General features: G+C 35.6%; 1 protein-coding gene and 1 non-coding gene across 5 annotated transcripts; both read left to right on the plus strand.

The window, feature by feature from the left end:
• The first annotated feature begins 25,911 nt into the window (after window positions 1-25,911).
• Window positions 25,912-36,507, plus strand: LOC140178947 (uncharacterized). 4 transcript variants are annotated; one of them, XR_011872059.1, is made up of 6 exons: window positions 25,912-25,999; window positions 26,088-26,216; window positions 28,434-29,566; window positions 33,481-33,535; window positions 33,624-33,752; window positions 35,970-36,506. XR_011872059.1 is itself a non-coding variant. In XM_072216394.1 (5 exons), the coding sequence occupies exons 3-4, from the start codon at window positions 28,441-28,443 to the stop codon at window positions 33,489-33,491; spliced, it is 1,137 nt and encodes a 378-aa protein (XP_072072495.1). In that variant the 5' UTR covers window positions 25,912-25,999; window positions 26,088-26,216; window positions 28,434-28,440; the 3' UTR covers window positions 33,492-33,535; window positions 35,970-36,507. The 4 variants fall into 4 exon arrangements, 2 of the variants coding, with proteins under 2 accessions (XP_072072495.1, XP_072072494.1); XR_011872060.1 differs by lacking the exon at window positions 35,970-36,506 and adding an exon at window positions 35,234-35,605; XM_072216394.1 differs by lacking the exon at window positions 33,624-33,752 and having other exon boundaries at window positions 35,970-36,507.
• A 34,080-nt stretch (window positions 36,508-70,587) lies between these two features.
• LOC112752894 (small nucleolar RNA R71) lies at window positions 70,588-70,695 on the plus strand. Its single transcript, XR_003177303.1, has one exon. It is a non-coding gene; the product is annotated as a small nucleolar RNA R71 (small nucleolar RNA).
• The last annotated feature ends 1,394 nt before the right edge of the window (window positions 70,696-72,089 follow it).

The following is a 72,089-nucleotide window of genomic DNA, read 5'->3' on the forward strand; positions in this document are numbered from 1 at the left end:
ATAAAAAAATAAAGAAAAAAAGTTAAAATAGCAAAGATAATAAAAGAATAATTTAATACACTACAAGAAAAAAGGCCTATGGCCATGCTTTTTTCTTGCCATGCTTTAAAAGCATGGCTAAAAGTGGTCAGTGGCCACAGTTTTATGAGGGTGGCGATAGATTAGAGATTTGGCCACTTTTTTTCTTGCTACGGTTAAAAAGCTCTGTGAAAGGGGTCTACGGCCACGCTTTTATGAGGGTGGCAATTGATTCGAGATGTGGCCACGCTTAAAAAGCATAGCCATAGAAGGAAATAGGCAAGCTTTTAAAGTGTGGTGACAGGATTTTGTTATGGTGGCATTTTAAAAGCGTGACCGTTTCTTGTAACTTTTTTGGCACGCTTCAAAAGCATGGCCAAAAAGTTCCAAAAAAATTTTAATTTTTTCTTGTAATTTTTTGGCACGCTTCGAAGGCACCCTTATTCCCGATTCCCCTAACCCTAATTCACACAACTGCAACGCTCCCTCTCTGTCACATTTTCTTCACTCGAGTCCCAGCTACAGTGCTCTTCTCCTCCTCCTCCATTCTTCTCACTCAGGAAAAGTGGTCGTTCTTCGCTGGCGCTCTCACTCTCGCTCTCAATAACACTCGTTGGTCAACCTCTCTCAAGACCTCTCCACCGGTGCTCCTTGTGTCGGCACTCCTTCCATGTCCCTCCATGACTCAACACCCGTCACGTTGCCGTCTCCCTCTCTGAAGTCGTTGTGCTGCCGTCTCCCTCTCCCTCACTCTTCATACCTCCGTTTCCCTCTCTCAACCTTCCTCCTCACCACCTGTCTGTGCCAACTGTCATCCACATTCAGTGTTCGCAACGCCATGGTATTGATGGTTAGAATTTTGATACTTTAAGCATTCACGGTTAGGGTTTTGATTTTGTTTAATTTTTGTTTATTGGTATTAATAGTTTGATTTAATTGTTCAAAGTCTCTAGCTTTTTGGTTTTATTTAGTTTAGTGTTTCATTCTTATCGAAATGTGAAAAGGGAGACTCTCTGTTTTGTTAGTTCTTCCTTATTCAAATGTTGTGTTTAGTCTGCAATTTTTGGGTGAACTAAAATAAAATAATAAGGACCGGGTCAACTAAAAAATTACATGTATATATTCATGTATGATTTGAGTTGAACTATTATAATATCAATTAGGACCGGCCACAAGCACGATCAGTTTTTAAAATCTATGTCCAAATATGGCAGGCTCAGTATAAGTTCCACAGAGCTTCTAAATACTACAAGAGGCTTAAGGTAGGAGCAATAGTCGCACAATGTAGATGGAGGGGGAAGATGGCCAGGAGAGAACTCAGGAAACTGAAGATGGTAAGTTTCTCTAAAGCATGTAGTGAACAATAGAAGGGAATATCAAATCCATATGGGCATCATCAGAATGTCAAGCATCATTTTTGTGCTCCCTGATCTTTTAGTTCCTCCTATTGGTGGTTTTTTGAATGGCTAAAAGTGAAATAGTTAAGCTTCTTATCTTTTTTTTCCCTACCCTAGGTTGACATATCTTTTGATTTGCATGATTAGGCTACAAGGAAAATTGGTGCACTTCAAGAAGCAAAGGACAAACTTGAAGAAAAGGTGGAAGAACTCACCTGGCATCTCCAAGGAAAAAGTTTGTGGGTGAGAGTGTTGTCTATTTTGCAGTTAGATATAAGTTGGTGGACTTTGTTATTTTAATATCTTTACATAATCATGCATACTGTAACTCCTGAAGTAAACTATGTTAAATTCTGCAAACCAACCTCGAAGAGTCCAAAGCACAAGAGATATCGAAACAACAGAATTCATTACAGGAGATGCAGGGTAAACTTAATGAAACCAATGCTCTGCTTGTCAAGGAGCGAGAGAATGTAAAGAAGGTTACCATTGAAGCAACTCCGGTTATCCAAGAAAAGGAGGTTATTGTTGAAGACACTACAAAGATTGATGCACTAACAGTAAAAGTTGAGAGGCTCAAAGTAACTATGTCCAACATTTCAAATATTTTACTACTGTTATAGGCTAATTTGGTATCATCTTATGCTCATAGTGATATACGTAAGTTCATGTACATAGGTGCCTAATTATTATCACAACTAAGTTATGTTGCATGTGCCTTTATCTTTGAACAGACTTCCCTTGAGATGGAAAAATAGAAAGCTGATTAATTTGAAAAAATATAATGAAATCCAAGCTTCGAGTGAAGAAAAGATTCACAAATTAGAAGACACAGAGAAGAAGGTTCGTCAGCTCCAAGAATCATTGCACAGGTAATACAAATAATGAACAGTAGAATCATTTAGTATCATGTGACTCATATTCATTAATTAATTAACTTCTTTATTGATTATTAAAGTCTCCTTTTTAGTTATAGGCTTGGTTTAATTGTGAGTCCTATGAACACGTATTCCATAAATACATATTAAGATTATTTAAAATAAAAATATTACTGTTTTTAAAAAATAAATACCTTAAAAATTCTTCTTCAAAATTTAACTTCTTCAATTTTCTAATATAAATTACTCATATGAATAATTTTAACAAAGGGTTTATAAGAAAAAAAAACTTTATTTAATTTATTTATTAAATTATTTTAGTACATTGTGCCACCTATTTAAGCACCAAAGAGTAAGTGTTTTTCTCTATGTACCATTATACCAATATCTCTGCTTATTAGTGCTCTTTTTTGTCATCCAATTTATTAGTGTTAGTGTGTGTGTGTGGCTTTTCAATCCCATCATCATTCAATTATTCAAGATGATGCACAAAAATTTTCAAAGGCTTATTGCTACTTCTCTTTCTAGGTTTCTCTTCTTATCTTCTTTCTGCTTCTGCTGTCTCTGCAACCAGTAAGACAGGCCTTCAAAGTTTTTAACTATCTTCTTATCTTCTTTCATCATTGTTATCTCTCTCTCTCTCTCTCTCTCTCTACATAATTATAGGATGATAACAATTTTGATAAAAAAGATTCCAAAGCTTTGGATTATTTCAGTTATTTGATATTCACATAATTTTCATGGCATCATATTCATCCTTAATTTCTTAGGTATATGATTCCTATGTGGATTTTTAACTTGTTTTCTATCTTCTTATGAACTATCCAGGAGATGCATACTCCATCAATGAATCACAGAGAATCCTCTGAAATAAAGGATAAGCCACAAAAGTCATTAAATAAGAAATAGCTAGAGAATCAAGAGTTGCTCATTAGATGCGTTGCACAACATTTTAGGCTTTGCTGGAAATAGACCAATTGCAGCCTGTATCATATACAAATCCGTATTGCATTGGAGATCGTTTTAAGTTGAGCGTACTGGTGTTTTTTATTGGATAATCCAAACTATTGGGCATGGAATTGAGGTGTGAAATGCATCAACCATATGCTACATTTATCTTTTAATCTTCCTCTTCGTTCTTAGCAGATTTTATTTCATTGACATATATATATGGCTTCAATCACAGGAGAATAATGATGTCTTGGCTTATTGGTTATCTAATGCTTCTACGCTTCTCATTACTCCAGCGTACCCTTAAAGTGAGTGGTGCAGTTGGAATGGCTCCTCAACGCCGTCGTTCTTCATCAGCAGCCCTATTTGGAAGGATGACACAAGTAAGTGTAAATTTTTTGTCTAACAGATTTAAACATTTTGCTTCTTCAGATCAGCATGGTGATTTATTTTCCTATATTTTGTTTCAGAGTTTCTGTGCAGCACCAGGGGGAGTGAACCTTTCCCTCATCAATAGTGGCATGAATGGTGGAGTGGATGCATTAAGACAATTTGAAGCCAAGTATACAACTAGTATAGAACTTAATTAACTTAATTAACTTTCAGCCTCTTTCAATTAGTTAACTAGTATAGAACTTAGTTAACTTTCAGCCTCTTTCTTAATATAATATATTTTGTAATGAAGTATATGTAATGGAAGTAGATAATATAATAGTTGTTGGAATTTTAATTCATGTATTAAGAATTCATGAGTAGTTGTTATCATTTTTATTTTTGGTATATTGTTAGAACATGTCATGTGATCAAACATATTTTTTTTGTGTGATAACTTTATGAAGGTTGGATTAGTTGATTTAAAATTACTTGTCATTGTCTAAATTTTAAAATTATCTATGAATTTTGTAAGGTTTCATTACGAAGATTAACAAAATAATATGTCACTAAACAAACTTATAGCCACGCTTTAAAAGAGTGGCCATATTGTACACTAGTCATCAACAGCCACGCGTTAAAAGTGTAGCCATATTTGTACATACAGCCATGCTTTAAAAGCGTGGCCATATCTCTTTCTATTGCTACGCTTTAAAAGCGTGGCGATATCTCACATATGGCAATGCTTTTAAAGTGTGACCATATCTCTGACATACAGCCACGCTTTTAAATGTGGCAATCTATAAAAGCATGGCAAAAAAAAGTGTGACAATAGGTCACCAAAAGTGTGGCGATAGAGTGACCAACACCCTTGCAGATGTGACCCTTTCAAAAGCGTGCCAGTAGCTCAAAAAGCGTGGTGAAAAGCTATCGCCACGCTCTTTTTAGCATTTCGCGACACTTTAAGCAATAGAGCTTTTTTTGTAGTTTTTACAATTGTGTTATGTCATCTTTATATATAGAAAACTGGAAAATAATAAAATTCTAACTAAATTAATTTGTATTTATTGTATTCAATTTAAATAGTTAACAAAGTACCTTATTTTAATTAAGCCCTTAAATTTACATGATTTCATATTGGCTCATTACATAAATTGTATAATTTTTTTTCAACGTAAATTATATAATTTGTGTGTGATATAATATCTAATACTAATATAATACAACAACAACAACAACAACAACAACAACAACAACAACAACAACAACAACAACAACAATAATAATAATAATAATAATAATAATAATAATAATAATAATAATAATTAATAACAACATTATTTCATAATTAATATCGTTATAAATTTATTATTTTATACAAGAGATAATAATTTTTTAACCAAATTAATCTGTATTTATTGCATTAAGTTAGAATAAGTAATAGATAATCTATTTTATTATGCTCCTTATAATTTAATGAATCAAAATAACTAATATAATAAATTATAATTTATTGATTGATATAAATTATAATAAATATGTGAAATATTAAATATCTAATTAAATCAATTAGTTGATATAATTAATTTATCATAGTGAATTGTATTTAATGAGTTAAAAAAAATAAATTAAAAAATACTTTCAGAAGCATGCCACGTCAACTTTATCATTAAGTACAGAAATCTAATTTTTATATAATATAATATATAGATTAATAACAAACATTTATTTTAAATCGGATCTTATATTGAGCTTATTTGTTTGTTTTTGAAAAAAATTAGAAAAGAGATAAATTTGCGATAAGATTAACATTAGAAAATTATTCCATGTATTTTTAGAATCTATTAAAAGAGAACATAAGAGATAAATATATTCATTAATGAGATAAAATTTGCGAATATATATTACTATCTACACATAAAAAATTAGCCACTAAATCATGTACAACTTATTTGAGCTTGAATACACATATAATTTATGATATTTTTAATATGTATTTTTTATTTCAATGTATATATTCTATATCAGTACAAGAAATTCGTCAGATACTGTCAGATTCATCGGCAAATTTAACGGCAGAATGAATCCGACAGTATATACCTCGCAAGTAACTATTTACCGCTGGATTTTTTCGTCCGCCGCTAATTACCGGTGGATTTAGTGGCGGATATAAACTTTTAATTGACAAAATTCTAGAGCTTGTTGCCATTGAATTTTTTTCTTGGTAAATCTGACGATAATATATTTTTTTTATTAATAATTAAATTAATAGTTACAGACGGATTTAATCGATGGTAAATCCGACGGTAAATTTAAATTTAAATTTAAAAAAATGTTTGAAAATTGAATATAAAATTTTAAATATTAAAATTCAATCATTTCTAAACTAACAAAATTTAAAGTTTTATAATTTTTTAATAATAATTTGTCTATAATTTTTAGTTAAAAGTTCACAAACAAGTTCAGTTACAAAAATTGAAGAAAATTAAATCAAAAATCAAAAGAGAAATTATTTACTTAATATTTACAATGAACCATAGATAAATGATTTACAAACATTTAAAAATATAGATTTAAGTATCCAATCTAAGAACATGTTGTCAAAATCGATGATACCATATGAACTACAAGTCTACAACAAAGGAAGATAACTCATATATACCAAAAACAATAATAATATATCAACTTTCAGGTAAGCATTCTATTAGAAAAATTATCATAGCTAGCAATCCAAGATTATACGTCCAAAAGAAACTTGAAATATCCAACAAGTTGTCAAAAACATCAACAAGACATTACATTATACAATCTAATGATACATAAAAACATGTTCAATATCTATTGCACCACACTACAAAATCGTTTCATACATGATTATTACTTCATGAGAGAGTGCAAATTATTGCTAAATTCATTTTCATTCTACCTTAGGAAAATTAAAATTGCAATTATAAGTGCATATGACCTAAATTAGTGACTTACACCAGAGATATCTTCACATTTCATAATAAGCACGTATTACTTATTTGAACGTCAAAACAACAATTATCTATACAAATCCTAGGGTCCTTGAAAATTGCATGTGCCGAATAAACAAACTAACAAAAAAAGTCAATTTTCACAACAAAAGTATAGCAAAACCCTATAGCAACGGTCACAATAACTTCCATTACTTTCTAGAAAGTTGAAATAGGTATATTATTAATCTCAAAATCTAGAAAATTTTGAGTACCAACTTAATTCTCATGGAATAGCACCCAAAACTATGAATCCAATAACTAAAATCTAAACAATTGTGAAATTCAATATGACATGAAAGAAAGAAAGTAAGTCAAATTTCACAACATAGAAAACAAAACAAAAAAAATGCAAAAATCTCACTTTATTATGCATCAAAATGGCGCAACCAGACTCCAATTGATCCTTATGCACCTTTCACATGGCATCTCCAAAATTACTAACAAGACCAATCCAAATAAAAATTAAGTAACTAGTTAAAATTTAGAGTAGAAAAAGAAATCAAATTAAGGCTTTTATACTTTCAGTTATTAGACTAATCAAACAAAACAAGTTACAAGTAGACAACAATTCATAAATTTTCAGTATAAACAAATTAACACAATCAAGACACTACTATCAATATTCTTATTAAGACTACTAAAGTCTCCACAGAAAATATAAATATAACAAAATCAGAAGATCAAAATAATTAGATAATCATGAGTGAACAATTCAACCAAGGTCATCACATCCAAGTAAACTAATGATACTAATTTTATAGGGATAAAATAGGGGCAGAGAAGTGTAGGGTTAGGGTTTAACAAATGGCAACAATGTCAAAAAAATAGGAGAAGGAAAGGAAGAAGATATAATTGGATGAAAGAGGAAGGGTAGCATCGCAGTTGATGGAGGCAAGTGGCGGTGGCGGAGAACAACGGAAGCAGCAACTCGCAGGGGAGAAACAAGCTCCTGCATGGCAAACTTGTAACACCCTACCACACAAAACCTTATGCTATAGTTGTAAATCATAGGTAGTGAGGCATTACGATACCTAAAAGAAAAGATACATGCATAATATTTGAAGGGTAATGATATAGCTAGGAGCCTCTGAAGGAAGGATAAACAAAAATGATAATTGTTATCACACTCAAAGCGTCAAAGCAAGAGAAAACGTCGTATACAAGAGCAAAAGATATAATATATATATATATATATAATGTACATAAGATTCAGAATAAGATACATAATAAGCATGGTTCTCAAAATTGGACCGGACCGGCCGACCAAACCGGTCAAACCGGGAACCGGCAATAAAAATGGCCGATCCTATGAGAAAATCTGTTAATTTAAAAATCATCCAAAAACTATCAACCCGGTCGAGAACGGGCCAGTTGGACCGGACCAAAAACTGGCCAGTTCTTTCTAAACAATGTCGTTTTGCATATTTTTAAAAAAAAAAAACCAACGCTCCCTTTCCCCCAACCCTCCCTCCTTCGTGCATTTGTCATTCTCACTCAGTAAAGAACCCTCATTCTTTAAAGTTCAAAAAGACAAAAACCCAAAACCAAAACACTAGCTTCTTCAATGGTTCCATCGCCGCCGTTCGTGGTCGTCAACCTCTCCACAGCTTCCTTCTTCGCCAAGGTTCTGAGACCTAACCCTCTATTCTAGCTCTGCTCGGCGTACATCCTCCCGTGGCTACTCTGTTCAAGTTGCTCACCGTCGTATCACCATTTGCCGTCTCTTCGTCGTCCTGCTCTCCGTCATGCTTGTCGCTGTCGAAGGTTAGTGACAGTGCTTACATGGTTTTTCCTTTTATGCTCTGTTCTGATTACAGGGATTTTTTTTGTTGAAATTATTGATGAAAATGGCATTGTTATGATGTCTGATTTCTAATTCTTGATTTCAATATCATTGTTGATGAAAATTGCTTTGTTCTAATTTCTGTTTTCAATATTATTGTTGAAATTATTGATGAAAATGGCTTTGTTATGCTGCTACTGCTGTTTCTAATTCCGATTTCCCAAACTCATGTTTATATACCTTTCTTTTGTTAAAAGCCCCCTTGAAGTTCATCATTTTATGGGAGTAGGGTTTTTGAAGTTTTTAATTTGGGTAATTTCCTTCAGGACCATTAGGAAACTAAAGAGTTTAAAGGTGTTCTCGAAAGGGAAATCTTGAAGGTTAAGGTACAATCTCCCTATAAAGTATTTCACGAGAGAAAACTTGAGTGTTCAGGAAAGATATCTTAGATTTCCTGCTATAGTGGCACTTATATTCAATACTAAGAAGAGAAGATGTGATTACTGCAGTTTGACTTGAGAAATAGCTAATAGTTGTTTGGATTACCAGTGATTAAGGAGCAACATCTTTGAAATTAGTTGTTCTGCACTTGTGCAGTTTGCATATTAGTTTTCTTTTTTGTATTAAAACTATTAATATAATAACGTTGACTTTCACATCATTAAAATTTATGTTATCTTTCTAATCTGAAGTAACAATATATGCCAATATAGGGCATACTTTCTGGTGCCAGTGAACATTACCAAGCAAGGATGGAACTGTGATAGCCTTTTCATCTTTCAGTCTCTATTTCCTAGCTTAGCCATTGCATTGTCTGTTGATTTTAATATGAACATGTTGCTACTGTTTATAGTAATGTTGTTTGATACCCTATGGTACTTTCATCCTAACCCACAAATGCTGATGAACTAACCTATATATTTCTTGTATGAATTTTTTTCCTGAATTATTTTTGGGGGGTTGACTCATTTTATGTGTATCTACCTATAGCTCATATCCTTTTTTGGAAGGAGGACTTTTTGGACAATTTTTCATTCTTCTTATATTTCTGTGCATAAATATTTCAGACATGGTCCTTAAGTTGTTTGATTAGGACATGATAATTGAATATTATTTTTTATTTTTATTTTTTTCTGAGTGGTTAATTGTACTAACAATCTTTAAGATTTTAGATTATGTTGATTATTAATTTGGAAGATAACATTTTATGTAGTATTTTAAATTTGGAAGAAATTTTAAATTTTATGTTAGACTATAATTATATTTTAGGATGTTTATTTATAATTTTTATATTATTTTATTTTAAAACGGTTTTTTCGATTGAACAACGGTTGGACTGGTTGGACCAATAAACCAGTAAACCAATGACTAGAGCGGTTCGATGACCAGTTTGATTCTTAGAACCTTGATAATAAGTACTAGTCTCGACTTGTGAAGAAAAGGTCGACTAGAATATTACAAACTAGAAGTGTATAAAATAACATCCTATTTCTCCAAAAATAGAAATCTGTAAGAGGAATGTGCAATAATAAGTTCCAAAAGTGGAAAATAATACTAAGTATCAAAATAAATCCAAAAGCATCTCCTTCGCTTCATCAAAGAGAATCTTGCACACTCAGCGAGGTGCATCTACTTAATATACTAAAACTGGGCTTTCCCCTAGCTAATGGAAGTGAGGTGTCGATTCCTCATGTATCCATTTTTCCGCCAAAATGAATGCACTCTTTTCTCTTCTAAATTTATTTTATAAAAATATCTTTATTATAATTATGCTATAATTAGCATTTAAGTAATAATGCATAATTATACTAATTTAGAAAAATTCTTTATTGTAGTTATATAAAATCAATATTTAATGCATTATTAAACTACTTATCAATTATCAATCGGAACTATTTTTAATCATTTTAATTATAGTAGTAGTAGTAGTAGTAGTAGTAGTAGTAGTAGTAGTAGTAGTAGTAGTAGTAGTAGTAGTAGTAATGGCACCGGTTATTAATAACCAATTTATTTTCTCTAAATAAATTTATTTTAGAAAAATATCATTATTATAATTATATTACAATATTACAATTAATATTTAATGAATAATACATAATTATACTAATTTAAGAGAATATATTTATATTTTATCTATTATATCTAATCTATTCTATTATATAAGGGTTTTGCACTTAATGATGGAACTGATGTGGCATGATCTTGAGGTGTTTCCTGATTTATTTCATTTAATTCGTTAATGCAAATCAATTATAATTAATTATTATATTAATGAATTAATTTGATTAGACATTCAAATTTTATCATTTATTATAATTTATATGAATTGATTAATTATAATTAATTATATCAATTAATTAATTTGGTTAATTATATTAATTATTTAATTTGATTGGAGTAAATAACAAATTATTTAATAAATAATAAATATGATAATAAAATATATGAATTAATTTAATTAGTTTATTTTTTTAATACCATTTATTTATACAAGATCAAATATTTTTTACTGATTTGCTCTCTTTTCTCTCTCCCTCCCCCCCTCTGTCTGTATCTCTCTCTCTCTCTCTCTCTCTCTCTCTCTCTCTCGTGTTTAGCGTATAATTTTTGTAATTTATTTAATTTTTGTTTCTTTTATCTTTATTTATACATTTTTTATATTTTTTAAAAATTTTTATTTATTTTAATTGCTTATTATAGGCGCATATTTTTTTTCTTTTAGCTTCTGATTAACAAAAAAGATGTGTCATCTTTACATTGTTTTTAAAAAATATTACTATAATTTTGTTTTGTAATATTCTATTTTGTCATGTGTACTTCAATTCATATATATATATATATATATTGTCTTTTTTTTTGTGATTCACAATTAATATATACATTATTCGTGTATGTGGTTTATATGTTAATATTTTTATTGATTCTTTTTATTATTATTTTTTTTGTGTCTCTTTGTTGTTCTTTATTTAGTTATATTCATTGATTTCTCTGTATTGATGCTCTTTTTATTTGAAATATCGTGACAGTTTAGAGTGTATGTTGTGACCCATCCGATATTCGTTAATTTGGTGTATCTTGTTAGATGGTTTATGTTATAATGTGTTTAAGGAGTTGACTTAAAATTATAATATGATATATAAATTCATAATATGATTTATAGTATGCTAAAATATTAGGACATTATCATATAGATATTTTTTTATTTGTCCATTAGATTCAACTATATAGGATCTTGAAAATTATACAATTATGTAATTAGTTATTTTTTATATAATTATTGTATTGATCATTTACATTAGTAAGACTATTTTTATTATTAATATTTATAAATATGCTATTATTTGTATAATTGATTGAATCATCTTATTTGTTTAAATTTAATTCTATTGAATTAATTATTTAAGGTGCCATCACTATTTCTATTTTTAAAGAATTTTTTTAATATTATTTAACAATTCTAATAACATAATAACAATTAAAAAATATAGAACAAAAAATTTTTCAATGTGAAAATAGGACAAAAAGAATAAATTTATTTAATAATTTTTTTAAGATATATATATATTTTTATAGATAATTATTTTAAGGCATGAAAAATTATTAATTTTAACAATAATAATTAAGGATAAATGATTATTATAATTAAAAATAATGTCAATTAAAATTATATAAAAATAAACCATGCCAAACATAACAACTTAAAAGGGTTATTTTTAAAAGAATATAGTTTATAATATTTAATTTTTTACTATTTATTATAAAAAAGCATAATTATTTAACGATATTTATTTTTTAAATTCACTATGTATGCAATTTTATTCTTTGTTTTTTGACAAAATTTTACTCATGATGGTAATTCTTCTAATGGTGTAAATGCGGAAAATTATATTTTTAATTTTTTATATAATCGATATATTATTAATAATGAATAGTAATTAATCCCTCATATTTTAAATCAAAGCATTTTGACGATAGTTTCTATTTATAGATATTAGTGGATGATTGTTTCTTTAAAAATAAAATGCATTATCATTTTAGGTTATTTCATAATTAACAATAATACTTGATTATTTCTTTAAAAATAAATTGCATTATGATTTTAGGTTATTTCACTATAATGATTAATGTTCATAATATTGAATTACTCTAAATTTTTTATTTTCTATCGTTAGTAGTTAATCCAAATTAAAAAGATTATGTTGAATTGTTGAATAGTTCAAATATAACCAGAGTTAATTTAGTTTATTTGTTTATTAATATAATTGATTGAAAGCATAAATGATAAATAAGTCAAGCAACTAATTAAAAAATAGAATGTTAGTAATTACTTAAAATAGATAACAAAATAAGTTATACGGTATTACTTTTTTAAATTATTAATAATTAAAAGAATAAAAGGTCAGTAATTATTTTTAAAATAGTCATTAAATTTAGTTTTATGGTACTAATTTGTTTGAGTTGTTGATAAAATTTAATAATTTTCAGATTTATATCTACTCAATTTATGTATTTTATTTTATTCTACTTTAACAAAAAATTGAGACGTGCATTTTTAATTATTTATTTAGAAAGTATAGCGAAATGAGTTATATCAATTAAAATTAATTATCGATAATTGATATGAATTAAATGAATGTATTAATTTGTAAGATGAATAATGTATAATAAATATTGTGAAATTAATTATAATAAATTAATAATTAATAAATAAAAAACTAAAAGGAACTTTTTTATTACTTTTTAATGGCTACACATTTTTATAATTTCACTTTCTCTTTATCTCTTCTTTTCACATTTATTTCTTTTAATTTATTGAATTATATCAATTATACTAATTATTTGTATTAACTAATTAAGTACTTTTTAATGGGTTATTATAACTGTGTCTTTAGATCATAGGTTAAAAATATTAAATTATTTTAAATTTTGTTTGATTCATGAAACTAAATAAATTATAACTAATTTATTATTTAATTTGATCGAGATAAATATTAAATTATTTAATAAATAATATATAAAATAATGAAATAAAAGAACTCAATTTATTATCTTATTATTTTATATATCCCTTTTCTCCCTCTCTACTTTGTACTTGAGGTAAAATATTTGTAATTTGTAATTTTTGTTTTTTATGTTAATGTTGCTAATATTTTTCTATGATTTTGTTTTATATTAATTCTTTTTTTTTATTTATTCTGATTAATAATTCTTAAGGGTATTATTATTTTATTTTAAGATAATTTAATTTTTGGTAATATTTTTATAAAAGTTGATTAATAAGTTCTTCTTTAAAATATTTTTTTTGAAATTTTTTTAAGAAGATCATATTTTGATTTTTCTCTTTCGTCCTTTGTATTAATTAATTATATTAATCTTCTATTGTAATACATTTTTTTTCTACTCCACACATTATCTTTTCTATCTTCTTTTACTTTTTTTAATTGCTATTTTTATTTTATTTTTACTTCTCGTATATAGATTTATTATAATTCATCATAGGTTCTTTTTTAATTTAAGTGATTTTTTAGGTTATATTTTACCATTGATGCTTTTATTTTGTTTAGTGTGTTTTTTTAGTCTGTGTTTAATATAATAATCTGTAAATATCTATTCTATTATATAAAAATTAAATTTCTGCGCTTAATGATAAAACTGTCGTGGCATATTTTTGATGGTATTTTTTGATTTATTTCTTTTAACTCATTAACTTTAATTTATTATAATAAATTAATTATCAACTAATTGATTTGGTTAATTATTTAAATATCATACAATTTATTATAATTTCTATTAATTAATTAATTGTAATTCAAATTGAATGATTATTTTGTTATGAAATTATTATTTCCTAATCTATTTATGAGTAATACATATATTAATTATAATAGAAAATTAAGCTATTTTACATTAAATGACTTCTATAATGGTCATCTCATTTATTATCATAAATGCTGAATTAAATAAGTCATTATTATTTTTGATTTAGAATTAAATGAGAATAAAACCAGATATACTATTTTATTTGGCCTTTAAGGTTTAATGGGTGTCACACTTAGATATAAATAGTAACTTTCGAATTTTGGTCTCCAACACATTAAAGCCACATCCGTAACTCTTTTTCCATAAAAGTGTTTGCGATTCAACTCTATCAGGGATACAGAAGGTTTTCAAAGAACAAGGGAATAGTCTGAATTTGTACAAATTCTAAATGTTTGAATTTACGATGTTGTTTCAGTTGGTTGTCGTTACGAGAATGACTCTAATCTATACATGTCTAAGGACTAGAATAGATTAAATATTATTTAAGTAATTTATTTCTAATATTGGTATTTGATTAAATTAGTTTTAGAGAAATTTAAATTGTTGACTCAATTTATATATTACGATTATTCTTTTTTAATATATTATTTTTACATTTTTTAATATAAATTTTTTTCTGATTTTTAAGTTTATTTTCTTTCTTGGATATATGTATCACCTTTTTTTTCATTTTATATTTCAGATTAGTAATGTAATTATTAAGAAAAATATATTTAAAAAAAGAAAAAAATATTAAAACATCACTATTTAAAAAAACATGAAAGATTTGTGAAAAAAAAGAAAACAAAAAATTAAAACATCACTATTAGAAAAAAAATTGTTAATATGCATATGAATGGGGCTGGAATTGAGGAACATATATAGATATAAAAAATAAAAAATTATTACACGATTATAGAATAAAAAATAATCATATATATAAAACCAAATAATTATAACAAAAAATAATTAATATATATGATTTAAATGTTTTTAATAAACGATAATATGGAGTTTAACAAAATATAATTCATATATTTCTTTATTTATGTATATGTGTATAATTATTTATGTATATGTATATATATTAAGAAAAACTACCGTAATATATATATATATATATATATATATATATATATATATATATATATATATATATTTAACAAAATTAATATATACGTAGACATAAATAAAAAAATTATTATAATTTTTGGAAATTACACATGAACTCTTTTTTTATTTCAAATAAATTTATTCTAATTATATTACAATTAGCTCATGAAAAATGCATGATTATATTAATTTAAGAAAATATCTTCATTATAATTATATCAAATCAATATTCAATGCGTTATTAAACTACTTATCAATCATCGATATTTTTAATCATTCTAATTATATCAATTGATATAGTTCTAATTCTCATTCAGGTGCAATAATTTTCTTGGAGATAGTTGATTCACACATTAATAGTGACCCATTTAATTTGATATTAATTAGTGGATAATAATAATAATAATAATAATAATAATAATAATAATAATAATAATAATAATAATAATAATAATAATAATAATAATAATAATAATAATAATAATGATAAAGGTCTACATGGTATATGCATTATATTTTAAAAAGGTAAAATATATTTTAAAAAAATTAGGGTATCAATAATCAATTGTGATTAATATCAATATCAATAATTAATTCTTATAATTATTTTTGTACTACTAAAGGCTACATATAGTGTTTTTTGTAGAATAAAAAAGGTTGTGATTCATAAAATTTTCTTAAAGTTATATCGTATGGACACAAGATTAATTAGATAACAAATTAAATTTTAATTAATATGTTTTATTTTATGCTCGTATTTTTCATTAATTATTTTACTTTTTATATTTACAGTAAATATTGAATGTAAAAAAAGAAAAAAAAATAATATTTAATGTTATCTATTTTATTTAGTTAGAGTCATAAATAAATTTGATATAATTATAGCAAGTATCTAGAATTAATAATAACATGATACTATAATTTTAAGTTGTATAATATAATAAAAAAATGTAGCAATTTATGTATGTTTCCTATATAGCAATAATATTATATATATTTATATATCTCCTCTTTTAGCTCTTTCCTAAAAATATTGGCATATAATTAATGTAGATAACATATATATTGAGTAAGTATCTCTATTGAATTAATCATAAAGGTTAATAAAATATAATGGCATAAATTTCACCTAATTGTAGCAAGTATCTCCATTGAAAATATTTGCTAATTTTTTTTACCAAAGATAGGAGACTCAAACCCGCAACTTCTCATTGGCAAATATTTGCTAATTATTACCGTGTATGATTAGTGTGTATATATATATATATATATATATATATATATATATATATATATATATATATATATATATATATATATATATATATATATATAAGGATTAATAGTGAATTGTTACAATTATTTATCATCTACAAAATTAGTACCTCAAACATAGATCTCAGGCATAGATCTTCTCTTGTTTATTATTTTTCATACCTAATGGCTACTAACTACGATTCTATACCTATGGTAGATTATGTAATGAAAAAGTTTGAAAAATAAAGGCAAGAATTATAAGGTTATGGAAAGTCTCATCCAAATTTGACAAGAACAAGACGACTTACATAGAAATAGTTCTCATGGATGATAAGGTAAGTTGATTATTTTCCATGATTCTTTCAAGTGATGCTAGATCCATTTTATAAATATTTTTTGTTCATATTTTAAGTTTATTTGATAAGTAAACTCTTGCATGAATCAAAGACAGTGCGATTTTATAGATTTATAAGTGCTAATTGATGACAAGTCATCTTAGCCTAGTTTCACTAGTCTTTTTCCTTTGTTTTCATTTAGTTTTATGCACTTTCTTAAGCCATAAGTAAGCCAATTGGGTTGAATTTCATGTTTCCTTTGATTCAATCAACCATGGATAAATTGATGCATTTTCATGAGTTTTTGTGCCATAATTGCTCATATGACAAGAAGAAGAACAACTCTCATGATTATGGCATAACTTTGATACAATTGTTGATTGATGATAGGTGAAATAAAGCTTGGAAGAAGGTTGCAAGAATGGGCTTGAAAAGAGGGATTCACGTTTGAGCTAACGTTTGCCTCAAACGTTAACTCAAACGTGAGAAGCAGATGAAGAACACCCTGGAGAAGAGCCAACGTTTGCCTCAAACGTGAGGTCAAACGTTGGTGCCAAAAAAGAATGAAAAAGAGCACCCAGGGGAAGCCAACGTTTGCGCCAACGTTTGCCTCAAACGTGAGGTCAAACGTTGGCCACATATTAGCAAGAAGGAGCACTCTGTTTAATGCCTTGGAAAAGCCAACGTTTGCCTCAAACGTTGGGCCAAACGTAGGCCAAAAGAAATGCATGGGAGGAGCCACGTTTGAGCTCACGTTTGACCTCAAACGTTGAGCCAAACGTGGATGATAGCAAATGGGCATCTGCATAATACCTCACACAAGGGACGTTTGAGTCAACGTTTGCCTCAAACGTTGACTCAAACGTGAATGGTTCATGGCCCAGTTCACTAATGAATTTCTTCCCAACACCAAGAGCAAGCAACGGAGGCCACTATCAACCCAATTCCATCAAGACTAAAGGCCCAATTCAAGGCTTAATGATCATTTGAAGAAAGTGTATAAATAGCTTAGGATTTGAAGTTTTAGAGAGGTTTTTCGTTTTAGAGTTTTCTTTAAGAGTTTTCATAGTATTCACAGTAGAAAACCTTTGGGTTTTGAGCATTTTGGAGATTTAGAGTCTTGGGTGTTGAAGAATTGAGGAAATTCTGTCTCAATCTCACCTTGAGATCTCTTTTTGTTTCTTTCACTGCACCATTGGAGAATTGAAATTTGAATCCAAGTTTTCTTCTGTTTTGATTTTTAATCTTTTGTAATTGAATTCTAAATTTGGATCTAAGAAGGCAGTGAGATCTAGACTTGGTTATCTAGTCTCTTGAGTCCTGAGATCTACATCTTTCAATTTCAATTTCCTTGTTACATTGCTACACCAAGTTTATTTTCATTTGCATTTAAGATCCGGTTCAGTTAGATCCATCTTCTACGTTTCTGTTTGTTGAGATTTACTGCTCTCTTGTTTAATTTTTGCAATCCCACATCCCTGATCCATTTACAATTCAAGCCATTTACATTTCTTGCATTCTAAGATTCTGCAATTTACATTTCTTGCATTCTAAGTTTCTGCCATTTAATTTCTTGTTCTTTAAGATTCATCACTTTTATTTTCTGTTCTCTTTAATTTCCTGCAATTTACCCCTCTCCCTTTACTTTTCATGCAATTTAATTTCTGTTAATCACAAATCACTCAACCAACTCTTGATCTGCTTGACTAAATCAACCACTAAGCTAAAATTGCTCAATCCTTCAATCCCTGTGGGATCGACCTCACTCATGTGAGTTATTATTACTTGATGCGACCCGGTACACTTGCCGGTGAGTTTTGTGTCGGATCGTTTTCCGCACATCACTAATAGCCTTTATATTTAATTTGTTTTATAGTGTGATAATAGCCAATATATTTTTTTGGTGGATTTAACTATTACTATATTATTTATGATCACATTCAGTATATATGTCTGATTTATTGAAGAAAGTAGATTATTAAAACCGATTAATAACTATTTTAGAGTTAATCTAATTAACACTAGATTAAAAAAAACAAAAAATGCATAACATGTTACTTTTTTATTAATTAAATTATTATAATTTAAATTAATTTTAAAAAAATAATTTAAAATTATAATTTCAATCTTATCACGTGCATGGCACAGGTAATTACACTTGTTATGTCCTGTATCTGAAAAACAAAAATTTCCATAACGGATGAGAACCCGAAAGTTCCTAGTAGGGTAATAGTTCCAAAAAAAGACTACATAAAGAGACATGAACCCAGTAGACAATCCTAATCTCCAATTCCATAAAAGTTCCAGGCTAGAGTTTTAAACTAATCCAAATAGGGTTAATTCACTAAGCCTCATCTCTCTCAATTTTCTTTAGTCTCAATCATTTCAATATATCATCATTTTCATCATCAATGCTATAATTTCTCAATACAGTATTCAGTTCATAATCCAATTTAGTAGTAATGATTTCAAACACAAGGTAAAATGTAGCAATCATAATTAAAGCACAACAACACAAGAAATACAGTTAACAATTAAGCAGGATAAGCAGTTAGGCAAACCAAAGACAATTAAGCACATAATGTATACCTGTCCTATTGGTTGTGAGCTCACGTGTCAGTTATTATGCCAAACCCGACACAAAATTCGGTTGGTAACACCCAGATCAGTCTCTCGGTGTACATCCTCAGGGAATCAAATCATGGTACCATTATCTCAATAGTGCTGTCTCACCTTCCCCTAGAGTTATAACTCATGCCAAACACAACGGAGAGTGCTGTCTCACCTTTCATCTGAGAGATTGTGGGCGGGATAAAACCACCATCCCCACATCACACCACAACCACAAAACAAGAGGAATGAAACCTCCATCCTTGTCCGGTGCAGGTGCCACATCAATCCGCAAGTGGGACAAAACCCTCGACCTTGCCATGCAAGCGGGACAAACCTCCAAACATACCCAAATCATTAATCATCATCAGTCACAAACACGCAAGTGGGATAAGACCTCTGTCCTTACCAATTCAGTCATTCATATCACGTTCAGTAAAACCATTGAGCTAAATCATTTTCATAAATTATAACATTCATTAACCTCAATTCTTTAATCTCTCATCAATTTTGTTATCTCGTGAGTAGGACTATACCATCGTCCCCACTGTGGATGGGATGAACTACCATCCCCACAATATTTTCTCCGGTTAACCAAGGGTTTATCCCCATTTTACCTTTTTCAAAACTAACATAGCCAAATTCCTAAGCACCCTTTTTACTCAATCATCAATTCTCAATCATATCCTAGCTATTCAAAACCTAAACAACCAAAATCAACTAAATTCCAGTTCGATTTCTATAATTTCCAAACTCAACATTTTAACATAACAAACTCAATGCATATCACATCATAACATGTCACATAGGCAATCCTCATCATCTTCTCCTCTAAGCATGCCCTCCGGCTCAATTATCATTCCATAACCATTAGTAATCAATTAACCGCAATTTGTATCTAATTTCAATCATACTATATATCGCTCATTGAGACTCAACTCATCAAAATCATGCTACAACACATCATTCAACGCAAGCATTCAAACTAAACCACATACCATCGACAACATCCATCATTCAACACTATCCTAGGGGTTTCACATAACCTTACATAGTTTCTACCCGAAATCAAAACCCGTACCTTTGTTGACGGTGGTTTCCAAATCCTTGAATTTTCTCTCTAATCGAACCTGAGCCTCAATTGACCCTCCTCCAACCAAGTGAGGTACTCAATTTTGTACCAAAATTAATCAAGCATCCAAGCTACTCCATACAATCTAATTATATCAATTATTCAAACATTTACACTAGGATTTTCACTCAAAATTGGGGATAATTGAGGGATTAAATTTTGTTACCTTGTACCACTTAATCTTGGGACCAAATCCTGCTAGAGATTGTGCTTGAGCTTTTCCTAAAGCATCAAAATCAAAAACTTCAACCCAACATATAACAAAATGCAAATTTGATAGAAAATGGAGAAATGGACTAAGGTTCTTTTGATTACTCACCAAAATAGTTAGGTAGAAATGTAGAGGATGTCAAGGTGGTCGCGTGGCCATAAAAGGGTCATCGATTAGAGCTCCGATTTGAGAGAAAAGTAGATTTGAGTGGAGGTGTTAATAGTGACTAGGGTTCTTCCTTCTCTTCTCTCTTCTCTTCGTGACTCTCTCCCTCTCAATGTGACATAAGTGTTATGGATGCTCCTCGACAGCGAAATGGTAGTGAATGAAGGTGATAGGGGTGACAGTGAGAGATAAAGAGAAAGGGGGAGAGAAGTGAGGCTGATAATATTACAAAAATAGAGGGGAAGGGTTCGTAAATTTGAATTTAGGGTCAATCTTACTGGCAAATTTACGGTTAGAAAAATTCGCCAATAACGCACAGCCTGTGACCAAAATAGCATATTTCATTTAAAAATCCGAGGTAATGATTGCGCCAATTTTCTTTCTTTCCCCCTCCAATTATTAACTTCAAATTTACTGTCGAAAAACTAAATCTAATGGTAACCTTTTTACCCGACGAATTTGTAGTCAAATCCGCTGGTATATCTGCCGCAAACATCCAATGCTAAATTCAACAGTAAATTCGACAATATTCAACATTTTTCTTGTAGTGTATTAGTGATTTATTTTGCTATACACCTATATTATTGATGTAATTATATATTATTAAAATAAAATATTTTTAACCAAAATATCATTAAATTGATAAGATAGTATTTTATATATTAAAGATTTACCTACTTATTTTATTTTATATCGATAAGCAATTATATAATAAAAAACTTATGCTTTTTCCTTTCAAAAACATTTTATATTCATAAACATAATTATAATTGGATTAAAAAAATACTTCTCTCCTTGTTAAATACGTTTTACTAACAATAAAGTTTTTTACTTTAATTAATTAAAAGATAATTGTTAATCTGGTATCTAAAAGATTTAATTGTTGACAAAACATCTTCTTAATAATTTGAAAGTGTGACAAAAATGATCAATAAATATTATATTTGTTGTGAGTGACAACAACACTTTCATATTTAGTAAACAACTTAAAATTATTTTCATTTTAAAAATAATGTGATCAGTCACAGCAAATTTTTTTAAAAGAAAAATTCACCTAATATAAAATTACCAAGTTTTAAGGATAAAAACATCTCATTTTTTTAATGATGATTACAAAAATTTGCATCAAAATCTAATATCTAAAATTTATTTTTAGAATATATATTTAATATGTAACTCTTTTTATCTCGTTTTTAAATCTTTTGGGGACTTATTTCTCGTTAACATCTGTTGAGGTTTTTTTGTCAGCCATATGAACTTTCGAGTACCGTTTTAGTAGTTTACTCTTAATTAAAAGGGTTAAGTACGATTATGGTCCCTAAGATAAGGCTGCCAATTTTTTTCATCCCCGGCCTTTTTTTACTCCAGAATGGTCCCGAAGGCTTAACTTAGTTTTAAAATCGTCCTTTAGATGAAAATATCCCTTCTTCTTCTTCCCCAAAATAACTGATTCTTCTTCTCAATCACAACAATACCAGTACCCAGTTCTTCACCTCAATCACAACCATATCTCTTCTTCACCTCAATCACAACCATATTTCTTCTTTTTCTTCTTCTTTAACTAAAATTTCAACAAAATTTCAACTACAATTTAATAATAGCAACATTATTTCAACCGCAACAACAAAATTTCAAATAACAAAAATAAAAAATCAAAATAGAGAAGAAGAACACAACAACAATAAAATTTCAACATATAAAAAATCAAAATAGAAAAAAAGAACACAACAACAACAAAATTTCAACATATCAAAAAATCAAAACAGAAAAATAGAAGAATGGAATAGAATCAGAAGCAAAATAGAAACAAAAAAATAGAAAAAAAACAACGGAATCAATACACAGGATGGAATCAAAGTCAACAACAATAGTGTGATTAACAAAATCAGAATTGGAACAGAAGTAGAATAATAAAAAACAGAAGTAGAATAATTAAGTTAATCAAAATCAGAATTGGAACCCAGCGCTGAGGAGCAACGATGAGCAATGAGGAGCAACGGCGATGTACGAGGAGTAGCGGCGACGTACGACAAGCAGCAGCGAGCTAGCAAGGAAGAGGAGCAGTGGCGAGATCCAGCAGCGAGGACGGAAAGTAGCGGAGGAGCTTCAGCGACAGCATTGGGTTCAACGGATGGCAGCGGTGGAAGCTGGCGCGTGATGCATGAGTTGAATTCTGAAGTTTAATCAAGATTTAAATATCTTTTAGCCACTATGGATGCTACTTTGAGTCTGTACAATTCTGTTTATTTTAGGTAGCATTTGGATGGATTTGATGGAGTTTCTGTAGAAAAAGAGAAGAAAGTGAATGATGCCGTCAACTTTGACCTCCCTGCACTCCAACAAAAATAACTTGAGCAACGGAGGTCCAATTGACATGATTACAGTGGCATTGGAAAGCTAACTTCCAGAGCTTTCCAACAATGTATAATAGTGTACACTTCGTCTCCAGCACACTCGGCCTTGGTGGCGCCTAACTTGGGATTCTCCAAGTTAGGCGCCAAGGGAGGACTTACACGCCAATTTCTTGCTGCATAGGTGTGCTAACTTGGCTTTTCCCATGTTAGGCACCAAGACCAAAGAAACACATCCAAAGCATTCAGCCAAGGTGGCACCTAACTTGGAAATTCCCAAGTTAGGTTCCACATGAAGGGAGCAGCATCCAAGTCTTTCGGCCATCTCCAAGTCCAACTTGAACATCTTCAAGTTAGGCACCAACTTATTGGAGAACAATGGTCCCCACACTCAATCAAGCTATGCAACCAAGATCTTCATTTATTTTTTATTAAACTTTTATTTTATTTATAAATAGGAAAATATATTATTTAGTTTTAGAAAATATATTTTACATTAATTAGGATTAGATATAAAAGGGAAAAGAATCAGTCCTTCAGGATCTTCTCTTCTCTCTGACCTCATTCCGCACTTTACAGTTTTGAGAATCCTTGTTTTCTCTCTGATCCATGAGCAACTAAACCTCCATTGTTAAGGTTAGGAGCTCTGTCTATTGTATGGATTGATACTATTACTTTTCTATTTTAATTCACGTACTGATTTACATTTCAAGAATTATTTTCGTTCTCCATCCTATGAATTTGGGTGGAACGGAAGTATGACCCTTATTCTAATTGAGTTCTTGTAAAACATGGAAGAGCAATTTACCTGAACATCAGCTTGAAAATCAATTCTCCTAAATCACTAATTATCTGGAAGAGCAATTTATCTGAACTTAATCTTCTAATTCAATCAAGTGACCAAGAAATTGGCGGTTGATTAAATTAGAGGAGATTAAATTACTAAGGAATTAGGGTTTAATCACTTAAGGTTTGCCATGAACATAATCTTTGCATGATTAAGGTAATTAACATTGAATATTAATTCAGAAATTTAAATATCTCTGACATCTTAACTATTTTTATCATATTATTTTCTTAACCAATTTTAGTTTGCTCTTATTTAATTTTCTATTTTTATGTTACTTGCTATTGAAACCCTAAATTTTGATTGTCTGGCTAGAATAATCAATTGACTATTGTTGCTTGATTTATTATTCCTCATGGGATCGACCTTTACTCACCTAAGGTGTAACACCCTCACTATCAGAAGTCACGCTTCCGGTTGCGCTACTCTGATAGCAAGCAGTATTACGACTATTTTACATACTAAATATTAGAATAGGAGCTTGTGCCTCGATACTGTATCGCTGATTTCTTTGAAAACCATAAATAAATACTTTATTTTAAGAAAAATACAAGCAGGCATAGATTCATATACAAGACTCCTTACATAATAACTCAATATAATATACGTATAAAACATACAATTCCTATCCCTCTTACAAACTTGTAATAACAAAGACGAGGGGAGAAAATAATCTAATTAATACAACAACATATAAACCAAACATAGTATAACTCTTCTTAATGCTTCTTCATCTGGTTCCTGAAAAGGTAAAGCTATAGGGGGTGAGAACCTAGCCACATGGTCTCACCACAGAGTTTCAAAGTTGTCATAAGAAGATATTCAATAAGAAAACTGTTTTCAAATTCAGTGATTATCATTGCCTTATGAATCCTTTTAAAATCCAATAGCTAATCGTTCAAAACCTTTTCAAGAAACAATGTTTAATATTTTTAGAAATCCAAGGTCTTTCTTTTCTCATAAGCAAATCTCAATCAGAAACCAACCACGCAATCAAACAACACAATCATTAATTCAGCACCAAAGTTCATTCTCAAATGTAACACGCCAGGATAAACACAGGCAAGACAGGCAAGGAAAGCACAAGTAGGAAGCAGTTACAGCAAATAGTTCAAGTAGCAGTTAAGAACAGTTTAGCAATTAGGCAAACCAAAACAAGTTCAAACCCAAGAAAAGCATACAAATGCATATGATGTGTAAACCCCGGTTAAATTAGTAGATAATTAGTTAATAAATTATTTTTTAATAAGGAGGATTAGAAATGTGAATATTATATTAAATTAGGATAGAGCTCATCGAAACGAGAATTTTGACACCAATTTCGAAGAAATCGGTCCAAGATTGGACCGAACGGGCCGAACCGGTTGAACCGGGCCCAAACCGGGCCCATGGGCCCAACCGGACCAGCAATTAAAAAGAGAGCCACGGGCTCTTCCTTCTCCCCACTTTCATAACGACGCAGAAAGCCTTCCAGGGGAGGAAAAGAGAGAAACCATACGTTGACGGTAAAATCAATTTGCCGTAACTTCTCCATCCGAGCTCCAATCGCCGCACCGTTTGCGGCCATGCGTTCACCGCGTTGAGCTCTACATTTCTATCGGAACAATTTCATAGGTAACTTGTTTAATCACTCTCAGCTTCATCTTCCCCCAATTTTCGAATTTTAAGTGGGAATATTGAATTTCTTTGATTTCTGATGTTTTAGGATCCAATTAGCTTGAGAGAAACGTTCACTCTTGCTTATGTGAAGCTTGGGTAAGGTGAGGATACGATAATTCTATTTTATTTTCATTAAATTTGAGCTTTGAGTATTAAATTGGGTATATATGTATTATGAATGTGTATTAGGTTGAAAATAAATAATTGGAGCTTGAAATTGTGAATACTGGAACTTGGAGGAAGCGGATTAGTTGAGTTTTGAGGGGCTGTTTTGGTTTTGAATAAATAGCTTTGGTCGTTACGTGGAAATCGGCTAAGGTATGGTTTAGGTTTCTTGCATTTAATATATAATGTTCTGTGAAAACTTAGGCTAGATGACCATTGGATAAGTTGGAATGCAGGTGTATGTTTAATGTTTAGTAATTTATCGATGAATATATTTGGTTGAAGTTTATTGGATAATTAGTTTTTAATTTTGGATGGTGAATGTTGTTATGTTAATTTGGAGAGAATTATGGTTGAATGTTATTGTTGATTAACTAATGATTTGGTGAATTATTGATTTGAGGTATAACTATTGTGGAGGTTGTTGTGATAATGAGGTATTTTGTGTTAAAAGCCTAGGATTTGTGAACTATGATCCTTAGTTGAATTTTGGTTGTTGGATTTGAATATTGTATGAGTTTAATTGTTGATTTGAGGTAGATTTATTGTGGTGGTTGTTATGATGATGAGAAAGGATATGTTGAATTGAAAAGAATACAGGTTTGGACCCGAACAGGGTGGCAAAGTCCGAGTTTTAGAGGAGATGCTGCCGAAATTTTATAAAAATTAGAGATTTTGTTTAGATGATTATCTAAAAGAGATTTAGATTTAAATGTTATATGGTTTGATTTTGAGTTATTAAGAAAGTGAATATGTTTTAAGTTTGAAGTTTGATTCTTAGAAAAGAATGAATTATGTTTTGAATTGAAACTATTGATGGACGGAATGGGAGGTGTGATAATGAAGGATAAGGATTGAATATGTTTAATGTATGATGATGAATGAGATGCAATTGAGAATGATGTGGATGTTGAGGAATTATAATTGAATTATTTATATGGCTTATGAATTTGAATAATCTGAGATACGAGATTCCCTGGATTAAGTGTCGTGGCTTGCCACCACGTGTACCAGGTTGAAAACTCGATACTCTGTTGACCCTACGACGTAAGTGTGACCGGGCACTATATAAATTCCCGGGAATGTTACCCCCATTGAGCAATATTGATTATTTGAGAAAAATCTATGCATAGACTCTTGGGGATGCACGTCGGGGGACAGTCTAAGGACAATTCAGACTTGTCGGGTTGGCTGGATAACCGACAGATGAGCCTCATCAGCCATAGGACAGGCATGCATCATATGCATATTACTTGAATTACTTGCTTGTGCTCTAATTGGGTGTGCCTATCTGTATTTGCAATGCTAAATGTGTATTTGTTACCTGCAGTAGTTGTAACTTTCTTGTGTTTGCCTTTATCTGTTTATTTGTCTGTGAAAATGCATGATGGAATTGGAGGTATGGAGGAATGGCAGTATAGGACTTAGATTTAAGGTTAAGTTAAGTTAGGATTAAATATTTTTAGGAAACCACCTTTTATGGCTTCTGTTTAATACTTTAAGCTCTACAATCTGAGTGTCGGCGTTCTAGGATTGCCTCTGGCATTCCCAGGACCTTATATATTATGTGTGTGGCACCTTTACCATACTGAGAACCTCCGGTTCTCATTCCATACTATGTTGTTGTTTTTCAGATGCAGGTCGGGAGCCATCTCGTTAGGCGTCTGGACTCTTAAAGCGGAGGGGTTACTGGATAGTGTTGTTGTATAGTTTTGTTGTACAGTGATGTATATATATGTACTTAGCTTTCTCTCCTTATAACTTGTCCTTTTTGATCCTCTTAGAGGTTTATGGAGAGGCAGGATTGTGTGTATGTACTTTTGGGTTTTGGATATGTATGTATATATGTGTAAATATTCTCCGGCCAGTCTTGACTTCGCAGGCTGAGTTAGGAGCTTGTTATTTTGTATCTTTGGCACTCTATTCCTACTTCTGTTATCTTATGTTTGACAGTTACGGTTTTCTTAGCATGCAAGTTAACTCGTTCCTTGAGCGTTGCGCTTTTATCTAGCGATTTTTATTTCCCCTATCCTTCAAGGCTCCTAGTATATTATAACTCTTCTGCTATTATATGTACTTATTTTATTTTAGAGGTCGTAATACCACATCACCTCTGTTTTACGACTTAAGCGTAAAGCTTTGTGTGGTAGGGTGTTACATTAATGGTATCAGAGCAGTTCGTTCCTATAGAGCCTGAAAGACGGACTGATTGTGCTTCTGTGCATTCTCTGTATATGTGTTTATGTGCTATTAGGATATCTGATTGATATATATGGCATAAACGTTTGTGAGCATGCATTTGGAACTTAAAGCATTAGACCTGCGATATTGAGACTGATCAACTTAATATCACTTGTTTGGTGTGTATAGGGACCAGATGTCGACTCGCGGACGCGGTCGCGGGCGAGGTAGAGGTAGGACAGGCACCGTTACTCCTGTACCCACAGGGACTGATCCAGTAGACTTTATGGCTGCCTTGGGAAATATGGCTGCAGCTATGCAGGCAACAGCTGAGGCACTGGGTAATCAGATAAATCAGGGTAATCATGGGAACAATAATGATGGAGACGGTCCTATGACACTTGCTACATTTCTGAAAGTTCGCCCTCCGACTTTTAGGGGAACCTCAAATCCCACTGATGCAGATAATTGGATTCAGGCTATGGAAAGGGCATTACAGGCACAACAGGTTCCTGAAGAGCAATGGGTTGAATTTGGAACTTATCAGTTGCAAGGTGAAGCTCAGTATTGGTGGCAGGGAACACGACGTATCCTGCAGCCTGATGGTGCTGCGATTCCTTGGGAGGTTTTCCGGACAGAGTTCTATAAGAAATATTTTCCTAATTCAGCCAGAAATGCCAAGGAACTTGAATTAATGCAGTTAAAGCAGGGACAAATGACTGTTGCTGAGTATACCAGTAAATTTGAGGAGTTATGTCGCTTTTCTCGTATCTGTCAAGGTGCGCCTGAAGATTTTGTTGAATGGAAGTGTATTAAATATGAGGGAGGTCTTCGGAGCGATATTCTGAGCTTCGTTGCCCCAATGGAGATCAGGGTATTTTCTGAATTGGTGAATAAGAGTAGGGTGGCTGAGGATTGTGTGAGGAAGGCGGCAGCAGAGAAAGGGAGTTTGAGGATGCCTTTTCAGAGGCCTTCAGGGAGGAACTTTGCTCCGAGAGGTAGGAATTTCAAACGTGGAGGTTTTGTTTCGCAGCAAACTCAGGGTCAAGGTAATTACAGAAGGCCGAATACCAATGCTAGTCAAGGAAAAAGGTTTGGGAAGCAGCCACAGCAAGATCTGAATTGTCAGAAGTGTGGAAAATATCATCCTGGAGTTCCGTGTAGATTAGGACTTGGAGTGTGCTATTCCTGTGGACAGCCCGGGCATATAGCCAGTAATTGCCCTGAGAAGAAGAAGTATGAGACTGGTAGGGTGCAGCAGCCGGGGAGAGTATACACCACTTCTACCATTGGTGCTGAGGGATCTGAGACACTGATTAGAGGTAATTGTGAAATGGCTGGTAAAATCTTAAATGCTTTATTTGATTCAGGAGCAAGTCATTCATTTATTGCATTTGAAAAGGCCCATGAATTAAGATTGAGAATGGTGGTTCTAGGTTATGATTTGAAAGTATATAATGCTACTCATGAAGCTATGGTGACTAGGATAGAATGTCCACAAGTTCCTTTTCGAGTGCAACAGCGTGAATTTGTGCATGATTTGATTTGTTTGCCTATGACTGGTCTTGATCTCATTTTGGGATTGGATTGGTTATCCAAAAATCATGTTTTACTTGATTGTTCTGAAAAGTCAGTACAGTTTATGCCGGAAGGGTCAGAAGCACCGGTTATGGTGAATAGTTACTATTTGAATTCTATGATAGTAAACTGTTCTGGAACCGAATGTCAGGGTATTATGTTATTAACTGCGGGAGTATCAGGTGATGATCAGAGTTTAGAGCAGATTCCTGTTGTATGTGAATTTTCAGATGTGTTTCCGGATGATATTAATGAATTTCCGCCTAATCGGGAAGTTGAATTCGAAATTGAGTTGGTGCCTGGAGCCGGTCCGATTTCAATTACTCCTTATAGGATGTCGCCTTTAGAAATGGCTGAACTGAAAGCTCAGCTGGAAGATCTGTTGGGTAAGCATTTTATCCGACCAAGTGTTTCTCCGTGGGGAGCGCCAGTGTTACTGGTAAAGAAGAAGGATGGGAGTATGCGGCTGTGTGTCGATTATCGGCAATTGAATAAGATCACTGTGAAGAATAAATATCCATTGCCTAGAATCGATGATCTAATGGATCAGTTACAGGGTGCCGGTGTATTTTCTAAGATTGATTTGCGATCCGGATATCATCAGATAAGGGTTAGAGACGAGGATATTCCGAAAACTGCTTTCAGAACCCGTTATGGTCATTATGAGTATACAGTGATGTCTTTCGGGTTAACTAATGCCCCGGCAGTATTTATGGATTATATGAACAGGATTTTTCGACCGTATCTGGACAAGTTTGTTATTGTCTTCATTGATGACATTCTTGTTTATTCTAAGACTGAAGAGGAACATGCTGATCACTTGCGGATTGTGCTTCAAATTCTGAGAGATAGGAAGTTATATGCTAAGTTATCTAAATGTGAGTTCTGGAAGAGTGAAGTGAAGTTTCTTGGCCACGTGGTGAGTAAGCAGGGGATAGCTGTGGATCCTGCTAAGGTGGAAGCAGTGATGAATTGGGAGCGACCAACTTTAGTGACAGAGATCAGGAGTTTCTTAGGTTTGGCAGGGTATTATCGCAGATTCATTAAGGGATTTTCACAGCTCGCCTTACCTTTAACTAAGTTGACTAGGAAGGATACACCTTTTATCTGGACTCCGGAATGTGAAGAGAGTTTTCAGGCATTGAAGCACAGGTTGACTACTGCACCTGTATTGGTATTACCTGAACCAAGTGAACCGTTTGAAGTGTATTGTGATGCATCTCTGAAAGGGTTAGGGTGTGTTCTGATGCAGCACCAGAATGTTGTAGCATACGCCTCACGGCAGTTAAGGCCGCATGAGATGAACTACCCGACACATGATTTAGAATTTGCTGCTGTTGTGTTTGCTTTAAAGATTTGGAGGCACTATCTCTATGGTGTTAAGTTTCATGTTTTCTCAGACCATAAGAGTTTGAAGTATCTTTTTTAGCAGAAAGAATTGAATATGCGTCAGAGGAGATGGATGGAACTTCTGAAAGATTATGATTTTGAATTGAATTATCATCCAGGAAAAGCGAACGTTGTGGCGGACGCTTTGAGTCGAAAATCTTTATATGCAGCTTGGATGATGCTACGGGAAGAAGAATTACTAAAGGCATTTCAAGGTTTGAATTTGGGAATTAGAGAAGAATCTGGAATCCTGTGTTTGAGTCAGTTGCAGATTTCAAGTGATTTTAAATCAGAACTTCTGAAGGCTCATCGAGATAGTGAAGCGTTACATAAGGTATTACCAGCAGTTGAATAGGGAAAACAGTGGAGAGTGTCAGAAGGTCAGGATGGTTTATGGAGGTTCAAGAACCGGATTATTGTGCCTGATGTTGGAGACCTACGACAAAGTATCTTGAAGGAAGCTCACAAGAGCGGGTTTTCAATTCACCCAGGGAGCACTAAAATGTATCAGGATCTGAAAGCGATGTTCTGGTGGCCAGATATGAAGAATGATGTGGCATTGCATGTATCTAAATGTTTAACGTGTCAGAAGGTTAAGATTGAGCATCAGAGACCATCAGGGACCCTTCAGCCTTTGGAGATTCCACAATGGAAATGGGAGAGTATCGCAATGGATTTTGTAATAGGTTTGCCTAGAACCCGATCTGGTTGTGATGCTATTTGGGTGGTTGTAGATCGACTAACAAAATCAGCTCATTTTCTTCCTATCCGAATAAGTTGCACAATGGAAGAATTGGCTCGAATGTATATCAAAGAGATTGTCAGGTTACATGGTGTGCCCTCTACTATTATATCTGATAGAGATCCCCGTTTTACATCAAGGTTCTGGGGAGCTTTTCAGCGTGCATTTGGGACTCAGTTAAGCTTGAGTACTGCGTATCACCCTCAGACAGATGGTCAGTCAGAAAGAACTATTCAGACCTTGGAGGATATGCTAAGGGCTTGTGTTTTGGACCAGCCGGTAAGCTGGGACCGGTATATGCCATTAGTAGAGTTTGCTTATAATAATAGCTATCATGCGAGCATCGGAATGGCTCCATATGAGGCTCTGTATGGCAGGAAATGTCAGTCTCCGTTGTGTTGGTATGAAACTGGAGAAAGGAGTTTATTAGGGCCTGAGATGATAGCCGAAACGACTGAGCAGATAAAGAAGATTCGTAGTCGAATGCTTATAGCCCAAAGCCGCCAAAAGAGCTATGCTGACCAGAGGCGAAAGCCTTTGGAGTTCGAAGAAGGAGAACATGTCTTTTTAAAAGTTACACCAACCACTGGAGTGGGAAGAGCTATTAAGACTAAGAAACTGAATCCCCGTTATATTGGACCGTTTGAGATCCTGAAGAGAATTGGGCCAGTGGCTTATAGAATTGCCTTACCGCCGTATCTTTCGAATTTGCACGATGTGTTCCATGTGTCCCAGCTTCGGAAGTATACTCCTGATGCAAGTCATGTTCTAGAACCAGAACCAATCCAAGTGAGAGAAGATCTAACACTCCCAGTAATTCCGGTGAGGATTGATGACACCAGTGTTAAACGATTACGAGGAAGGGAAGCATCATTGGTAAAAGTAGCTTGGAGACGAGCTGGTATCGAGGAACATACCTGGGAACTCGAATCAGATATGCGAAAGGACTATCCACATCTCTTTTCAGGTAACTATATTTGAATTTTGAGGGCAAAATTCTTTATTAGGTGGGTAGGATGTAAACCCCGGTTAAATTAGTAGATAATTAGTTAATAAATTATTTTTTAATAAGGAGGATTAGAAATGTGAATATTATATTAAATTAGGATAGAGCTCATCGAAACGAGAATTTTGACACCAATTTCGAAGAAATCGGTCCAAGATTGGACCGAACGGGCCGAACCGGTTGAACCGGGCCCAAACCGGGCCCATGGGCCCAACCGGACCAGCAATTAAAAAGAGAGCCACGAGCTCTTCCTTCTCCCCACTTTCATAACGACGCAGAAAGCCTTCCAGGGGAGGAAAAGAGAGAAACCATACGTTGACGGTAAAATCAATTTGCCGTAACTTCTCCGTCCGAGCTCCAATCGCCGCACCGTTTGCGGCCACGCATTCACCGCGTTGAGCTCTACATTTCTATCGGAACAATTTCATAGGTAACTTGTTTAATCACTCTCAGCTTCATCTTCCCCCAATTTTCGAATTTTAAGTGGGAATATTGAATTTCTTTGATTTCTGATGTTTTAGGATCCAATTAGCTTGAGAGAAACGTTCACTCTTGCTTATGTGAAGCTTGGGTAAGGTGAGGATACGATAATTCTATTTTATTTTCATTAAATTTGAGCTTTGAGTATTAAATTGGGTATATATGTATTATGAATGTGTATTAGGTTGAAAATAAATAATTGGAGCTTGAAATTGTGAATACTGGAACTTGGAGGAAGCGGATTAGTTGAGTTTTGAGGGGCTGTTTTGGTTTTGAATAAATAGCTTTGGTCGTTACGTGGAAATCGGCTAAGGTATGGTTTAGGTTTCTTGCATTTAATATATAATGTTCTGTGAAAACTTAGGCTAGATGACCATTGGATAAGTTGGAATGCAGGTGTATGTTTAATGTTTAGTAATTTATCGATGAATATATTTGGTTGAAGTTTATTGGATAATTAGTTTTTAATTTTGGATGGTGAATGTTGTTATGTTAATTTGGAGAGAATTATGGTTGAATGTTATTGTTGATTAACTAATGATTTGGTGAATTATTGATTTGAGGTATAACTATTGTGGAGGTTGTTGTGATAATGAGGTATTTTGTGTTAAAAGCCTAGGATTTGTGAACTATGATCCTTAGTTGAATTTTGGTTGTTGGATTTGAATATTGTATGAGTTTAATTGTTGATTTGAGGTAGATTTATTGTGGTGGTTGTTATGATGATGAGAAAGGATATGTTGAATTGAAAAGAATACAGGTTTGGACCCGAACAGGGTGGCAAAGTCCGAGTTTTAGAGGAGATGCTGCCAAAATTTTATAAAAATTAGAGATTTTGTTTAGATGATTATCTAAAAGAGATTTAGATTTAAATGTTATATGGTTTGATTTTGAGTTATTAAGAAAGTGAATATGTTTTAAGTTTGAAGTTTGATTCTTAGAAAAGAATGAATTATGTTTTGAATTGAAACTATTGATGGACGGAATGGGAGGTGTGATAATGAAGGATAAGGATTGAATATGTTTAATGTATGATGATGAATGAGATGCAATTGAGAATGATGTGGATGTTGAGGAATTATAATTGAATTATTTATATGGCTTATGAATTTGAATAATCTGAGATACGAGATTCCCTGGATTAAGTGTCGTGGCTTGCCACCACGTGTACCAGGTTGAAAACTCGATACTCTGTTGACCCTACGACGTAAGTGTGACCGGGCACTATATAAATTCCCGGGAATGTTACCCCCATTGAGCAATATTGATTATTTGAGAAAAATCTATGCATAGACTCTTGGGGATGCACGTCGGGGGACAGTCTAAGGACAATTCAGACTTGTCGGGTTGGCTGGATAACCGACAGATGAGCCTCATCAGCCATAGGACAGGCATGCATCATATGCATATTACTTGAATTACTTGCTTGTGCTCTAATTGGGTGTGCCTATCTGTATTTGCAATGCTAAATGTGTATTTGTTACCTGCAGTAGTTGTAACTTTCTTGTGTTTGCCTTTATCTGTTTATTTGTCTGTGAAAATGCATGATGGAATTGGAGGTATGGAGGAATGGCAGTATAGGACTTAGATTTAAGGTTAAGTTAAGTTAGGATTAAATATTTTTAGGAAACCACCTTTTATGGCTTCTGTTTAATACTTTAAGCTCTACAATCTGAGTGTCGGCGTTCTAGGATTGCCTCTGGCATTCCCAGGACCTTATATATTATGTGTGTGGCACCTTTACCATACTGAGAACCTCCGGTTCTCATTCCATACTATGTTGTTGTTTTTCAGATGCAGGTCGGGAGCCATCTCGTTAGGCGTCTGGACTCTTAAAGCGGAGGGGTTACTGGATAGTGTTGTTGTATAGTTTTGTTGTACAGTGATGTATATATATGTACTTAGCTTTCTCTCCTTATAACTTGTCCTTTTTGATCCTCTTAGAGGTTTATGGAGAGGCAGGATTGTGTGTATGTACTTTTGGGTTTTGGATATGTATGTATATATGTGTAAATATTCTCCGGCCAGTCTTGACTTCGCAGGCTGAGTTAGGAGCTTGTTATTTTGTATCTTTGGCACTCTATTCCTACTTCTGTTATCTTATGTTTGACAGTTACGGTTTTCTTAGCATGCAAGTTAACTCGTTCCTTGAGCGTTGCGCTTTTATCTCGCGATTTTTATTTCCCCTATCCTTCAAGGCTCCTAGTATATTATAACTCTTCTGCTATTATATGTACTTATTTTATTTTAGAGGTCGTAATACCACATCACCTCTGTTTTACGACTTAAGCGTAAAGCTTTGTGTGGTAGGGTGTTACATTAATGGTATCAGAGCAGTTCGTTCCTATAGAGCCTGAAAGACGGACTGATTGTGCTTCTGTGCATTCTCTGTATATGTGTTTATGTGCTATTAGGATATCTGATTGATATATATGGCATAAACGTTTGTGAGCATGCATTTGGAACTTAAAGCATTAGACCTGCGATATTGAGACTGATCAACTTAATATCACTTGTTTGGTGTGTATAGGGACCAGATGTCGACTCGCGGACGCGGTCGCGGGCGAGGTAGAGGTAGGACAGGCACCGTTACTCCTGTACCCACAGGGACTGATCCAGTAGACTTTATGGCTGCCTTGGGAAATATGGCTGCAGCTATGCAGGCAACAGCTGAGGCACTGGGTAATCAGATAAATCAGGGTAATCATGGGAACAATAATGATGGAGACGGTCCTATGACACTTGCTACATTTCTGAAAGTTCGCCCTCCGACTTTTAGGGGAACCTCAAATCCCACTGATGCAGATAATTGGATTCAGGCTATGGAAAGGGCATTACAGGCACAACAGGTTCCTGAAGAGCAATGGGTTGAATTTGGAACTTATCAGTTGCAAGGTGAAGCTCAGTATTGGTGGCAGGGAACACGACGTATCCTGCAGCCTGATGGTGCTGCGATTCCTTGGGAGGTTTTCCGGACAGAGTTCTATAAGAAATATTTTCCTAATTCAGCCAGAAATGCCAAGGAACTTGAATTAATGCAGTTAAAGCAGGGACAAATGACTGTTGCTGAGTATACCAGTAAATTTGAGGAGTTATGTCGCTTTTCTCGTATCTGTCAAGGTGCGCCTGAAGATTTTGTTGAATGGAAGTGTATTAAATATGAGGGAGGTCTTCGGAGCGATATTCTGAGCTTCGTTGCCCCAATGGAGATCAGGGTATTTTCTGAATTGGTGAATAAGAGTAGGGTGGCTGAGGATTGTGTGAGGAAGGCGGCAGCAGAGAAAGGGAGTTTGAGGATGCCTTTTCAGAGGCCTTCAGGGAGGAACTTTGCTCCGAGAGGTAGGAATTTCAAACGTGGAGGTTTTGTTTCGCAGCAGACTCAGGGTCAAGGTAATTACAGAAGGCCGAATACCAATGCTAGTCAAGGAAAATCCATATTTCAAGGAAAATCCTCATCATCCTTCTTTCCACTCCGTTCATTATAAACCAATCTTAAAACATATAATGTTTAAAAACAAATCTTTTTAAATAATTACTTCAAATGAAACTTCCAATTTTATAAAATTTCGGCAGTATCTCCTCTAAAACTCGGACTCTGCCACCCTTTCTGGGTCCCAACAAACCATTTCTCAAACTCCTTTCAACTCAATTTCAAAATCAGAACAATTTCAATATCTCAAACCATTTTCAATTTAAATTCATTTTTTCTATAAATCAAGCTCATTTCCAACGTTATAACCCTTTCCAAATTCCAATTCATTTCCAACAAAGTCAACTAACATTTTCTCAAACTCTTTCCAACATTTTCAAACCCAAGTCATTCACAAATCTCAAATCGTTTTCCGAAGTCAAGCTAATTCTAACAAGAAATCATTTTCCAATCCTCAAATTATACTTGATAAACATTCCAATCAGATTTTCAAATTAATCTTCCATTCACTTTCTCAATATCAACTCAATGTTCAGAACTAGCCACAGACAAGTAAGCAATCACATTCATTCAAGGCCGTTCAGTTCAACTCATAAAACTCCATAATCACAAAAAATATTTACTTGCCTAAATATCAATTTATAACAACTCTTAAGAATAAAAATGAGTTTTAATAAAAATACCCCTACCTCGATTACGACTTAACCACGCGACAGAAACTCTTTTTCTCACAGTTTGCAACAACACAACCTCAACCACAGCAACTTTAATCACGACACATAAGAACCGAACTCAAACCTAAAGCATTAACATTGCAAGGACCTTAGAAACATATCACAGAATAGTGATTAAAAGAAATCGGAATAGAGAAAGGCTTACTGAACCTACGAGTATCTGGGAAAATGGAACGGTGGCGACTCCGTTGACGACGCGACAGCTTGATGTCGCATGCACAGCTACTGAACTCAGCATGCAAGAACCACAACTCAGCCCTACATTACCATAATCTCAGTTACTCTAATAGGCTATGACGAAAAATTGAATTCAAAGGTTTCAGAGACAATAAAGCTTACCAAGAAGATAGTGGCTCCACCGGCAATTTTTGGCGATCAGAACGGCAACACAAAGCTTCGACGGTGACTGGGCAGTGATAAATGGTGGCACAACAGCCACCCAGATGCGACGACGATAACCCTAGCAACATGACGGCGACGGCAACTCCGTGCCCCCTTTGGCGCATCTTCACCCTCCCCTGTTCGTGATTCTAATGGCGATGGCAAGAACGGGTTCGGCGACAGAGATCCAACGATGCTGGAGGCGATATCTCCCTCCCGCTTTGGCTCGTTGTTGGCGGCAACAGACACAAGGTTAGTGACAGCTCCTCTCCTGCGTGCGTCTCTATCCTCCTCCGACGACAACAACGAGAGAACAGGGTGGCTTGGCGAGGCGGCGGTCCGGAGCAGCACGGCGGTGGTAGCGAGGCATGATCTTCCTCCAAGGTCGGATAGCTTTCCTTGGTTTGCCCCAATGGCGAACTACTTGGTTGCAAAAATCTTCCCTCCCAACTTTTCGAAAAACCAAAAGGACAAGTTGAGGAGTGATTCCAAATACTATATTTGGGATGACCCTCACTTGTGGAAGAGGGGCGTGGACCAAGTAATTCGAAGATATGTCCCGGAGTCTGAATTCCAGCCAATTCTTGAAGCTTGTCATTCGTTCGAATGTGGTGGCCACTTTGGCCCACAAGGGACTGCTAAAAAAGTGTTGGATTGTGGATTCTGGTGGCCAACCTTATTCAAGGATGCTAACCGGTTATGTGTCTCTTGCCATCAATGTTAGAAATTAGGAAACGCATCCCAAAAGGATGAAATGCCTCAACAACCTATGTTGTTCTGTGAGATATTTGATGTATGGGGCATTGACTTTATGGGACCGTTTTCCAACTCTAGTGGGTATCTGTATATTCTGTTAGCGGTTGACTACGTGTCAAAGTGGGTAGAGGCCATACCTACCCGCCTTGATGACGCCAATGCCGTTGTGTCTTTCATTAGGAATCACATTGTATGCCGTTATGGGTCGCCACAAGCAATCGTGAGCGACCAAGGATCCCACTTTTGTAACAGGAAGGTAGAAGCATTACTCAAGCGCTATGGAGTGTCACATAAGGTTGCTACTGCTTATCATCCACAAACAAATGGACAAGCGGAAGTGTCCAACCAGGAAATCAAGAGAATCTTGGAGAAAGTGGTCAATCCGCAAAGAAAGGATTGGAGCGTCCGGTTAGGAGATGCACTATGGGCGTATAGAACGGCCTACAAGACTCCGATAGGGATGAGTCCTTTCCGGATCGTCTATGGTAAGGCATGCCACCTCCCGGTGGAGATTGAGCATCGAGCCTATTGGGTGGTAAAGCAGTGCAACATGGATTTAGCCAAGGCGGGTGAAGCTAGGAAGTTACAACTAGAGGAGCTTGAGTGTTTGAGGAACGAGTCATATGAGAATGCCCGAATCTACAAGGAAAAGACTAAAGCGTTCCATGACCATCACATCCGGAAGAAGGACTTTCAAGAAGGTGATGAGGTCCTCCTCTACAACTCAAGGCTCCGATTTATGCCTGGCAAGCTCCGCTCTAGATGGGAAGGACCTTTCAAGGTGAAGGAGATGAAGCCCTACGGAGTGGTGGAATTGTTTGATCCCAAGAGTGAAGTAACTTTCAAAGTGAATGGACATAGAGTGAAGAAGTACCATGGGTGCAAGCCCCCAAAAGAGCTAGAGGTGTACATATTGGAGGATGCACCAAGAAGAGAGGAAGCTTAACAAAAGGACCGTCCAACTTAAGGACGTTAAAGAAAAGTGCTTGGTGGGAGGCACCCCACCGTGGTAAGATCTTCCTTGTTTATACCATCTTGTTTGCATTCTTTAGTTTCTTGTGAATTTTGTGATCTTTCAATGATTGATTGAATGCATAGAAATGCTAGCTTTGTTGATTTTGTTGGATAGGTAGAATGTTCATATAGATAGGATGTGAAAAAGATAAAGAAAACAAAAATTTTTCTTTGAAGCAGGGCACCGACGCGCCAGCGCACAGTGTGCGCGCGCGCCGGTGGCAAAATTCCATTCTTGGGCCAAATACCCGAGACATGCCCATTTTGTGCCCAACTCGCGCCAGGCACCCACGCGTTCGCGTACATGCCGTCTGCGCGCACCTTTGCAATTTAACCATCGATGCGCCAGCGCACGGTGTGCGCGCGCGCCGATGGAGATATGTGGATTCTTTGGTACAAAAACCAGAGAGTTGTGCCACAATTGGGCCAACCTTGTGCCAAATCTGACGCGTCCGCGCGTTGTGCGCGTCCGCGCCAGTTGCGGAATACCTCAAGCACACGTCCGCGCAAGGTGCGCGTCCGCGCGCCTACCTCACTGATTCACTCTGGTACAAAAACCAGAGACTTGAGCCAACTTTGTGCCACTTCTGTGCCTGAGGAACAACTTCCCTCGCACGTGCGCGCTATTGACGTGCACGCGTCCTCTGCTAGCACCCTCACCGACGCGCCAGCGCACCTTGCGCACGCGCGCCAGTTGCGCAAGTCAGTTTAATACCTTCGCGCCTTACCCTGTTTTTCTTTATCTCAACCCCTTTTCTTTCTTAGTTTCATTTCATTCTTCCTCCATCATTTCCCTCCTCTTCTTCTTCTTCTTCCATAATCCACCACCACTATCTCCGGCCACTCACTGGCGACAACCACCTTCTCCGGTGGCACTACACTTCTCCTATTTTCTTTCTCATCTTCACAAAAGAAGATTAAACCTTGTTCCTTCATAATTTTCAAGGTTTCACTTCTTCTACTTCTCTTCTTTATTTTCTCTTGCATTATTTCTTCTAGTTAGATGCTTCTTATTACTTTACTTAGTTTCTCTTTCACTTGCATGATGATGTTTCTTACTTCTTGTTTGCTTACTTTTTCTTTTTCCTTATTTCTCCATGGATGTTGAATTTGAGCTTAATTTGCATTAATAGATCTTTTGTCATTCTTTTTCTTATCTTTGCTATTGTGTGATATTTATGTGATGATTGATGTTCAATTTTGGGCTTTGAATTGGTTTAGTATCTCATAATTGCTTATTGCTTGATTATTGCATGCCAAGTGTTCGAGGAAATACACACATACCATTTTGGTTCAGTTTAGTCGAAGATTTTCAAATTGGTGCTCCCTCCTCATTCACTTGCTTTCTCTTAAATGCATTGAGTCTAATTTGTGTGCCTCAAGTTCATACTTGCCAATTAGATATTGATTGAACATGACTTGCTCTTTATTATGGATGCTTGAGATCACTCTTCTCATGCCATTGCATGCTTTACTTCCTCTTGCATCCCATGCCAAGTGTTATGACCCTTGCTTTTACATTCACCATGGGCACTACAAGTCACTTGCATGTTTTTGTCAAATTGATTATTGGGTTTAATGTTTTCCTTCCTTCCCTTCCTTTTTAGGATGGCCACCAAGAAAGGCAAGGAGATAGCTTCGAGGAAACCGGCCGCAAAAAGGGCACCCCAAAGGTCAAACTCTAAGGCGCGCTCTTCATTAGGAGCCAAACCCCTATCTAAGAAAGGGAAGACACCCGCTCCTATTGATGTGAATGAAAAGGGCAAACCGGCGAAAGATTCTTCAAGGTTCCCCAACCGCTTTTGTGAAATTATGTTCCCCTCCATAGCCGTAAGAAACTATCATCCTGAGTATCTACTCGCTCCGCCGGACAAGGTTGCTCCTTATATTTTGCCCCGCATTGAACAGTGAGGATGGGAGTTTCTCTTGAGGAAACCAAGGAAAATCAACCTCTCTTGGGTGGAAGAATTCTACACTAACTACCATCTTCCCTCTCTTCAATCGGTATACATGCGCCGGAAGCAAGTCTCAGTTTCAGAAGGGGAGTCTGGGGTGTCCTTCTGTTCTGGAGGTAGGTGGATACCAGCTATGAGGTCCTTCAGGTAGTTGTATATGCGCTTGTTACGACGCTCCATTTGCTCCATTCGCTGGTCTTGCCGGTCAAACCTCTCAAGGATCTGAAGGAACATCTGATGGATGGATGGTGCTTGTGGTATGGATGATGGCGGAGTAGAAGAAGGAGGAGTATCCAAAGATGGGCCTGTAGGCCGGCTCGCAGAGTGAACTGGCGGCCTGATGTACTTCCCATTCGGGACATATTGGTCGGCCTCTAGGGATCAAGACCTTCGTGTTTCCTATCCGAGATGACACACCTGCTGTAGAGACTAAATCTAAAACCAAGGCGGGGAAAGGCAGGTTACCCGCGATCTGTTCGTGTCCCATGGCATCCTGGATGTGTCGGGGCAAGTTGAGGGGTTGCTTTATCAGGATGCACCAGATGAGGACAGCCATGTCTGCTGTGAAGGCCGACTCGTGAGTGCTCGGAAAGACATAGTGGGACATAATCTGTGCCCACACGTAAGCCTCCAGGGTGAGTGACTGGGCTGAGATGCTCTTGGATTTTGAACGATGCTGCCCGTAGATCCACTTGCTGCCAGGTTGGGCTATGACTCCAAGTACGCTATCTTAGTCAAGTTGATACATCTAACGCTTACCAGATGCTTCTTGATATGCATCCCATCCCTCAGGACTAGGTGAAAGGTCCAATGCTCTCTGTATGGCACCCTCGGAGACAGGGACCTGCTGCTGAAGGATGAAGATGGTCTGCAGAGTAGGTGAGTAGAACTTTGAGTAGAATTCAACTACCCATGATAAGTTGGCCTCTCGCGGCTGCCTCCTCAAAAATCCCCACTGTCTCTTCTCTATTCGGGGCTCCACAAAATCAACAAAGTGTGTTGGGACAATGAGTAGATGTGCATGTTATAGTTCCTCTCAGTTAGGATGGGGAACATCTATTTGCAATAACGGTTAGTAAATCGTGAGGAGTCTCGGGTGGGAAAAGCTTTCTCGGATTCATCAACTTTAATAATCCTTTTCACCCGATTTGTTGGTGGCTTGACACTGGTAGATGAAAGTGCCTTTGCCAATGTTCTTTTGGTTCCTCTCCTAGCCGGTGGCTTGTCAGTGGCCTTCTCTTTTCCCTTCTTGGTACCCATGCCTAAGGAAGAAGAAAAAAGGAGGAATGTGAAATATAGATAACCAAAACCAGAAGGGAGAAAATTCCAAGTGATAATGAATGCCAAAGGAAAAATGTTTGCCCAAATACATGGTAGCTACAACATGTAGGTAAGACATCAATTAAGAGCAGTAAGGCAATTCATAATTAAATAGATGCAAGAGGTGAAAGAATGCAAGGAATAGGCATGAGAAGCACAACTCAAGCATCAAAAATTAAATGTGCCAATATAGAGAGTAGTTGTATGATGACAATTGTGAATGATAATCCTAAATACATGTGGAGTGCAAGGGTTGTGAAAAAGAGGCATTCAAGTAAAATAGTAAAACAAAATAGAGTTCAAGATGCCATAAGGGCTTTTTCACAAACACTTGGTGAGCAAGATAGAATAGGAATGAAAATAATATAACCCAGATGTATATGAGAACCAAATTAAAGTATCAATTGTTAAATCACTCCATATAATAACCACAAGCTTCAGGATAATAAGGTAATACCCAAATAAAACTCCAATACCAACATAAGAATGCATAAAAAAAAGGCCATAAATAAGTAAGCTAAAAGAAAGATAAAGAAGAAAGGAACATAAATAAATGCAATAATTTAAAGAAGAATAAAAGAGGAGAGGAGAGGAAGAAAAGAAACCTTGATGAAGAGGATGAAGAAGGAAAGAAGAAAGTAGTAGAAAGTAAGAAAGAATAAAGAAGAAGAAAGAAAGCAGGAAGAAATAATTAGGATTGAAAAGAATTAGGATTGGGGGAGAGGAGATTTGAAATCAGGCGCAGAAGTGGATAAATTGGGCGTCGCATGCAACGCGTACGCGTGGGTCGCATGATTTCCAAGCGACGCGTAAGCGTTAGGGACGCGTACGCGTGACTTGGGTTGTCCAATTGGCGCGAAGGCAACCCCGCACGCACAACTCTCTGTTTGATACGCACGAGAGTCAAAGATGCATACGACGCGTGCGCGTCAGGGACGCGCACGCGTGGATGGTCTGGATGGGAAAATGACACGTATGCGTCAGGGACGCGTACGCATGATGGAGGTTGTGCTCCCAGCACAGTTCCAGCCCCACACCATCATGACTCTCTGGCCGTACGCGTGATGCAGGGTCTTGCATTAAAAAAAAAGAAAAAAAAATGGAATCGACGCGCAGGTGTCTACGATGCGCATGCATCGTGTGTGATTGCGCAACAAAGAGAAAACAAACAGAGAGTTGCGATGGAGATGCGCGGGAGGGGTGCCTGGAGCATGAACCACCCCACGCGTATGCGTGCCCCACGTGTACGCATCACCTGCACATTAGTCCATCCACCCATAAGCGTCAGTGACGCGTACGGGTGGGCTTCCCAATCGGCGTAAAAGAGTGTCTGAACAGAAAGCTGGGCTGCCACTGTGATGGAATCGCGCGAGCAGTCACGTGTACGCGTGGCCGATGCTAACGGGCCAGTGTGCATTTTTGGCCACCCACACGTACGCGTGGGCGACGCTTACGCGTCGCATGGCTAATTCAGTTTTCACACTTACGCGTGATGCATGTGCGTGTGATGTAAGCGGAAATCAGCCTTATTAGGAAATTATAGTAAGAACAGCGTTGTAAGTACAGTTTGTAATAACCTTGATTTTTGAGTATGCGAGATCTTTTCCGAAGGCACAAATTTCACCAGAAGATCAGTAAAGGGAACACCTCTTCTATATCAACAAGTATCTCAATCCTCATTGTCATTATGTCATCCTTAAGCTAGAACCTTTTCCGAGGCAAGCTCGATAACGCGGTCACGAAGAACCTAGTTTTTGAACCGTATCGGTTGGCAGTTTTGATTCTGATTTTCATAAATAGTCTCTGTATGATGAACTGGACTCGATTCATGAGAGGAGAGAGATAATAGTATAATATTATCATTATATTAGTATTAGAAAATGCTTGAATGATATTATAAGGTTACCTGGTCTATTTTAGTTAAAAACAGAAAATCGGTTTAACCGGATTTACGGTTTACTGGTGCAGCTTAGCACCAGCACTCTCTGATGACTTTAGCAATGCTAAGGCCTCATCATACATGTTATATTCTCATAATAAATATGTTACTAGTGTCATTTATGCTAGTAGCTCAGAAAATAATTTTTAGAGATGTTTTTACAAGTGCTCCGATACACCTAGTTTTAGTAGTTATACACCTGAGATATTTTAATATTATTTTAACCCACCTCCAAGCCAACCAATCACAACTCACCTTACACCCCCAAGACCTCCAAGGCTGTCTCATTTCATCATTTTGGCCGAAAATAACAAGAGAGAAAAAAGAGAAACTTTCATGAACACTTAATCTTCAAAGATTGATTTCTTCTGAACTAAAACTCAAATCAAAACTCCGATTTCACCAAAATGATCCTCTCTTCTTCCTCTACATAACCATGTGACTTATCAAGGCTGAAAATAAGGTGAGATGGCTGTCTCCCTCCTTCTTCAATTCGGTTTTCAAGGAAACATGCTTAAACAAGTGTTTTCTTGATGTTCTTCCTTAGATCTCTTGCTTAGCTTGACTTGTGGGCCAAAGATCTTTGATTTCCTGCATTTTTAAGGTGAGGATAACCTTCCTAAGATGCTGCTGAAGTTCGTTTATTTGATGGTTTAGAGTTTTAAAGTTGTTCTTGATGTGTTTTAGAAGGAAAAAGTGCTTTAAGAAAACTTCAAAGAGTAACCGGATTTGGAGCAGCAAATCAAGGTAGGGTTTGATGAAATTAATCTTGATTATTTGTGTTTGATATGTGTGATTATGATATGGTTTGGTTATGCTTGAAATTGATTGCTTATATGAGTTATTCTTGGTGAAAGTTTGTTGAAATTTTGATGAAATTTGATGATATTCAACTTTGAATTTGTTTTCTTCATGGCTGCTGGAAAAATGAAACCTTAACCCTTAAATTGGGGTTCAATTTGTGTTAAAATTATGTAGAAAAGATTGGGTTTTAGTGGCTGCTAATTTATTATGAATTATGGTAAAAATCGGTTGCTGAAAAGACTGAAAAACGGGTAAAAACAGAGAAAGAATCTGAAGAATTTACGAAGAATACGAAGAACACTTTGAGTGTGGTGAAGAACATTGAAGAACACCTTTTAGATCTTAGAGAGGGCAAGGAAGTAAATATTTTAGTGTTTGAGGGGTTATTTTGTAATTTCTGAAAGTTAGGGTGGTTAAAGTAGAAATATTAAAAGTTACGGGTGGTAAAAAGTGAATTTATAAAGTAAAAGGTTAAAGGAAGGTAATTTTAGAAAATATATTAATAAAATAATAAATAATAATAAAATATTAAATAATAATATTTAATTAAAAATAATATTTTAATAAAAATAATAAAATAATGCGGAAAATGCAGTTTTTTGTAAAAGTTTTAGAAAGACAACTTTAAGTGCAGAATCTCATAATTACCTTCATAAAACACTTAGGGAGTGGTAAGAACATATTAGTGAGGCAAAGATAAAAGAAAGATAAAAAGTTAAAGGAAAGATAAAAACCAAAGAAAAAGTCTGTAAAGTTTTAATGACAGAAAAACAGACAGAGATTAGTGAACGAACTAGGGCAACATAGTTAGTTCTTGAGTTCCAACTAGGGTTAGGTATTATATGAAAAGTTAAAATGTTTTAGTATAGACTTAATGAACCTATACTTGGGACATGTTAATTATTCATACCGAAATTTACATAAGCTTTAAATACATACGTTAAACAGAGAAATCAGAGCAGAGTAGATAAACACAAAGAACAGAGTAACCAGAGAAAAGTAAAGAGATACAGAGAAAAGAGTAACCAGAGTAGAATAAAGGGATACAGAGAAAAGAGCAATCTGATAAAGAGAAATGGTTTGAGTTAAGATGTTGTAAAAGTAAAAGCTGTAAAGTTTATATAGTATGATTGAACAGAGAAAGAAAGAAGTACTGCATAAGAATGTGAAAGTGATGATGAATAATGAGAATGATAATGAATGATGATAATGAGAAAAGAGTAACATAACAAAGAGAAAAGAGGAGAAGAGTATAAGAATAAAGAGTTAAGCCTTGTGGCATGATGTTCTGTTGTTTGTTCATCTGCAGCTTTTCCATTGGCCCTAGAGGTCCTGTAGGCCCAAGTTCACCTACAGTGAGTTGTTATTCCTGTAGGCCGAAGTTCACCTGCAGTGAATATCAATTGTGTATCTCAGGGTGTTGCTCCTGTAGGCCGAAGTTCACCTACAGAGAGTTGTAATACCTGTAAGCCGAAGTTCACTTACAGGGGCGCCATTTCTGAAAGCCGAAGTTCACTTACAGAGGTGCTATTTCTGTAGGCCGAAGTTCACCTATAGAAAATTGTTGTGCTGTAATTAGACTATTTCTGTAAGCCGAAGTTCACTTACAAAGGTGTTATTTCTGTAGGCCAAAGTTCACCTACAGAAAGTTGTTGTATTGTGATTAGACTATTCCTGTAAGCCAAAGTTCACTTATGGGAGTGCTGTTTCTGTAGGCCGAAGTTCACCTACAGAGATAAAGCCATATCTAGGACTTGTTCCTAGGTAATGTCGGGCTGCAGGGTGTAAACCGACATGTGAGCTCATGGCCTGCATAGGACAGACATGCATCATACTTGGTTGTGCATTTCCTCTGTTATGATTGTTGAATGAATGTATGCTTTGTTTGTTTGCATTCTATTCTTTGTATTTGTTTTTTATTTTCTTATATTATTTCGTTTGCGTTCTGCTTTCTGTTTTTTATATTTTCTCTATTTATCTGTATCTTCTGTTTACTGCATCTCTATATTCTGCTATATGTCTGCTAAGCGACACAGATAATGAACTTAACTAATAACCCTTACCCTACTAAGAACTCCCCAGTTCTTACCCCTTCTCTCTCCCTTCCCCCTTCAGATGGAAGCATGAGTTCCCTTCTGTAATTCGCTGAGGATTGTACGCAAAAAAGGTTTCTGCTCTAGGTAGTCTTTTGAGTCTATAGTGAACTCCCTTTCTGTATATATGTATATACTGTGAGACCAGCCAACGTCTGCACCCCGTTCGTATGCGCACTTTAACCTAAATCCTGTGTATGAGATTCCTGTTGTGTGGCTACTTCATGAGGTACCAGAGAGACGTCCTGTGGAAAAGTCTGATTGTGCAGAGGAGTAGCAGATGATGTTCTATCTTTTGATGACGTTCCACCTGACTTGAGTTGGGAAGACTTAGAACGTACTTTCCCTCGCTTTAGTAGTTTAGAGGGACTAGGTGAATATAGAGTCTAGGCTAGCCTAGGTGCCAGCTTAGGGACCTCTTGAACAGGTCAGGACCTGGGATGTTATATGTATATATATGTATATAGTTATTATCTATCTATATCTAGGGGTGTTCTAACTAAAAGTCTATATTAAATAAAAGTTGGATCACTGGATGTTGTTGACTGCTTGTGATGTATGTATATGTGGTTGTTTATAACTTTTTTATCTATTATCAGTTGTGAATTGATTATGAATGATTCTATCTATTAATCCAAATGTTTTCAAAAAAAAAAATACCCCGCAAATTAACTACGTTTTTAACAACGAATCAGGCTCATATGATAAATAATAGATAATAATTAGGAAGACAAATTGGTAGCGCTCAGTTTCCAGTATGATCTTGACATATTGAAAATTGTGTCGTTACAATTTGGTATCAGAGCAGTTCGTTTCCAGTAGAGCCTAGGGAGTGGACTGACTATGCTTCATTGCATACTCTGCTTGTGTGTCTTATGCTGTTAGGATATCTTCAAGATACATTTGGCATGAATGTCTATGAGCGCTCATTTTGGGAATGTTCGTGCCTAACTTGAGATATTAAGACTGATCACCTTAATATTGATTGTTTGGTGCAGATAAGACCTCAATGACTGTGAATAGGCATGGTTTAATGGAGTTCCGAACGACAAATTCGTGAGAGGCACAACTATTCTTATAGCTGTTATGATCTCCATGGCCATGGCTATGTGATATTTAGATGCTGTAAGGAATGAACTGATATCTTCGTCAGGATGGCTTGAAGGAAATAGACTGCTTGAAGATGGATTCTTGCATGCGGCTGAAATTTTTAGGGCAAAATTTTCTTTTAGGAGGGTAGAATGTAACAACCTTGATTTTCGAGTATGTGAAATCTTTTCCGAAGGCACAGATTTTGCCAGAAGATGAGTAAAGGGAACACCTCTTCTATATCAACAAGTATCTCAATCCTCATTGTCATTATGTCATCCTTAAGCTAGAACCTTTTCCGAGGCAAGCTCGATAACGCGGTCACGAAGAACCTAGTTTTTGAACTGTATCGGTTGGCAGTTTTGATTCTGATTTTAGTAAATAGTCTCTGTTTGATGAACCGGACTCAATTCATGAGAGGAGAGAGATAATAGTATAATATTATCATTATATTAGTATTAGAAAAAGCTTGAATGATATTATAAGGTTACCTAGTCTATTTTAGTTAAAAACAGAAAATCGGTTTAACCGGATTTACGGTTTACTGGTGCAGCTTAGCACCAGCACTCTCTGATGACTTTAGCAATGCTAAGGCCTCATCATACATGTTCTATTCTCATAATAAATATGTTACTAGTGTCATTTATGCTAATAGCTCAGAAAATAATTTTTAGAGATATTTTTACAAGTGTTCCGATACACCTAGTTTTAGTAGTTATACACCTGAGATATTTTAATATTATTTTAACCAACCTCCAAGCCAACCAATCACAACTCACCCTACACCCCCAAGACCTCCAAGGCTGTATCATTTCATCATTTTGGCCGAAAATAACAAGAGAGAAAAGAGAGAAACTTTCATGAACACTTAATCTTCAAAGATTGATTTCTTCTGAACTAAAACTCAAATCAAAACTCCGATTTCACCAAAATGATCCTCTCTTCTTTCTCTACATAACCATGTGACTTATCAAGGCTGAAAATAAGGTGAGATGGCTGTCTCCCTCCCTCTTTAATTTGGTTTTCAAGGAAACATGCTTAAACAAGTGTTTTCTTGATGTTCTTCCTTAGATCTCTTGCTTAGCTTGACTTGTGGGCCAAAGATCTTTGATTTCCTGCACGTTTAAGGTGAGGATAACCTTCCTAAGATGCTTCTGAAGTTCGTTTAGTTGATGGTTTAGAGTTTTAAAGTTGTTCTTAATGTGTTTTAGGAGGAAAAAGTGCTTTAAGAACACTTCAAAGAGTAACCGGATTTGGAGCAGCAAATCAAGGTAGGGTTTGATGAAATTAATCTTGATTAGTTGTGTTTGAGATGTGTTATTATGATATGGTTTGGTTATGCTTGAAATTGATTGCTTATATGAGTTATTCTTGGTGAAAGTTTGTTGAAATTTTGATGAAATTTGATGATATTCAACTTTGAATTTGTGTTCTTCATGGCTGCTGGAAAAACGAAACCCTAACCCTTAAATTGAGGTTTAATTTGTGTTAAAATCATGTAGAAAAGATGCTGTTTTAGTGGCTGCTAATTTATTATGAATTATGGTAAAAATCGGTTGCTGAAAAGACTGAAAAACGGGTAAAAACAGAGAAAGAATCTGAAGAATTTACGAAGAATACGAAGAACACTTTGAGTGTGGTGAAGAACATTGAAGAACACCTTTTAGATCTTAGAAAGGGCAAGGAAGTAAATATTTTGGTGTTTGAGGGGTTATTTTGTAATCTCTGAAAGTTAGGGTGGTTAAAGTAGAAATATTAAAAGTTACGGGTGGTAAAAAGTGAATTTATAAAGTAAAAGATTAAAGGAAGGTAATTTTCAAAAATATATTAATAAAATAATAAATAATAATAAAATATTAAATAATAATATTTAATTAAAATAATATTTTAATAAATATAATAAAATAATGCGGAAAATGCAGTTTTCTGTAAAAGTTTTAGAAAGACAACTTTAAGTGCAGAATCTCATAATTACCTTCATAAAACACTTAGGGAGTGGTAAGAACATATTAGTGAGGCAAAGATAAAAGAAAGATAAAAAGTTAAAGGAAAGATAAAAACCAAAGAAAAAGTCTGTAAAGTTTTAATGACAAAAAAATAGACAGAGATTAGTGAACGAACTAGGGCAACATAGTTAGTTCTTGAGTTCCGACTAGGGTTAGGTATTATATGAAAAGTTAAAATGTTTTAGTATAGACTTAATGAACCTATACTTGGGACAGGTTAATTATGCATACCGAAATTTACATAAGCTTTAAATACATACGTTAAACAGAGAAATCAGAGCAGAGTAGAGAAACACAAAGAACAGAGTAACCAGAGAAAAGTAAAGAGATACAGAAAAAAGAGTAACCAGAGTAGAATAAAGGGATACAGAGAAAAGAGCAATCTGATAAAGAGAAATGGTTTGAGTTAAGATGTTGTAAAAGTAAAAGCTGTAAAGTTTATATAGTATGATTGAACAGAGAAAGAAAGAAGTACTGCATAAGAATGTGAAAGTGATGATGAATAATGAGAATGATAATGAATGATGATAATGAGAAAAGAGTAATATAACAAAGAGAAAAGAGGAGAAGAGTATAAGAATAAAGAGTTAAGCCTTGTGGCATGATGTTCTGTTGTTTGTTCATCTGCAGCTTTTCCATTAGCCCTAGAGGTCCTGTAGGCCCAAGTTCACCTACAGTGAGTTGTTATTCCTGTAGGCCGAAGTTCACCTGCAGTGAATATCAATTGTGTATCTCAGGGTGTTGCTCCTGTAGGCCGAAGTTCACCTACAAAGAGTTGTAATACCTGTAAGCCGAAGTTCACTTACAGGTGCGCCATTTATGTAAGCCGAAGTTCACTTACAGAGGTGCTATTTCTGTAGGCCGAAGTTCACCTACAGAAAATTGTTGTGCTGTAATTAGACTATTTCTTTAATCCAAAGTTCACTTACAGAGGTGTTATTTCTGTAGGCCGAATTTCATCTACAGAAAGTTGTTGTATTGTGATTAGACTATTCCTGTAAGCCGAAGTTCACTTATGGGAGTGCTGTTTCTGTAGGCCGAAGTTCACCTACAGAGATAAAGCCATATCTAGGACTTGTTCCTAGGTAATGTCGAGCTGCAGGGTGTAAACCGACATGTGAGCTCATGGCCTGCATAGGACAGACATGCATCATACTTGGTTGTGCATTTCCTCTGTTATGATTGTTGAATGAATGTATGCTTTGTTTGTTTGCATTCTATTCTTTGTATTTGTGTTTTATTTTCTTATATTCTTTTGTTTGCGTTCTGCTTTCTGTTTTTTCTATTTTCTCTATTTATCTATATCTTCTGTTTACTGCATCTCTATATTCTGCTATATGTCTGCTAAGCGACACAGATAATGAACTTAACTAATAACCCCGACCCTAATAAGAACTCCCCAGTTCTTACCCCTTCTCTCTCCCTTCCCCCTTCGGATAAAAGCACGAGTTCCCTTTTGTAATTCGCTGACGATTGTACGCAAAAAAGGTTTCTGCTCTAGGTAGTCTTCTGAGTCTATAATGAACTCCATTTCTGTTTATATGTATATACTGTGAGACCAGCCAACGTCTGCACCCCGTTCGTATGCGCACTTTAACCTAAATCCTGTGTACGAGATTCCTGTTGTGTGGCTACTTCATGAGGTACCAGAGAGACGTCCTGTGGAAAAGTCTGATCGTGCAGAGGAGTAGCAGATGATGTTCTATCTTTTGATGATGTTCCACCTGACTTGAGTTGGGAAGACTTAGAACGTACTTTCCCTCGCTTTAGTAGTTTAGAGGGACTAGGTGAGTATAGAGTCTGCGCCTTTTGGTGCTTCCTCCTGTGGTTGAGCTATTTCTTCTTCAGCTATGTCCTGTATGTCCTCTTCCTCTTCAACATCTTCTATTTCTACTACCTCTTCAGCTGAGGTGTGTTCTGGTGGGCTTGGTTCCTCCTGATTCCTCTCCTGCAGTGTGGTTCCAGACCTTAGGGTGATGGCATTAATGTCTCCCTTTGGATTGGGTAATGGTTGAGAGGGGATTCTAGAGGAGCTTGAAGGTTGGTTACCGGAATTTTGCGTTGATCCAATCTGTGACATAAGAGCTTACAAAGTAGAGGTGAGACCATTCAGACTGGCATTAATACTATTGAGAGGTCTACTGTTGATTGTTCTGTGGTCCTTGGTTTTGCCTTAGGTGAGGTGCTCTGTAAGGTTAATTCTGCTGCCTGTTGTTGTTATTATTCTACCTCTGATTTTCCAGATTATCTCGGCCTCCTCTGTTATTGTTGTCCCTCCAATTCTGGTTAGAATTGTCCTGCCATCCATGGTTATTATTTCCACTTTGATTGTACCCTTGGTTGGGGCGGTCATAGAAGTTATGAGTGGATGCCACCATGTTGTCTTCTTGTTGGAGCTGCGGGCATTCATTAGTGTAATGGCTATAATCAACATAGATTCCGCAAATTCTTTGCGGGACTAATTGTTGGTTTTGCTGTAGCGAAGGAGGTTGAGCTTGCTGAGCTTGTTGTTGATTCAATTGCATCTGCTTCAGCAAGTTGGTCATCTCACATATACTCTGAGCTAGAGCAGCAGTCTCTCTGCTAGAGGTACTTCTGCAACAGCTTTTGAATGGCCTTGCTTTTGTCTGTGGTTCCTAGTAGATTCAGCTAAATCACTGATCAATTGCCAAGCCTCATCAGTGGTCTTGTACTTCTTCATAGACCCATTGCTAGCACTTTCCAATGTGGTCTTATCTTGGGGCCTTATGCCCTGTGTGATATAGCTAAGTAACACTATCTTGTCAATCATGTGGTGGGGGCATGCTTCCAGAAGATTATTGAAGCGCTCCCCGTATTCAAAGAGAGTCTCATTGTCATCCTGAACAATTGTGGAAATATCCTTCCTCAGTTTATCAGTAACTTCAGATGGAAAGAATTTCTTCAAAAACTCCTTTCTGAGTGTATCCCAGTTGGATACATTTGCTAGAGGTTGAGTGTAGTACCACTCTCTTGCTTTTCCCTCAAGAGAAAACGAGAAAGCTTTCAGCAAAATTGAAGTTTCATCAGTACCATCACGCCTGACAGTAGAACAGGCTGCCTGGAAATCTCTCAAGTGCTTGATAGGCTCTTGAGCAGGTAGGCCATGAAACTTGGGCATCAAATTTAGTAGTGCGGTCTTTATTTCAAAATCTGTAGCTACCGCTGGATGATGCACTTGAAACGGTTGCATTGTAAAATCAGGGGCTCCTTCCTCCTGGATGGTAACTCTCCTAGCTGCCATGTCTTCTGCACATAAAACAACTGAATCAGTAGAACGGGGGCTAGTTTCTTCCTTAAGTTCACTTTCAGATCCGCCCTCAGAGCGGACTAACTGACACTGTTCTCGCCTTATTCGTGAAATAGTCCTTTCAATCTCAGGATCGAATATTAGCAAGCGCGGATTAGGAAGTGAACACGTCATTTGACGAAAGAAACATACAGCTCATAGTAGCAAAATAAAATAAAATGCAAATAAATAAATTCTAATTAATAACTTTAGCACTCTATTGCAACTCCCCGACAACGGCGCCAAAAATTGATGAGGCACAGAAGTTGGTGAATTAAAAATTATTAAAATAGTTACGTTGCAAGTATAGTTCTTAACTCACCAAAAATCTGCCTATCAATTTAGAAATATGTCACAGAGAGTTTAAATTAAAAATTACTGGGAATTTAAGTCCCAGGTCGTCTCCCAACGAGTTGCAGAAAAGTGTGCTATTTTATTAATCAGATGTTCCAAAAAGTTGAGTTAAGTAAGCGGAAAATTAAATTGAGAAAATTCAAATAATATGAATAAAATTCTTGACTGGGAGTTTATTAGTTGGAATCTCTATTATTGATGGGATGATTTCAAGATTAATTTATAATTAATGGTTGTTCTGTTTAGTTATCCTTTACTAGGTACAGAAAAGTCAAACAAGTTGGAATGCTAGATCTGTTCACGAGTTGCAACCCACTTAGTTCAAAGGGATTGGTGTTAGTGATTAGATAACAATCCAACAGTTAACCCAATTACAAATTTTCTTTCAATCCTTCCAACTCAAGAGTTCCTTTCAATCAACTCCCCATCAAGTACTCACTCATTGTAAATAATAAATCCATAACACATGAAAGGGAATTAAAAGAAGACATGATTATTGGAATGGAAAATAAATTAAAATGGAAGAAATAATCCTTGGGTTAAATAATCATGAAAGTATTCAAATGACAAAATTGAACAAAGCAAAGAACATGGAAGAATAAAACCAAGTTAAGAGAACGAACTAGAATGACGAAGTCTTGATGAGGAAATAACTCTTCTCAATGTTCCAATGCTAAGACCTATTGAAAATTAAAATTCTAAAACCTAGAGAGAAAAACCTAGAGGAGGAGTAAAACTGGATCTAAAACTCCTAACTGTGTAGAATGAATGTTGTCTTTTGTTTCTGCATATTCTCTGGCTCTAGTCTGTTGTTCCGGGCCGAAAATTGGGTCGAAATAAAGTCCAAAATTGCCCCAAGCGAATTCTGCAGATTATGCAGATCGCACATGTCGCGATCGCGTCATCCATGCGGACGCGTCATTCGCGCTTTTCCTTGCCACGCGTTCGCGTCGTCCACGCTACCGCGTCGCTTGAGCTTTTCCAATCCGCGCGGCCGCGTGAGCCATGCGGCCGCATCACTGCGATTTGCTCTCCTTCGCGCAGTCGCGTGAGCCATGCGACCGCGTCACTTCTCGCTGGTTATCTCCTCAAATTCTTGTGTTCCTTCCATTTTTGCTAGCTTCCTTTCCAATTTCCAACTCATTCATGCCCTATAAAGTCTGAAACACTCAACACATAGATCACGGCATCGAATGGAATAAAGGAGAATTAAAAATACATAATTAAAGTCTCTAGGAAGCAGTTTTCAAATATGTTATAAATTCAGGAAGGAATTATAATTTCATGCTAATTTAATGAATAAGTGGGTAAGGATCATGATAAAACCACACAATTAAACACAATATAAACCATAAAATAGTGGTTTATCAGTACCAGAGAGACGTCCTGTGGAAAAGTCTGATGGTGCAGAGGAGTAGCAGATGATGTTCTATCTTTTGATGACGTTCCACCTGACTTGAGTTGGGAAGACTTAGAACGTACTTTCCCTCGCTTTAGTAGTTTAGAGGGACTAGGTGAGTATAGAGTCTAGGCTAGCCTAGGTGCCAGCTTAGGGACCTCTTGAACAGGTCAGGACCTGGGATGTTATATGTATATATATGTATATAGTTATTATCTATCTATATCTAGGGGTGTTCTAACTAAAAGTCTATACTTAAATAAAAGTTGGATCACTGGATGTTGTTGACTGCTTGTGATGTATTTATGTGTGGTTGTTTATAACTGTTTTATCTGTTATCAGTTGTGAATTGATTATGAATAATTCTGTCTATTAATCCAAATATTTTAAAAAAAAAATATACCCCGCAAATTAACTACATTTTTAACAACGAATCAGGCTCATATGATAAATAATAGATAATAATTAGGAAGACAAATTGGTAGCGCTCAGTTTCCAGTATGATCTAGACATATTGAAAATTGGGTCGTTACACAGTTCTTAACCGAAGAAAATCCGCTTATCAATTTATAAGGGTTGTCACAAAATTAGAATGAAAATACTGGGAGTAGAAATCCCAGGTCGTCTCCCAACGAGTTGACAAAAGGGTGCTATTTTATTAGTCAGGAGTTTTTCGAGAATTTTGAGAGTTGGAGTACGGCAAAATAAATAATTTTAAATTAAAGCAATGAAAATTTAAAGAGAATTTATATAATCAAATAAAAAGCCTTGACCGGGGGAATGATTAAATGGAAGTTCTATCCTTGTTGGAATTTTCTCAAGTGTAGTATCAAGAGGTTGTTGTTTTTCACCAAGTTAACCCTTACTAAATAAAGGAAAGTCAAGTGATTGAGCTAACTCTTATTCACAAGTCCTAATCCTCTCCCTTGGGAAGGATTAGCGTTAGTACCTAGAGAGTTAGCCAACAACTTCCAATTTAACTAATCACTTGAGCATTCCAACTCAAGGGTCTCCTTTTAATCAACCCCCAAGTCAAGTTTGGAGTCTACTCCATTGACATGAATATAACGTTCACAGAAATATAAGAAGAAGACATGATAAATTAAATAAAATAAGAATTGAAAATTAATTAAAAGTAAAAAATCCTGGTCACGCGTACGCATCAGTCATGCGTACGCGTCGCTTGTCTTCTGCGCTAGTCACGCGTCCGCATCAGTTACGCGCACGCGTCGTTGTGCAAACTCCAATTCACGCGCACGCGTGAGCCATGCATGCGCATCGCTCCTCGCTGGTCATCTCCTTTATTTCTTGTGCTTCTTCCATTTTTGCAGGCTTCCTCTCCATCCTCCAAGCCATTCCTGACCTATAAAGCCTAAAAACACTTAACGCACAGATCACAGCATCAAATGGTATAAAAGGGGATTAAAAATATGCAATTTAAAGGCTTGGAAAGTGTAACACCCTAACTTTCAGCACGTCATGATCGTACCAAAAGCAAGGCATTGCTGACCTGCTTTCCTTATTTGCTATTTAATATTGAGCCTTTAATTCGACACCGTGTTTCAACTTTTAAGAAAATGCCGAAAAATATTATTTCTCATTAATCAAAATCATTCATCAAAGAACACACAGGTAATAATAATCATTAATTTTTAATAATGATAAATATTATACAAAAGAATTCAAAAGAAGCTCAGATGCAATTCCTATCCCTCTGTATAAAATAAAATCTTAAATAACAAAGGCGAGGGAATTCTATGAAAACAACTCAACACATAAACTTAACTTAAATAAAACTCATAATCGCCCGCAGTTTCACACCGAGTCCCTGAACCTGTGTCACTAAAAGGGTGGAAGATTTTGGAGTGAGAACAAACCACACGTTCTCAGTAGGGAATGGGAATGCCGTAAAAATAATGATTAACATGCAAATAATTAACTTTACTTAATAGAACTATTTTGTTAAACCTTTGGATATACTTTTTACTCTTACTTCATATAATCAATTACCTTTTCTTTTTTTTAACTTTTCGAACTAAAAACAAATCTCAATTCTCAATCACCTCAATACACCAACTAATAGCACAAGAAACAGATCAACACACAAACAAATCGCAAGAAGACAAACAGCAGAATCATAAAGAAACAAGAAAAGCGAACATAATCAAATGCAAATGTGTAAACAATATGATGCATGCCTGTTCCTAGCGCAGGCCATGAGCTCATGCGTCGGTTGTCTACCCGCAACCCGACGTTATTCAGAGTGAACCCCTAATATGGTCCCTTTACCGTGTCAATTAGACACCTTGGCATCACGGTTACCCATGTCAATTAAGCCTCATTATAATAACAGTTCAATGTATATCACAGTAAGGAACAGTGCTATCAATTAGGCGAACAGTCCTGCATTAGCAATCTCAGGCTATCCGTTAGGCGGGCACTTTTGCATTAGCAGTATGGCATAAAAGCCCAATTAAGCATACAATATGCTATCAGTTAGGCGGACATTTTCGCATTAGCAATCTTAGGCTATCAGTTAGGCGGGCACTTCCGCATTAGCACTCGGCACAAAGGCCCATTCAATATACTTCTCAACTTTTATTTCATTCCTTGTTCCTCATTTTTCTTTCTTCACTATATCTCTCAATATCATTGTCTTTAACTTTAACCTTTCTTAGGGGCAACTTACATTCCTTTTCATTTCCTATGTTTGTCTAATCCAAAACCATGTTGGTAAGGTAACTCTAGAAATCTTAATCTTTAATTTAAGTTAGGTTTTACTGAATTTGGATTAGAATTGAATTTTATACAAGCTTTAAAATTCTGCTGTTGCATTTACAAAAATTCGGAAAACGGACAGCAGCCATGTTTTCTATAAATTCCATAATAATTTCAATTCTAATCTGTTGCTTCTAAATTTTGGTGAGATTACAGTCAACATCCCTAAGTTTCAGAATCCACAAGTTTCAGGTTCATATCACTTCATTTGATTAATTAAATATCAATTTGAAGTGGAGCCCTGTTTTCATAAACCAGTTCAGTGTTTTCAGCAAACAACCGACCTTCCAAGTGACTTATCTAAGTCTATAAAATATATATGAAAATGAAATATGTACTCACTTAAAATAGACTGATAGATCTTTAAAATCCTTTTGAAATCAACTCAAAATTCTGTTCAAATTAAAAGTTATAGTGTCTAGAAGTTGGTACTGCAGAACCAGAAAACCAGAAAAATCTGCAGCAACCACTAAACTTCAAAAAATCATATCTTCCAAACCACTTGGCTAAATTCCCTGAAATTTTTATGGAATATTCAAGACACACTATAGTTGAAAGAAAAATAATTTCATCTAAAAATTAGGTCTGGACTACTCCCAAAAAGTCTTTCGTTCTGGTGCCAATTATGCAGATTTCTGCAGAAATTCTGCACAATGTATTTCCAACAATCTCACATACCAAATCCTATATTCAAGCCTATGATTCATCCAAAACCACATTTTCAACTTTCTTTTGACTAACCAAAGTTTCTCAAGAACTCTTAATTCAATATATCACAACCTAATCAAACAAACAGTTCAATAACAACCATCTGACATAAAAATTAGAACCAGAATTTCCAGTAATCCAGTCACAGTCACGATCTTAACTCAAAATCGTTCTTAAAAACCAAAATCAGCATTACCAAGCGTCTTTAAAGTCATCATTCAAACATATTTCAAATGAAGAACAAAACATGCTTTCACAATTACAAACACCAAATACATTTTCAATAAACTTTCACCCAACATACACGTTCTTTTAACAAAGATCTCAAACCACATAAAACCACCAAGAGACGCAACTAGTCACACATTTACTCTGCATCCAAAATCCATCATAGATCAAGCATTCATATATTTTCAATAATTCAGTAAACTTCTTAGGCATTCAAAGTTTAAAATATTTAATTTAATAAAATATCCCCTACCTTAGATAGTCAAAAACCACAAAATTAAGCGTGACTTCAACTTCGTTCCAACCCGCAGCAGCAGCAATAGCCTTAAATCAGATCAGCAACAACAGCGGCATCTTCTTCCGATAGTGACTCCACTTCCACTTAGCACACAGCAGCAAGGCTCCCTTCATTGATGGCTTGGACGGTAGAAACAACTCAGGGCGACGACGATGGACCTTCGGTGGTGGTGATAGCCCAGCAGCATGGTGACAGATCTACGGCGCGACACGGAAGTTCCTGCTTTGGGTTCCTCTTTGTGGGCTCCCTCTCTCACTTCGGGTTCTTCTCAGGCGATGGTTGTGGCTTCTATCGATCGGACTAGGGCACGACGGCGACGGCGACACCTCTCACGATGGTGGCAGCAGCGACGACGTCTCCCTCTTCTTGTGTGGTGGCTCGGCGTCTTGACGGCGGTGGTGGTGCACGACGGTGGCTGGTGACGGTGCGACACCCTCCCTCTCTCGGATGTCTTCTCGTGCTCTCTCCCCATTATCTGAATCTCTCATTTCTCAGCTCTATTCTTTGCAGTGTGTGTCATTGTTATTGAGTATGAGTGCATTGAGTGAGGGTTGGCGGTGGGTTAGTGAGTGGCGGTGAAGAAGGATGACAGGTGGTGTGGGAGTGAACGTGTAACATGGAGGGATGCACAGGTGGAGAGGAGGAGGGTTACGTGTGTGTGTGTGGTTTGGGTAAAAGGGATTAGGGTTAGTGAAATTAGGGTTTGGAATTGGAAATTTTTGATACTTTAGTAATTTTAATAAAATTAAAGGTAATAGAGTAATAATTTTAAATTAAATTTAATCAAATAATATTATTTATGAAAATATTATTTAATTATCAACTTACAATTTATTTTTCAAATAAAGACTCTAATTCAATAATTAGAGATAATCAATTAATTTTCTTTAAAATTATAAAATAATGTTCAAAATCTAATTATTCAAATTAGCACATATAAAATCCTCATTGTTTTTAAATCACTAAAGCTTTAAATCAATAGTTAAAAGTACTCAATTAATACAAAAATTTCTGAAAATATGCTTTCGAATAAATAAAATAAATCATAAATAATTTATTATTTAATTTTTAAAATCTGGGGTCTTACATCCTACCCTACTTATAAAAATTTTCGTCCTCGAAAATTGATATAAGATATAAAAGATTTGCATTAACCTCACTTTCAAAAACATAAAAAAAGAATCCAAAAAGTTTGGCAGGTTCAGTTTTGTTCAAATGTGAAAGAAATCATATCTTATGAATGACAAGATATGGTCAGAAGTAATTCAAAGCACTTCTTAAGAGGGAAGTTCGAAACAAAGAATTTTACTGCAAACAATCAAGGAAGAGTTGACATCAAACCATGTTGGAACGAATAAGAAGTATATGTTATATGTTGAAACGAAGTATCCCCTAAAATTTAACTTCTAACGTTCCTAAACCCCGTGATTTACATTTACTTATTACTTCTATTTCATCTATGATAACCCGTTAGTACTCTCATATACATAAATCAATAGTATTAAGTTGGCCAGACCTAATACCATGAGGTATGCAATGATAGACTAACAACATTAATCATCAGACAGTCATGCGTATCAAATCTAAATTCTTGTTATCAGAACAAGTCACTAAGCATGACAGACACTCATAATTTGCAATGAAGCATAGTCAGTCCATTCCCAAGGCTCTAACAGGAACGAACTGCTCTGATACCATAATGTAACATCTTAACTTTTAGCACGTCATGATCATACCAAAAGCAACGCATTACTGACCTATTTTCCTTATTTGCTATTTAATATTAAGCCTTTAATTCGATACCGCATTTCAATTTTTAAGAAAATGTCGGAAAATATTGTTTCTCATTAATCAAAATCATTCATCAAAGAACACACAGGTAATAATAATTACTTAATTATTAATAATGATAAATATTATACAAAAGAATTCAAAAGAAGCTCTGATACAATTCCTATCCCTCTGTATAAAATAAAATCTTAAATAACAAAAGGCAAGGGAATTCTATGAAAATAACTCAATACATAAACTTAACTTAAATAAAACTCATAATCGCCTGCAGCTTCACACTGAGTCCCCGAACCTGTGTCACTGAAAGGGTGGAAGATTTTGGGGTGAGAACAAACCACACGTTCTCAGTAGGGAATTGGAATGCCATAAAAATAATGATTAACATGCAAATAATTAACTTTACTTAATAGAACTATTTTGTTAAACCTTTCGATATATTTTTTACTCTTACTTCATATAATCAATTACCTTTTCTTTTTTTTAACTTTTCGAGATAAAAACAAATCTCAATTCTCAGTCAACTCAATACACCAACTAATAGCACAAGAAACAGATCAACACACAAACAAATTGTAAGAAGACAAACAGCAGAATCATAGAGAAACAAGAAAAGAAAATGGTGCATGAAATTGTGATCTCAATGGTGCCAACAACTTGGTACGCACAATTGTAATCTCAACTCTTTTTCACAATTTTGCACAACTAACCAGCAAGTGCACTGGGTCATCCAAGTAATAAACCTTACGTGAGTAAGGGTCGATCCCACAGAGATTGTTGGCTTGAAGCAAGCTATGGTCATCCTTGTAAATCTCAGTCAGGCGGATTCAAATGGTTAAGGGATTTTGATAATTAAAATATAAATAAAATAAGATAGAAATACTTATGTAATTCATTGGTGAAATTTCAGATAAGCGTATAAAGATGCTTTGTTCCTTCTGAATCTCTGCTTTCCTACTGCCTTCATCCAATCATTCATACACCTTTCCATGGCAAGCTGTATGTTGGGCATCACCGTTGTCAATGGCTACTTCCCATCCTCTCAGTGAAAATGGTCCAAATGTGCTGTCACCGCACGGCTAATCATCTGTCGGTTCTCGATCATGTTGGAATAGGATCCATTGATCCTTTTGCGTCTATCACTACGCCCAACACTCGCGAGTTTGAAGCTCGTCACAGTCATCCCATCCCAGATCCTACTCGGAATACCACAGACAAGGTTTATACTTTCCGGATCTCAAGAATGACCACCAATAATTCTAGCTTATACCACAAAGACTCTGATCTGAACCAGGAGCCCAAGAGATAAACGCTCAACCTATTGCAGATAGAACGGTAGTGGTTGTCAGGCACGCGTTCATAGGCGAGAATGATGATGAATGTCACGGATCATCACATTCATCAGGTTGAAGTATGAGTGAATATCTTGGAATAAGAATAAGCTTGAATTGAATAGAAAAACAATAGTACTTTGCATTAATTCATGAGGAACAGCAGAGCTCCACACCTTATTCTATGGGGTGTAGAAACTCCACCCTTGAAAAATACATACGTGAAAGTGGTCCAGGCATGGCCGAATGGGCAGCCCCCTAAACGTGATCTCTGAACATAAAATTATCCAAAAGATGAACTAAAGATTAATCACTAAAAGTTGTTTTTATACTAAACTAGTAGCTAGGGTTACAGAAAGTAAGTAAATGATGCAGAAATCCACTTCCAGGCCCACTTGGTGTGTGCATGGGCTGAGCATTGAGCTTTCATGTGTAGAGACTCTTTTTGGAGTTAAACACCAGGTTGTAGCCAGTTTCTGGCGTTTAACTTTGATTTGCAACCTGTTTCTGGCGTTTAACTCCAGAATAGGTGATGAGCGGATATTTTATACGCTTTTTGGGGATAATTTCATATAGTTTAGAGTATGTTTTAGTTAGTTTTTAGTCTATTTCTAGTAGTTTTTAGGAAAAATTCATATTTCTGGACTTTACTATGAGTTGTGTGTTTTTCTGTAATTTCAGGTATTTTTCTGGCTGAAATTGAAGGAGCTGAGCAAAAATCTGATTCAGGCAGAAAAAGGACTGCTGATGCTGTTGGATTCTGACCTCCCTGCACTCAAAGTGGATTTTCTGGAGCTACAGAACTCGAAATGGCATGCTTCCAATTGCGTTGGAAAGTAGACATCCATTTCTGGAGCTACAGAACTCGAAATGAAATGCTTCCAATGTATAATAGTCCATACTTTGCACACGGATAGATGACGTAAACTGGCGTTCAACGCCAGTTCTCTGCCCAATTCTGGCGTCCAGCGCCAGAAAAGGATAAAAAACTGGAGTTGAACGCCCAAACTGGCATAAAAACTGGCGTTCAACTCCACAAATGGCCTCTGCACGAAATCTCAGCCCCAACACACACCAAGTGGGCCCCAGCACACCAAGTGGGCCCCAGAAGTGGATCTCTGCATCATCCATCATAGTCCACTCATATTTTGTAACCCTAGGCTACTAGTTTAGTATTTAAATAACTTTTAGAGACTTATTCTGTATCTCATGACATTTCAGATCTAAACTTTGTATTCTCTGACGGCATGAGTCTCTAAACCCCATTGTTGGGGGTGAGGAGCTCTGCTGTGTCTCAATGAATTAATGCAAGTATTTCTGTTTTCCATTCAAACACGCTTGTTCCTATCTAAGATGTTCATTCGCGCTTAACTGTGATGAAGGTGATGATCCGTGACATTCATCACCTTCCTCAACCCATGAACGTGTGCCTGACAACCACCTCCGTTCTATATCCGATTGAATGAGTATCTCTTAGATTCTTTAATCAGAATCTCCGTGGTATAAGCTAGAACTGATGGCAGCATCCATGAGAATCCGGAAAGTCTAAACCTTGTCTGTGGTATTCCGAGTAGGATTCAAGGATTGAATGACTGTGACGAGCTTCAAACTCCTGAAGGCTGGGCGTTAGTGACAGATGCAAAAGGATAGTAAATCCTATTCCAACCAGATCGAGAACCAACCGGTGATTAGCCGTGCTGTGACAGAGCGCGTGAGCGTAGTTTTCACTGGAAGGATGGAAGGTAGCCATTGACAACGGTGATCCACCAACACACAGCTTGCCATAGGAGGACGTGCGTGCGTAAATCAGAAGACAGAGGAAAGCAGAGATTCAGAGGACAAAGCATCTCCAAAACTCCAACATATTCTCCATTACTACATAACAAGTAACTTTTAATTTATGCTCTACTGGTTATTCATAATTCAACTGATAAACATAATTGACTTCCTGACTAAGATTTACAAGATAACCATAGATTGCTTCAAACCAACAATCTCTGTGGGATTCGACCCTTACTCACGTAAGGTATTACTTGGACGACCCAGTGCACTTGCTGGTTAGTGGTACGAGTTGTGAAAAGTGTGATTCGCAATTTGTGCTACCAATAGGGCAGAAAGTTGGCGTTTGAACGCCAGTTTGTGTCGTCAAAACTCGGGCAAAGTATGGACTATTATATATTGCTGGAAAGCCCTGGATGTCTAATTTCCAACGCAATTGAGAGCGCGCCAATTGGGTTTCTGTAGCTCCAGAAAATCCATTTCGAGTGCAGGGAGGTCAGAATCCAACAGCATCTGCAGTCCTTCTTCAGCCTCTGAATCAGATTTTTGCTAAAGTCCCTCAATTTCAGCCAGAAATTACCTGAAATCATAGAAAAACACAAAAACTCATAGTAAAGTCCAGAAATGTGATTTTTATTTAAAAACTAATAAAAATATACTAAAAACTAACTAAATCATACTAAAAACTATGTAAAAACAATGCCAAAAAGCGTATAAATTATCCGCTCATCACAACACCAAACTTAAATTGTTGCTTGTCCCCAAGCAACTGAAAATCAAATAGGATAAAAAGAAGAGAATATACTATAAATTCCAAAATATTAGTGAAACTTAGCTCCAATTAGATGAGCGGGACTAGTAGCTTTTTGCCTCTGAACAGTTTTGGCATCTCACTTTATCCTTCGAAGTTCAGAATGATTGGCATCTATAAGAACTTAGAATTCAGATAGTGTTATTGATTTTCCTAGTTCAGTATGTTGATTCTTGAACACAGCTACTTTATGAGTCTTAGCCGTGGCCCTAAGCACTTTGTTTTCCCGTATTACCACCGGATACATAAATGCCACAGACACATAACTGGGTGAACCTTTTCAGATTGTGACTTAGCTTTGCTAAAGTCCCCAATTAGAGGTGTCCAGGGTTCTTAAGTATACTCCTTTTTTTTTTTGCTTTGGACCTCAACTTTAATTGCTCAGTCTCAAGCTTTTCACATGACACCTTCACGCCACAAGCATATGGTTAGGGACAGCTTGGTTTAGCCGCTTAGGCCAGAATTTTATTCCTTCGGGCCCTCCTATCCACTGATGCTCAAAGCCTTGGATCCTTTTTACCCTTGCCTTTTAGTTTAAAGGGTTATTGGCTTTTTTCTCTTGCCTTTTGGTTTAAAGAGCTTTTAGCTTTTTCTTCTTGCTTTTTCTTTTTCTTTCTCTTTTTTTTTCGCTCCCTTTTTTTTCTCCAAGCTTTTGTATTCACTGCTTTTTCTTGCTTCAAGAATAAATTTTATGATTTTTTAGATTATCAATAACATTTCTCCTTTTCATCATTCTTTCAAGAGCCAACAAATTTAACATTCATAAACAACAAATTCAAAAAAACATGCACTGTTCAAGCATTCATTCAGAAAACAAAAAGTGTTGCCACCACATCATAATAATTAAGCTAATCTCAAGAAAGAATTTGAAATTCATGTACTTCTTGTTCTTTTGCTTTTAGAACATTTTTCAGTTAAAGAAAGGTGGTGGATTCATAGGACATTCATAGCTTTTAAGGCATAGACACTAGACACTAATGATCATGTAATAAGACACAAACATAAATAAAAATAAAGCATAGAGAACGAAAACAGCAAAATTAAATAGACAAGGAGATTAAGGAACGAATCCACCTTAGTGAGGGTGGCGTCTTCTTCCACTTGAAGAACCAATGGTGTTCTTGAGCTCCTCTATGTCTCTTCCTTGCCTTTGTTGCTCCTCCCTCATAGCTCTTTGATCTTCTCTAATCTCATGGAGAATGATGGAGTTCTCTTGGTGCTCTATCCTTAGTTGTCCCATGTTGGAACTTAATTCTCCTAGGGAGGTGTTGATTTGCTCCCAATAGTTTTGTGGAGGAAAGTGCATCCCTTGAGGCATCTCAGGGATTTCATGATGAGGAATTTCATCATGCTCTTGTTGAGGTTCATGAGTGGGCTCTCTTGTTTGCTCCATCCTTTTCTTAGTGATGGGCTTGTCCTCATCAATGAGGGTATCTCCTTCTATGTCAATCCCAGCCGAATTGCAGAGGTGGCAAATGAGGTGAGGAAAGGCTAACCTTGCTAAAGTGGATGACTTGTCAGCCACCTTGTAGAGTTCTTAAGGTATAATCTCATGAACTTCCACTTCCTCCCCAATCATGATACGATGGATCATGATGGCCCGATCCACAGTTACTTCGGATCGGTTGCTAGTAGGATGATAGAGCGTTGGATGAACTCTAACCTTCCTCTAGCTACGGGCTTAAGGTCCGGTTTTCTCAATTAAACCGGCTTGCCTCTTGAGTCAACTTTCCATTGAGCTCCTTCCACACATATGTCCGTGAGGACTTGGTCCAACCTTTGATCAAAGTTGACCCTTCTAGTGTAGGGGCGTGCATTCTCTTGCATCATTGGCAAGTTAGACGCCAACTTTATATTTTCCGGACTAAAATCTAAGTATTTCCCCCGAACCATTGTGAGCCAATTCTTCGGATTTGGGTTCATACTTTGATCATGGTTCCTAGTGATCCATGCGTTTGCATAGAACTCTTGAACCATTAAGATTCTGACTTGTTGAATAGGATTGGAGAGAACTTCCCATCCTCTTCTTCTAATCTCTTGTCGGATCTCCGGATATTTGCCCTTTTTGAGCTTAAAAGGGACCTCATGGATCACCTTTTTCTTGGCCACAACTTCATAGAAGTGGTCTTGATAGACCTTTGAGATGAATCTCTCTATCTCTCATGACTCAGAGGTGGAAGCAATTGCCTTCCCTTTCCTCTTTCTTGAGGTTTCTCTGGCCTTAGGTGCCATTAATGGTTATGGAAAAATAAAAAGCAATGCTTTTACCACACCAAACTTAAAATGTTTACTCGTCCTCGAGCAAAAGAAGAAAGAAAGTTGTAGAAGAAGAAGAAAATGGAGGAGATAGAGGGGAAGTGTGTATTCGGCCAAGGGGGAGAAGAAGTGCTTGTAATGTGGGAAAATGAGGTAGTGTTGAGGGGTTTATATAGGGGTGGAGGAAGGGTTAGGTTTCGTGTATTAGGGTTGGGTTTGGGAGGGAAATGATTTTTGAATTTGGATGTAGGTGGGGTTTTTGGGGAAGAGTGGATGGATGTGAGTGGTGAAGAGTATTTGGAGAAGAGGTATGGAGGTGATTGGTGAAGGGTATATGGGGAAGAGTGTTATGAAAGGGTGTGAAGAGGAGAGAAGAAAAGGTGGGGTAGGTGGGGATCTTGTGGGGTCCACAGATCCTGAGGGGTCAAGGACTTAACATCCCTGCTCCATTTAGGCGTGCAAAACGCCCTTAGAGTGCACTTATAGCGTTAAATGCCAGGTTGCTGCTTGTTTCTGGCATTTAACGCCAGCTTTTCTCCCATTCTTGGTGTTAAACACCAAGTAGATGCTCTGTTCTGGCATTAAACGCCAGTCTGGTGCCTATTTCTGGCGTTAAACGCCCAGAATGGTGCCAGACTGGGCGTTTAGCACCCATTCTGCTACTCTTACTGGCGTTTAAACGCCAGTAAGCTCTTCCTCCAGGGTGAGCTATTTTTAATGCTATTTTTCATTCTGTTTTTGATTTTTCAATTGTTTTTGTGACTTCACATGATCATCAACCTAAAGAAAACATAAAATAGCAATGGAAAATAAATAGATATAATTAAATAACATTGGGTTGCCTCCCAATAAGCGCTTCTTTAATGTCAATAGCTTGACAGTGATCTCTCATGGAGCCTCACAGATAATCAGAGCAGGGTTGGGGCCTCTCAACACCAAACTTAGAGTTTGGTTGTGGCCTCTCAACACCAAACTTAGAGTTTAGTTGTGTCCTCCCAACACCAAACTTAGAGTTTGAATGTGGGGGTTTTGTTTGACTCTGTATTGAGAGAAGCTTTTCATGCTTCCTCTCCATGGTTACAGAAGGAGAACCTTGAGTCTTAAATACAAGGTAGTCCTCATTCAACTGAAGGACCAACTCTCCTCTGTCAACATCAATCACAGCTTTTGCTGTGGCTAGGAAGGGTCTGCCAAGGATGATGGATTCATCCTCATCCTTCCCAATGTCTAGGATTATGAAATCAGCAGGGATGTAAAGGCCTTCAACCTTTACTAGCACGTCCTCTACTAGTCCATAAGCCTGTTTCATTGATTTGTCTACCATCTCTAGTGAGATTCTTGCAGCTTGTACCTCAAAGATTCCCAATTTCTCCATTACAGAGAGGGGCATGAGGTTTATCCCTGACCCTAGGTCACACAAAGCCTTCTCAAAGGTCATGGTGCCTATGGTACAAGGTATAAAGAATTTTCCGGGATCTGGTTTCTTCTGAGGTAATGTCTGCCTCAGTAATGCACTCAGTTCATTGGTGAACAAGGGGGGTTCATCCTCCTAAGTCTCGATACCAAATAACTTGGCATTCAGCTTCATGATTTCTCCTAGATATTTAGCAACTTTCTCTTCAGTGATGTCTTTATCCTCTTTAGAGGAAGAATATTCATCAGAGCTCATGAATGGCAGAAGGAAGTTCAGTGGAATCTCTATGGTCTCTGCATGAGCCTCAGATTCCTTTGGTTCCTCAAAGGGAAATTTCTTTCTGTCCAGAGGACGTCCGATGAGGCTTTTCTCACTGGGACTCACGTCCTCCTCACTCTTTCCAGGTTCGGCCATGTTGGTCATGGTTATGGCCTTGCACTCTCTCTTGGGATTTTCTTCTGTATTGCTTGGGAGAGTACTGGGAGGAGTTTCAGTAATCTTCTTACTCAGCTGACCCACCTGTGCCTCCAAATTTCTAATGGAGGACCTTGTTTCATTCATGAAACTTATTGTGGTCTTGGATAGATCAGAGACTATGGTTGCTAGGCCAGAATGGCTCTGTTCAGAATTCTCTGTCTATTGCTGAGAAGATGATGGAAATGGCTTGCTATTGCTAAACCTATTTTTTCCATCATTATTATTGAAGCCTTGTTGAGGCTTCTGTTGGTCCTTCCATGAGAAATTGAGATGATTTCTCCATGAAGGATTATAGGTGTTTCCATAGGGTTTTCCCATGTAATTCACCTCTACCATTGCAGGGTTCTCAGGATCATAAGCTTCTTCTTCAGAAGATGCTTCTTTAGTACTGTTGGATGCAGCTTGTAATCCATTCAGACTCTGAAAAATCATATTGACTTGCTGAGTCAATATTTTGTTCTGAGCCAATATGGCATTCAGAGTATCAATTTCAAGAACTTCCTTTTTCTGAGGCGTCCCATTGTTCACAGGATTTCTCTTAGAGGTGTACATGAACTGGTTATTTGTAACCATTTCAATGAGTTCCTGAGCTTCTACAGGGATTTTCATGTGAAGAGATCCTCCTGCAGAATGGTCCAATGACATTTTCGACAACTCAGACAGACCATCATAGAATATACTTATGATGCTCCATTCTGGAAGCATGTCAGTAGGACACCTTTTGATCATTTGCTTATATCTTTCCCAAGCTTCATAGAGGGATTCTCCTTCCTTCTGTCTGAAGGTTTGGATTTCTACTCTAAGCTTGCTCATCTTTTGAGGTGTAAAGAATTTGGCCAAGAAAGCACTGACCAGCTTATCCCAAGAGTTCAGGCTATCCTTAGGTTGTGAATACAACCATGTTCTAACTCTGTCTCTTACAGCAAAAGGGAAAAGCATAAGCCTATAGACCTCGGGATCAACTCCATTGGTCTTGACAGTGTCACAGATTTGCAAGAATTCAGCTAAAAACCGATAAGGATCTTCCATAGGAAGTCCATGAAACTTGCAGTTCTGCTGCATTACAGAAACCAATTGAGGCTTAAGCTCAAAATTGTTTGCTCCAATTGCAGGAAGTGAGATACTTCTTCCATAGAAGTTAGAAGAGGGTGCAATAAAGTCACCAAGCATCTTCCTTGCATCTCCACCATTGTTATTAGGTTCGGCCGTGTCTCCCTCTTTTTCGAAAATATCTGTCAGGTTTTCTCTAGAGAGTTGTGCTTTAACTTCCCTTAGCTTCCTCTTCAGACTCCTTTCAGGTTCAGGATCAGCTTCAACAAGAATATTCTTATCCTTGTTCCTGCTCATATGAAAAAGAGGAGAACAGAAAAGAAAATATGGAATCCTCTATGTCACAGTATAGAGATTCCTTATGTGAGTTTAAGAAGAGAAGAATAGAAGAAGGAGAAGAGAAAAATTCGAACACAGAGAAGAAGATGGGGTTCAAATTTTGGGTGGGAGAGAAGTGTTAGTAGATAAATAAATAGAAGGAGATGTGAGAGGGAGGAGAGAATTCAAATTTAATTTAAAATAAAAGGAAAATATTTTTGTTTTTATTTCAAATATTAGTTAGAATTCGAAAATTAATAGGAGGAATAAAATTAAAATTAAAATTTGAAACAATTAGTTAATTAAAAGGAATTTTTAAAAAGTGGGTAGGAGTTTTTGAAAATTTGAAAGAGAAAATTAGTTAGGTGGTTTTGAAAAAGATATGATTGAAATAGAAAACTTTTAAAATCAAACTGAAAAGTTAAGTAGTTAATTGAAAAAGATTTGAAAATTAAATTTTGAAAAGATGAGAAGTTAGAAAAGATTTTGAAATTGATTTTGAAAAAGATATGATTGAAATTTAATTTGAAAAGGAATTTGAAAAAGAAACTTAAAAAGATTTGGTTTTTGAAATTAAAGACAATTACTTGACTAACAAGAAACAAAAAGATATGATTCTAAAATTTAAAGATTGAACCTTTCTTAATAGGCAAGTAACAAACTTTAAAAATTTTTGAATCAATCACATTAATTGTTAGTAAAGATTTTGAAATTATGAATGAAATTAAGAAAAATATTTTGAAAATCATTTTTAAAAGTTTTCGAAAATATAAGAAAATGAGAAAGATTTTATTTTTGAAAAGGTTTAGAAAAGATAAGATTTTTAAATTGAA

This window comes from Arachis hypogaea, chromosome 15, assembly GCF_003086295.3.
Source record: "Arachis hypogaea cultivar Tifrunner chromosome 15, arahy.Tifrunner.gnm2.J5K5, whole genome shotgun sequence".
Taxonomy (NCBI): domain Eukaryota; kingdom Viridiplantae; phylum Streptophyta; class Magnoliopsida; order Fabales; family Fabaceae; genus Arachis; species Arachis hypogaea.

Bases quoted from the DNA above. Each gene is read 5' to 3' on its own strand.
- LOC140178947 (XM_072216393.1), top strand. From the start codon at position 28,441: ATGTCGACTCGCGGACGCGGTCGCGGGCGAGGTAGAGGTAGGACAGGC. The intron at 29,567-35,233 runs GTAATTGTGAAA...GTTGTTTTTCAG, and splicing joins ATCTGAGACACTGATTAGAG to ATGCAGGTCGGGAGCCATCT.